The sequence below is a fragment of the Ixodes scapularis genome, unplaced genomic scaffold, assembly GCF_016920785.2.
Source record: "Ixodes scapularis isolate PalLabHiFi unplaced genomic scaffold, ASM1692078v2 PGA_scaffold3__209_contigs__length_174095766, whole genome shotgun sequence".
NCBI classification, from domain to species: Eukaryota; Metazoa; Arthropoda; class Arachnida; order Ixodida; family Ixodidae; genus Ixodes; species Ixodes scapularis.
The window spans coordinates 41,499,822-41,571,182 of record NW_024609868.1 but is presented as its reverse complement, the minus strand read 5'-3'; the positions used below and the strand labels follow the sequence as shown (position 1 = coordinate 41,571,182).

Below are 71,361 nucleotides of genomic sequence, written 5' to 3'. Positions count from 1 at the left end.
TGCGGGCTATAGTTTTTTTTATTACCAAATACAATTAAATCGAATCATGTTGCCCATGCAGCTCACCCCCGGACATTTTTAACTCGTACACCGCGTTCCAGGTAATGTGACTGTCACGTAATTGGGTCGTGAAGAGGGGAGGCAGGTTTCCGGTTTCACAGAAAGTTTCACCGGTTTCGCTGCAGGGAGACTAAACTCTTTTTCCATCCTTTGCTTTCATCCTCCCGTGACCAAGATGGCGTATTGGAGTGATGCTCTTTCTTAGTGAGTTCGCTAGACTCGTTCCCTACTAGACCACCCCGACGAAACGGGAGCGCGGCGTCGATGAGTGCGACGACTCGGTGAGGGGCAAATGAAATCATGAAATTAAGCACTTCGGGCTCAGATGGGCCTCTTTCGTGATCTTCCCAGCATCGCGAAACACACTTCTTGTGAGACGGTTGTTGCCCTTGCCGTCGGAGTGATCTGAGCAGACGCAGAGCTCTACCTGTCCGGGGTCCCTTCTTCCAATCTCTACACCGCTCAGATCGGAGAGGTTAATCACGGGGTAAAATGTGAAATCCGATGATTCTTCCCCGATCCCGGAGCTGAAGGCTGCCCGAAGAACGTTTCAGAGACAACGGAACACCCCACGCCCGGTTGGCATTGCCGACGTTCGCAGCGGTGGAACGCAGTCAAACTAAAGACTGGAAAACGAAAGCAACAAAAGTGCAGGCATCTTCTTTGCTCGTTCCACACGCCAGGCACAGCCGCAGACAACGTTACTAGATTACCCCAGTTGTGGAACTCAAGCGGAAGGGGGTACCCCCCTCACTCACTTCACTCCGCCAAGTGTCGTTCGAAGCGCCATCTAGATTTTCGTTTCATAACTGTGCGTTCCAAAGAGCAGAGATGAAGCGCCATCTAGACGCCGTGCTTCGAAACGTACGTAGCGATCCCCGCGATCCCGACCCGATTTCACCGGGCCCGATTCCCATAGAATACGCTGCAGTTACCAAAGCAGCCGTCCGGTGGCGCGTCGAGCGACGCTTGGCGAGTCGTGGTGAGTGAGGGGGGCAGCGCCTATGAGCAGTTCCGTAACTGAGCTAATCTAATAGGGAGTTTTAGCAGGTCGTTTCCACACAAACGGTTCGCCCTCGAACGCATCCGCGACGCTACTGCGCATGCGCGCGCGAGTCGTTCGGCGAGTCGGGAGGCTCTTCTCGCTCGTTTCTCCCATTCCGGCCGCTGGAGTCGTCACCACAACGCAGCCAGCACCGTTCACGACTCGGGTAAAAAAAGATGGCGGTCGGTTCGGCGACCGCCTTCGCCGACCCAGCCGAGTGTTAGGCTTAGGATAGCGGGAGGCGATTTGCCGTCCTGTTAGCCTGCTTCATCTGAGAGGTTAAACCAAATCATTTCGAGGACTGCTCACCATGGTAAGGGATCGTGAATGCTGTAAACTGCGCATGCTAGTAAATTTTTGCGATGTGCGGGCAGACTAGCTGCCGTGGCGACCGCGAGCAGACGAAATGATTTGGTTCGACGGCACACAACGTGAACGATCGTTCAACTTCAAGATGACAGAGACACACCACATACCTTTACAGTCGTTCAGACACGTTTTACTCTATCTAGCTTCGCAGTTCTTGAAATTCCGACCGGCAAATGTTACATCGGCCGTCTTGTTTACATCAGTCGTACGCCGGAAAGAGCTGCCACCACGGTGTCCGCCACCGTCCCCACGGATTTACACGTTGCAGAATGTTTCACATGCTTACTTGAAGATGGTGCCACCGTTAAGCCCTATCATCATCATCGTTTACACGGTCGCGCCACTTTCACGATTCGCTAAAGTATGTCAAATTTGGCATACGGTTTCACGGAACGGACCAGCTGTACCGTTCGTGATTTCGGAACCGTGCGCTTGAAAAACGACTCGCTAAAACTCCCTAATAACGTTGGCCGCAGAGCAGAGACGGTTTTGTTGACTTCCGGTAGTTGACGCCTCAAAAACTGCGGATAATAAAATTTTGTGGATGACGCGATGCTTTCGACACACTTGTTTATGTCGGCACGACAAGATTACTAAAAGTAAGTTTTATGTTTATCAAGTACTTGCACAACTTGCCATTATTTTACACGATACACATTTTACGTCCCGCCTACAGCACGCGAATGTCACGCCTAGGGGTGTCGCGAACAGGCCGAGGTTCGAGTTCGACCAGGTTCGACCTTTTTGTGGAAATTTCGACGAACCTTGTATTGAGGTTCGACCCGTGTGCGCATGCGTGACAGGCTGGCCAGTTGGCTTCGGATTGGATGGTAATGGCTAAGGGATGAATTAAAGGGCAACTCCGCTCAATTTTGAAAATTTGGAGTTAGTGGATGATGTTACCTTGCAAAGCACTCATAAACGACCCTGCATACTCTTTTCCCCGAAAAGTAAATTAATTTCCGAGTAATCTTGAAAGAAGCAAAATCGCAAAACGAAACCGAAACTTCGGCAAGGATGGGCAACACTATCGACAGCGTCTACGGTCGACGTCGAGAGCATGCACACACCACGTGGGATACAAAGGGTCACGTGGCCTTCCGCATGGACAGGCGCTGCACACACGTCGTCTGCATCGCATCGGCTGCACAGGACGGCTCCCGCTTCATTTCCGTTGTGAACCGAAACACACAACGAGGCAAGTTCTTGCCAAGGTATATTTTGTACGCAATTGTAGTAGATGCAAGCTGGGCTTGTAGCCGCCGTCATATCTTATTTTATGCGGGAAAACCAGTGCAATCACAAGCTTGTCAACGCTACGTTCTCGTGCACGCTGCAGGCGCTTGCACGCTGGGAGAGCTGTATTTCTAACCTGAACGGGTCTGAGGAAGAACTGTTGCAACGTAGTCAGCATCTGTGGCTTCTGTTCGTTGTTCTAAATTCCGATTACGTAGTTCCAATAGCCCCCGTGTATATGAACCCATGCAACCCTCCGATAGAAACGACTGGGTTGTTGCGTATGAGCGACTGCCAGTCTGTCAGGAGACAGTGAACGTACGCATCGTACATCGTGTTAACATTGCCCCGCGAGAAAGATACATCTTGAAAGCCCGCGATCGCGTAGTGAAAACGAGTTCTGGTTGCATGAGCAATTGCTCAACACTTGTCTATGCCATTGCGATGTGCTGGAGTAATATTTGATTGCATATGTTGCCGACGTAAAATCGCGTTAGCCACTCAATTTCCTGGCTGTCGAGATCTGAACATGATGGAGCCACCGCTGAGCCGTCTGCTGTCGGGGAAGCTGTGCCGCGTGCGAAGATCGACGGCACGCGTCCGGCTTCAGCTTCGCGTACTTCGTCGAGAAGCCACAGTCAGCTAACACGCGCATATTTCGCTCGTAACATTCGGGCAAGAAGTGATCGGAACAGATCAATATCCTGGCAGTTGGCGACAAGGGCTTCTCGGGGTCCCATAAGTACAGGGCGTCCGTCCAAAGTTTCCGCCGTTCAATGTCGCCAGGAAACCTGTGGAAGAGAGGACTCCTGGGCTGTTTAGCTGGTAGTTCGGGCAGCCAGCGACACAACAACGTGAGCCTCTGCCTTTGCGCTTTCTACCAGCCATTGCAAAGGCACACCAGGAACAAATCTACGCGCCTCTTGCCTAAATAAAACACGAAACAACGAAAGATGAACACGGCACAACCAGCATAACGGCAAAGACGCAACCGGAGTCTCCGCGTTCGCTCGCAGATCACGTGGACACCGCCTCCGAGGTAGGGTAGGTGGAGTCACAATAGTTGGTAGAGTCAGAGGGCAGAGTGACCGCCGGAGGCGGCGAGCGTGGCGCCGCCTGTGGGATCTGAACGTCGAAACGAAAAAACGAAGAAAACACCTGCGCATGCTATAGACGTCACTGACGGTGGAAGCGGCGGAAGCAGATCGGCGGAAGTGCAGTGTTGGCTGCGCTGCACGTTCCCGCTATAGTTAGCCGATATTGTTATTTTCGCGCTTGTACACCTTTTTTAGACGGAATTCAATTCCAATATTTTACTTGTAGCCTTTCTAGATTATACTGAATAGAATTACAGTGTTTTCTCACTAGCAAAAATTGAGCGGAGTTGCCCTTTAAGGGCACCGCTGATTGGTTATTTCAGTTAGTACAGTACAAAAAAATTAAGTTATTAACCTCTTCAGTGATCAAAAATGGTTGGTTTTAAATCCAACTGTTCATAAATAAAATAACCCTTTGCATACAAATAAATTCTCCAAACCTAGACATGCGTGTATCAAGGTCTGGCCACAGTGTCCGCAAAGTCGAACCGGTCGAGTCTGGTGAAAACCCCCGAAAGTTCGACCTAAAAATCCGGTCTGACAAAAGTTCGCGACACCCTTAGTCACGCCACGCGCCAACGTCACGCCGGTCGCGCCATCTAGGTTCGATGACGACCGCCGTGCGGCTGCAGGCCGGAAAAAGACAGTTTTAAAATTTCCAATTACTTAGGGGAATCGCGACTATTCTTTGAAAAGTAAGGTGTTTTATTAGGGCAAGGAATGTAGGTTAAAATCTCAGGCCGCGAATTGTTTCAACGTTAATATCGCTGCATAGTCCCTTGACGTTCGGGTTGAGTTCGATTTCCCACCCTGTAGGTTTTTTTATGTGAACGCTCGCTGTAATGGCTTGCACTGGTGTAAGCCTCATTGCGTGAGGCGTGCCTGTATCTCACTGGGACAGAGAGCGCACCGCGGCCTTTGTGGGATGCACTTTGACTTTTATGATACACACCTACAATTCACACACTCGGCATGCTCAGTCTAATCTCTTTAATTAGTTAATAAACCAAAGAATATGCAGAAATAATTGATTTTGTGAGTAATTGAAATTTGTATTTACATTTGCATGTTCTGCCACCTTCACCTACGCATTTGCCTGTGTGGAATGTATCGAAAGTGCAGCCCATGACACAGCCAAAAGGATTTCCTGGGCAACCGGGGCTGTTGGCAATGGCCTCCATCACTGAAAGAATATAAGTGTCGATGGTTGGTCTTTTTAAGGCGAAAGCGCGATATGTCTGATTACGCGAAAAGGCTTCGGTGTTGTGCCCGAAATATGACCATCAAAATACGACATCAAGCACGCACCGCTCAAGGTTAAAACGGACGCGCCTCAGAAATAAAACACAAAGAAAAGCACAGCAACGCAGATGCATCGTCACAGAAGCCGTGAAGATGGCGAGGGCGCCGCGCCTGCACTGTGGGGTGCTTCATGTTACCTGGGGAAACATAAAATGAAGCGAAAACAATTCACCCGCGGGATTTAAGGGCCATACGCACATTCGCGTTTGAACGCGTTTGAGTGCGTTGCGGAGTCCTTGCGGCCAGGCGCGGTCGCTTGCACAGCGACGCGCGCCTTCCCGCAACGCTCGGTAGCGCGACGCAAGCGAGTAGAGACTCGCTCAACTTTCCGAAGCGTTGCGGTGCGTTCGGGTGCGTTCGACCAATCAGAAGTCGAAAGAGGAGAGGGGATGACGTGTTCGCTCGCCCCACCCGGCCGACTCGGCGAGACGTATCCGGTTCGCCGTTCGCAGTGCTTGCTTTTTCGTTTTGGGGAGCGGTGGGGACTGTATTTTCCAAGGCTGCAATGGTTCAAGCCTGACAAAACGTCGGGGAAGTCGGCGAGATTGTCCCAAGATCGAACACCGACGCCGTCGCCGTGCGCCGCCATGTTGCCTTGGATTTCGCTTACTATTGGTGAGCCACTAGCGACGATAGCGCGTTCTTATTGGCTCTTGACTGTGGTTGACTGCGTGTCAACGCAACTGTGCGTACAAGCTTGGCGCAAGCGGTCTTCGCAACGCAACGCGTCCGCTTGCCGCTACGGAACGCACCGCGCTCAAACGCGAATGTGCGTATGGGCCTTAATACCCAATTCACGCGGCAGCGCAAAGGTACCTTTAGCTTAGGTCCCTTAGCTGAACGTTTCTGTAGTATGGTGCCTGGAACGCGTCTCCGACTGGTGTGTTTAGTGTCCTATGCTGCCCATACATCAAAAGGGGTCCCGAAGTGGCAACAAATGACGTCACAGACGTCGTAGTGTCATGCTGTTGCCTGTCGCGATCCTGGCGGTTGGCCGCAGAAATGCTGGCGAAAAGCACGAGCGAACGTAAGTGCCGCTGTCGTCACGGCGTCCCAGGTGTCCCACCTTCCGGCTGCTCAAGCTTCCGTGAACTGTCACAGTGGAGAGCGACCTGCAGCAGAACAGGCGTCTGCCACATACACCACAACTCTTGGGACGCCGCCAGGATCGCGGCCGGCGACAGCATGACACTTCTATGACGTCATCAGGCGGAAATCGAGGGACCACTTTTTTGGACGCGGTAAACACACCAGTCGGAGACGCGTTCCAAGCACCATACCTGTAGTAACAGGCGTTCTTGATTACACGATAAATAAACGGAGCACTTGATTTCGATTGCATTCCTGCTAAACCACGAGAGGATCACATGATAAACTATTATTTCTCAAAATCGGTTTGATTTCGAGAAATTGTGTGTGGAATATCACATTTAAAACCTAAATATTATTTGTGTTTGCTTTTGCGGCACTTTATTTATTTCTCCAAGTCTAAGAGCGCACCTAAACGAGTCTTGCTTTAAAACGTCCGACTCTTCTGGCCACACTGGCCCTCAATCATCTGCGTTCACGAGTTTCCGTTGCGAGGTGGGCGACCTTTTCTGTTTAGCAGCTCCATTTTTTCGCAAAGTTCTCACTGAAGTAGATAATTAGAGCCCGGCAGAAACGAACCACGACGGAGTCTCACGGTTACGCCAGTCACGCTATCAAAAGGGATGGACGACGACGAGGATAAAAGGTCCTGGGCGGGAGAGTCGGACGACTCGTCTACAACCTTGAAAAAGAGCTCGCAGTGGTCCATCGCGTTCGGGTTCGTAGCAGACGTCGTTTTCCACGTGCCGCCGCTGCTACCTACTAGCTAGAGTATCCGTTCCTCGCTAATGTATTATTCCATCACATTTGTGTTCCCAATAATTTCTTAATTTGCTACTTCTATATGTTCAAGTTGTTATAATGCATTAAACAAGATATATTTATATATCTGTGATTTTTATTTTGAGTTCGTGGGTCCGAAGCCTCCCTGTAGCTGTAAAGGGAGCTTGGCAAGCTCCCTTTACAGCAAGACCTCCCTTAGCGAAAGATACCTTTATGCGCCGTGTGATTACGATCTCCAACTCCCTTTACTACAAGTACCTGTGCCAAAGGTACCTTTACGCTGCCGTGTGAATTGGGTATAAAATGCTTTCGCATTCCTACAGGTAAGCCGTATTACGTGCGTTCGGCGCGTTATGTTATGCCCTTTATGAGGAGGGAGCAGCTTTAAGCAGAATATTTTTGTATCATGTGTGCAGGTGCTTGACTGCTATATCCGAGATTTTTTTTTACTAATGTTGAGGGGTGTCAATTATTTAGCGGTTGACTTTTCCTAGTGTTTATCAGGCTCAGCGGACCTGAGATAAAGGAAAGATGAAAAGGGTCATAAAAAATGTGTTAGAGGTGAACTCTAAAGAATTTTTATCCCGTGAAACGAAATATCACGGTCGTTTTCCCCGAAAGTATAGCTAAACGCAGAAAACACGTAAAAAATCCAACTAGTTGTTACGTCATACGAGAACACTGCGGCCGCCAAGCGCGTGCCGCTCGTGTGGGCAGCGCCAGGTATATTCCCCGCACTGGCACCTGTCGTGACGTCTTTTTTTCTCCTTTCCGTGAATAGCAAGAATGATTGTGCGTAGCTTTATAGGCACTCAAGTTGCGCAAAACAGGAGATTCTGAAAGCCCCTAATAGGACGTCACGCTCCGGGACAGAGGGGCTTCAGCGGTAATTTGAAAATGGTTTTCTGCAGCTTCCGTGCACCAAATGAAAACAAAATCTCGATATTCGTGATTCTGCAGGCAATATAAAGACAATTTAAGTGTTTCTCCTCATATACAAAACCACTTCAGTTTCCCTTTAAGGAAATCACGTCATAGTAAGTTGGTTAATACTAACCTTAAATCTGGTAATTGACGTTTTAAATGTTGAGTTTATAGGTAATGTTGTAATTACAGTAATGACGACGGTTACAAATAGGGGCTAAACCAATTTAAACACTTCCTCAATGCCAGCGGGCTTTGAGATATCCATCAATCACTTTTCGCGTTTTTATGAAAATATTTTAGAACTGGACACAAACACTCAGGTCCCTGATTGCTGGTGAAAGTGTATAGTTCGAAAACTTTTGTTTAATTGCCGTTTATTTCTTAATGTACTTTTAAATGCGTCTTTCGGGTGTATACCCTTTTGGAACTTTTGCAATAAGCTATATAGAATCACAAATGTAGCAACAAAATCACAGCAACAAATAAAAAAAATTATAAAAATTCACTTCAAAACTTTTAACACTCACACTCGTCACTGGAGCAGTGGCTTACAAATCCTGCAAAATTCGAAGAAGTGCATTTTTATGACCTCTTCAGGCGGCTGTGTTTCTTAAGATGATTGCAAAGTTTATGTGTAACGTACCGCTCATTAGAAGCAACATGACGAGTACAGATGCCCTCATGATGGATCAGGAAGTACAATAGTCTGACTGCAATTGGAAAAAGACGAGTTGATTTTGTATATATCTAAACTAACGTTGATAAAATTAAAATTGCTAACAATGCAAAAAAAAAAAATCAATAATTAATGTTTACCGTAGTATGTGCTTATTTCAGAATACCCTGCAGCGCCCGACGCATTATTGCAGGGGAGAGGGTAAATAGATTTGCGTAAAATATAGTCACAATAATTTTCATATACATAGGATGAATCACCAAAGAACAAAAACACATTGCGCTAGCCGAGTTAATTTCACCCCAGAGAAAAAACAAAAAGGAAAAAAAATGAAAGACCTTTACAATTCTCTGCAATGCCAAATTAGAGCGCTGCTCTTGAGGATGAGGAGGGGAGGGTACGGAGAAGGAGGGTCACGTGTGACATCACGAGGGTGATATTTTCCCACTAAATTCAGCAAAAAAATTTCCCGGCAAATTTAGCAAAAAATTTTCCTCTCGTGACGTCGCAAGTGACGTCATGTGTGACGTCATTACTGAAAGGTCCCATAATGCAACGTGTGTTAGCGCCGACGGCGACGGCGCGGCGTCGCTGCCAAGCCGGAAACGGGCCCCTAAGAGCTGCGCTCTAAAACACAACACGCACACAAAACGCAGGTTGTTTATCGGTTGAAGCTTCAGAAAAAGTTATCCAAACGACAGTGGGGCCGAATTTATGAACCGCCTCCCCTTCATCACCCGCACTCTGCGTGTGGGTAGAGGGCCTAGCTTGCAGAGAGAGTCCCTCTCAAACCATAGAAAGCAATTTAATGGCGGGTGCCTCTTCCGGAGGTTGGTGGCAAGTGCACGTGCGCTATGTTGTTGCTTAGCGAGGAGGAAAGGCCGCTTGCAGACGGCCGACGCGTTCGTCACATCCTCGTTGTTCAGCTCCCTTAGTTGGTCTGCGGTGTAATGGCGTAGACGGCGACGTTTCGCTACTACCGAGGCTGCGGTCGACGACGATATAGATGCTTCAGGCGCCGCCATGTTCCTCGACGCCGAGAGGAGCAGATGCGGGCGCATTTAGCGTTGGCAGGGTGTGCGGCGGTGTGCCGTGCAGACCGCCCTGGCTCGCTGGTGGCTGCTGCGCCGCTCGGTGAGGCAGCGAAGGGAGTGAGGAGCTCGTCGCGGCGCCGGGAGTGCGAAGCTCGGCGCGGCCCGTGCTGAAATCACGTGTCCTCTCATCATCATCATCCCCCTATTCGCCTCGGATGGATGGATGGATGAATACGGCTGAGCCCCTTGGATCGGGCGGTAGCTTACGCCACCTAGCCATTTTGTTTTACCATTTAAGCTTAGAATATTTAAATGTAAAATCTATATTCACACCGCAGTGCAGTGAATACAGTACAGTGCCTCGATATCGAACCGTATCGCCACCGTGCGGCCAAAATTGGAAACGCGCGAAAGCGGGGATACCGCCGTGCGTCGTCTGCTACGGGCGCACGCTGAGAGCATGGATCTCGACGACGCAAGCCCGTTTCAGGCTGAGCTTGACATTCCTCATTAAATGTTGTATGTTTTTGTTGCCGTTTCTTCATACTAAAGGTTGTGTTGTATCGTTTCCCATGCGTAGAAATGTAGCAAAGCGATTTATTATTAGGTCGGAAGCTTCCATAATCTTAGTGCGTTGGTTTGTGTACAATCGCTGGTCCCACGTATTTGTGTTATCTCGTACAAATCGTGGCTTCCATAGAGCATTCAATGTTGAGTGGGTCTGTGGTTTGATTAGAAAATTACCCCACTGATCGCTATCTTTTAATAGACTAATCAATCAATAAATCCGTATGTTGATCTTTCGCCGGTAATATTGCGTGAAAGGCGTTAAAACCACGTTTTTTTGTACTGGTTTTACTATGTCATAAATGGCGTATTGCATTCCCATTCTAAACTTCACGTTGTGATTCCTACAGAAATATGAGCACGGGAAGCTTTTTAAAGAGAAGTATTTTTTAAGTTATTATTTAAACGGTATAATCACCCTCGGTGAAATGACAAGCACGCTGAAGTAGTTTACCGTGCAAGCCTGTGTCACAAAAGAAATAAAGACGTCAAAAATATTAAAGCAGTCATTTTTTACTCCTTATTAACTTTGTCCAGCACAAAACTCCAATTGACCGGCAAAAGAAAATGCAATTAAAGCGTTACTTGAATAATGTGAAGGTTAATCGAGGATTGCCCAGTCCCGATATACGTTAGGTGAGGGCGGAGGGTGATCGGAAAATCTCGTGAAGCTCGCTAGCCTTCATCAGTAAAAGAGTATCACTGCTGCCGATGCTGTCTGTGTCGTGGTGCGCGTCGTTTGGAGGGCTGCAGAGTGTACTGCGTGTGAATGCAAGATTATTTAGCCAGAAATTTATAGTATTGGCCTCTTGACGTCCGCGGCCCTCACCGAGAAAATTGAAGCGGGTGAACCCACACTACCGAGAGAAACATTTAATAACAGGAGCATTGCTACGTTGCTCGGTTACACTCGTTTATTACAGTCACGGCAGATGCATTAGAACAGTTTGTTTCAGTTGTTTCAGTTGTCCTGCCAACCGTGCAATTTGCAGGGGGGCTATGCTCGACAAATATTTCGTTTCTCCTAAAAAGAAACGTGACAGAAGTGACGATATCACGTCTGATTGGTTAGAAGCTCAAATGACGAAGGAGGGAACTTTCGTTATTTGAGCCTCTAACCAATAAGACGCGATATCGTCACTTCTGTCACTTCCGTTTCTTTTTAGGAGAAACGAAACATTTGTGGAACATAGCCCCCCCAGATCTTAACTGGAAGAGACACACCCTCCTCATCGCAACGCAGTAGATTTGTTCAGACTGCAAAAAACCTACCCACAATATGGCACAGCAAAATGGCAGAGGAACTCAATAGCATGGTAATTTCCAATACAGCGCTAACTTATCTTCATTCTAAATAATTATATTACTGGAAAAGCTAGAAGTTAAAAAACAGCATAGACGCTGTGGTTTCACAGCCCACAGTACCAGTATTATGTGATCTGGGTGAGAATTTATTGTTTTCTTTCAATTCCCACGTTGATTAACCGATACACCCATTTTAAAGGAAACAAATATTTAACATAAATATTCCAGTTCAGCCGGAGACAGGCACCAGTCATGGTGATCCATGCTTTCCAACGTCTGCCTAGAGCAGACGACGCACCCACAGAAGCGATTATATAAATTTAGGCCGCACGCTGGCAACACGATTCGATCTTCACTGAAGCACTGAACAGTACCGCATTCTTTTCCGCTAGAATTGTTTTACCACCGATAGTATGCGACAAAATAAACGCAAGAATCTACGCCGTCTTGCACGCGAACGTGGAGAGCCTATGGGGCGGCCGTTCTCCTATCCCCGCTTTGATGATGATGATAGCGCGACCGTAGCGCCACCTCTAGGTCGATCTCGAGGCCAATAGCTGCGGGCACCTGTTGGGGACGTCAGACCTCAAAGCGTAATGTCAGGCCTTACGTCAGGCCAGCTCATACCCGCGTCCCCCCTCACGTCAAGAGCTGCGCGTACCAGTTGACAAGGTTAGACTTCAAAGCGTAACAATGGGCCTAACGTTGGGCGTAACGTGGGGCCAGCGCATGCCGGCCGCCCCCCCCCCCCCCCCCCCCCCTCCCCCCTCTCCACGTTGCGCCGCCAGCAGTTCACCTGGCTCTTTAGCAACGATGATGCTGTTACTATGGAGCCATATGACACGTTTCAGCCGGAGGGTATTTAGGTGGCGTTTCGCTCGGCCAATGGGAATTTAGGTGCCGTTTTTGGCTGCTACAGACAATGCGTCTTCACTTCGCTGGACAGTTAATGCTTTCATATTAAAAATGTACGTGGTTTTTACCCCGTTTTGTTGGAGCCGACGCAGCGGTTGTCATAACAACACATGCGTCGCAAGCAGTTGCAGTCGTACTCGGTGGCACTCACGAGTGTGAACCAACCTTAAGAGTAGAGCTTTTAGTACTTACTAAGCCTAGGTTAGTGACTGCTTGCAACATAAGTTACTAAACCTTTACTGACTGAAGTCAGTACCGGGAGCGTTGGACACGCTTACTAACCAAGAAGGTTAGTACCCGCTCTTAGCCGCCCGTTTCCGGATTGAGCGGCGCCACCGCGGTGGCGCCGCTCAATCCGGAAACGGGCGGCTAAGAGCGGGTACTAACCTTTAGCGAGAAAATTTCCCCTTAAATTTAGGGTGGCGGTTACGCCGACGCGTCGGCGTAACCGCCACCCTAAATTTAAGGGGAAATTTTCTCGCTAAATTTAACGCGAATATTTCCCTGCAAAATTTCGCGGGTAATATTTCCCCGCTATATTTTGAAGGGAAACTGAATGGGTGTTCAGGTCAGGTGGCGTCAATTTCACTGCTAAGTTTAGCGGGAAAACTTAACCCGCTAAACTTATCGGGAGGAACCGAGGAGGATAAAAAAAGGGAGGAGGAGGGGGAGGAGAATGAGAAGGAAAGGAGGAGAGCAGGAGGGGAGGAAGAGAGGAGGAGATGGGGACGAGGAGGAGAGGGTACAGAGGAAAAGGAGTGTCCTACCTTTTCCTCCTCCTCATCCCTCCGCCTATCAAAAGCTGCGCTCTAATTTCGCATTACAGAGATTTGTAGACGTCTTTCAATTTTTCTCGTCGCCTTGAGCTAGCGCACAGAATCAGACTGCGAAATGTTTAGTTTTGCTCGCACCGTTGCAGGGGTATTGCATCTCCTTCACTTAATATTACACACACATTGTAGGCGTCATGTGTTCTTTCAAAATACCTCATGGAGGAAGCACATACGCAAACAGAGAAGAATAAAACACTGACATGAAAGTGGAGCCTCCCCCTATGGCTGACAGAATGGGCTGCACTTCCACCTTTTATGCCCTCTCTTTTTCGGGCGCGCCTTTTCTGGGTGATGACCTAAGTAGTTTCGGATTTTAAAAGCATGTTGCCTTTTCTCTTCACTAATGTCATTCCTCAATACTTACTTTGAACGGCCGAAGGTATGAATATCTTGGTTAAAAGAAAGCGTGACGCTTTGACTACTTCCGACATTCCATATAACAGCCTCCCAGGTAACAATTTATGTTATGGTGATAGTTGACTTAACAAAGCCGCGCAACATAAAAACAGTTTTTGTCGCAATCGCGCAACAGTATTGTAGCAGCAGTCGTAACACTACAAAAGTGCCCCCTCCTAAAGCCCTGCGGCAACTGTGTCGCCCCACCGTTGACTGTTTCGTGCTCACAAGAGTTTCCAAAGCATTGCTTTTATCTAGCAAAATATGTGCTGTCCTGAAGTTACTAAAAATTCCCGAAAAGACCAGACCCAACTCTAGGCGAAGCATTATGATGCAACACTAGCTCGGCCGGCATATTCCAACCACGTCACGCTTGCATTTGCGAGAGTGCGGAACTGTCATTTTGGTACTATTCGACTAATATTGCGGTAGCTTCGGGCCCTTTGATTCCAAAATGTCGTGGCAACGTAACGATTTTTTTTTTTTTTTGCCTTCAAACATAGTTTACAAACAGTCATCGCAACGTCCGTCTTTACAGTCAGCAAACTGTTCCCGTGGCAGATTCAGAAACTGGTTTTATACTGCTACAATGCAGTCGCCAAACAGTTCCTTCCAAAAGTGTTTGAACCGTACGACACAACAGTTTTGCGCTAAGTTACGATAGATGTTTCGAGGAATTTCTGCGCAAACGCTGGGCTCCATTGTTTGTTAACTGTTGCATAAACCAACTCGGCAGACGTTGCGCGCCACAACGGGACTGCAGCTGTACATCAGTTTTTGCCAACTGTTGCCGCATGAATCTAAGACACACAGATTCTTCTCAACATTTGCACTGCATGACGAGGCAGCGCCCCTCGAAACAGAGCTTCCCCATGATTGCTGCAACAATGTCTTGTTTTTGTTGCTAGAGTCTGCCATTTCACAGCTGCGTAGCATAGTTTTGCGAATGTTCCTTAAACGCCCGTTCACACTCTTGCGACCTCTTAAACCTGGGTTCCTTAAAACTTCTTAAACCAGAGAACACACTGGCGCCATCTATTGGGAAGCAGTGTAAACTCGGCGGTCCGGCATATTTTTTTTTTATTTCTCGCGCATTATCCTTTCTTTCTTGGCTCGAAAAACTTTTGTCATTGTTATAAACGAGCCTTTCTATGGGTATTACGCACATTTGACCTTGGAAATCCCGCAAAACCTTCGCTCTTGTGAAATGCAGTTCCAGGGTCACCGCATAGATGGCGCCACAATGCCAGTGTGTTCCCCGATTCTAAAAACATTTAAGAAGTTTTAAGAAGATCTCGTCTCTCTCAGTCGTACAGTCGAGGGCTGTTCTGAATGAGCCCTTTTTGCTGCCGATGATAAAATGGGTGTTTTTCACTGAAATTCTGCCTCAATCGTATCCTCCCAGAATGCGGGTAAGAAAGAAAGAACGCAGGGAACTTTCCAACCGCGCTGTCATTCTTCCTGACAGGTGTCTAGACCGAGGAATTAATGGGCTTCCACTCAACACAAAACAACGCGCAAAAACAACAGCCATATAACCCAGAGGTATATATTAAAATTGCCCCCCTTCCCCCCATTTTTTTTTTTTTTTTTTAGCGACGCGTTAATATGCAGACTGTTGTGGGTCTCTCCTTATCGACTCATGTTTATGGTATCGCAGCTAGGCGGTGGCGCTGACTGGGGAGCTGAACATGCGCGAAAGTTCTCGGAAAAAACTGGTTCCTGCGCATGCGCAAGCACCCACTCATCTTATCGGTAAATACGCCTCTTTCTAAACAACGAGTTTGGTGCGTGGAGTCGAGTTTTCAGTAATGCCGGGTTGTCGGTAATTTATCCACACGTTTCGTGTCATCAAGCACAAAGTTGGAGCCGTAAGTTCGCGGAGCACGCCTTTTGGACTTCAGCGAGAAAAGCGCGGCGTCGTCGTCGTGAGACTCCAGTCGGCGAGCTTCGTAAACTTCGGTTAGGGCTCCTGGCTAAACAAAGATTCTAGAATTATATGGCGCTTGCTATTCTGAATGAAAAAAAAAATCCAAGAACGAAAAATAAAATTATGATAAGGGGTTTATGTTGGCCGCCAATCCCGAAGGAATAACGCAAAGCTTGTTCACAGATGTTGATATTCTTGTCAACTTAATCAACACGCAACACAGTGTGGTAAGGTAATGTGCCAGCTTGGCGGCCATTTTTTCATTTTCTTTTTTCCCGACGTTGGCGAACCGTTTTTTTTTTTAATCCGAAGATGAAGTTGAGATATACCTCATTAAAGCCGGGGTGCCACTGCTTATACATCATGCAAAGAAAACAAAAACAAAAAACAAAAAGCAGTCTACATACAGAATCGAACGCAAGTCACCGCGAGACCCGTGCATCGAATACCGCATGTCAGTGAGTTCAAAGAGGAAACCTGGCAGGTGGCATTCGAACCACGGATATTTCGGCGACTCGTGTCTGCAGACTGCTTTTGGTATCATGTATGAGTAGTGACCTCGGCTTAAAAGGTGCGAGTATTAAAAAACATCTTCTCGCAAACAAACAGACAGCCACTGCGGACAACATAGATTAAAAAAAAAAATATTAACAAAAGGATTACCTAAAATTGAGTAGTTATTCTAGAATTGGTGAAACTAAACGTATCTTTCCTTTGAAAGCTTGGTGGGCGTCATCAAAAATTCCTAAATAAGGTAAATTTCAGGACGGCTTGGAGCACTCGGAAAGCGCGGAGGTGCGCTAAAGTTCCCATTCGTGCAGCACGCGCTAGGACGGATACGCGAAATCGTTATCCACGTCGTCGCATCGCCGGCCTTGCGATTCTTATTTGGCTGCTAATAAGTATGTTTTTCGCAATCCCTGACATCCGCCGCTGACAGCCTAATCCCGAAAAAGTTTTTTTTCCTGTTATTTCTGAGTCACTTTAGTTGGGGGAATTTCTGTAAGATTTGACTGCGGCTATTTGCTGGATACCCTCTGATAGGCTGCCATTAGAAGTACTCTGTCGAAGCTGAGTTGTCCGATTCGCCAACTTGGGCGCGGTAACGTATCGTGTACTCGTAACTACTAATTTTATTAACAAAAAAAAAAAATACACGCCGGTGCGGTGTTTTTTATTAGCTGTGTCTTGCAGTGCACCTGCTTATTTTAGATGAGTGTCGTTGTTCCTGTGACCTTTATTTTGAGACCGGAAACAACAGAATGACACTACTTTTAGAATAGGAACACGTAACTATTGGCGAGGAAATCGAACTATAGGAGGCGCTCTGACCCGTTTGTTTACCTAATACAAGACCTGAAGACATGCCCAGTGGCCTTGGAGCGTGTTCACGTCGTCGTGTTTGCGTCATCTTCTTCAGTAGAGCGCAAGGCACAGTGAAAGTTCAAATACTAACAATAAACGATGTGCCGTTTATTGTTAGTGCAGGATCTCTCCCGAAAGCAGCCGTCGGAGAATGCCAACTTGAGCGGCTTCTTCGTTGCAAAGGGTTTAGCGGAGGGGGAAACGCGGTCTATGATAACTCCCTTTTATCTAGGAAGTTCACCTCGGGCAAACGGAGAACACCAGCCGAACGCTGACGCGGCGTTCGGTTGCGTCAACCGAGCGCTGAGTTATCGTTATTTGCTGTCCCCATCCGTGTAGTTCTAAAATTATCCGCTTGGGGCGCCACGTTCTGCCCTCCTTCCCAATAGGAAAGCCATATGCCTACTTTGGTATATCGGGACAGCGTCCTTACGATAGAGTTTCAGTGGATCGTTCCGATGGCTCTGGTAACGATATGAGATACTCCGCCGACGCTTTTGCGCATGCATCGTATCGTTATCGGGCATCGTTATCGGAGGTACCTGATCGATTCACCAAAACTCTCTATTGAAACAAACTGCTGCTACAAAGCTTATCTTCCGAAAATACTACGCTATATATGTAAGAGCCTTTTCCAAATACCAACAGTATTTTACACCGAGATGAAGCAGGGTAGTTCCGGGCACATCGCAAAGAGATGATCGAATGCGAATGCGCAAAGAGATGATCGAACGAATGAATCGGAAGAGATGCTTCTTTTCTTTCTTTTAAGCCTACAATCTTCAGTTAGACGAGCTCTTTTAACGCGCTAACGTTAAGAAGCTCGTGTCCCAGAAAAGTCAGCGTCAAATGCGTAACGCGACACTCCTGTTCGGGCGATTGGGTCATGGCGTCAGAGCCACACGATTTGCGCGGGAATTTCAAAGAACCTTTCATTCCAGCGTGACGTCACGTGAAACCTGATGGCACGCTGGAATGAAAGTTATTAAAACAAGACATGCACTGCAAATTAAAGGTCGCGACATGTCTCCCTTTATAAGTAATTTACTTTCCCTTAGGAGGGATTCGAACCCACGACCATTCGGTCGCAAGCCAGACACGCTACTGACTAGGCCGCTCAGGGTACTCTTGTAGCGTTCCACTCTTAAAGACGAAGCTTAAGCGTCCCCCAAGGTTTCTTTCTGGTTCGCAGTAGGAATACCTTTTGAGGTACACTTTCGTTTTTCATTTTCCCCAGCATTAGTATTTTGCTTTTTCTTTCAGCTCATAAAAGTATAGGTTAAAGGAAGCCCCAACAATAACCTAGAATCACCCTGCTTTTGCTCCGAGTCGGAAGTAACCGACGAATTCTAGAATAGATAGGCGTCTATATTCCATCTGATAAATATCTGGACTGCAGACAATCTCAAAGGCGCGTGGGTGGCCGTGACTCAGCTGACTGCCTTGTTTGCACGAAAGCTCACGCATTGAGGGTACTATCCAAAGGCACGCCCTCACTCCCGCGCCTTTGCCAGCAAGGATTCTGTGTTTTGTGCTCGGCGTAGGAAACTAGAGCAATACACCTCAGCGAACACGCTCGGCCGGGTTCACCCATTTCCAAACCCCCAACGATAATTTAGAATCACACTGAACTTACCTCGAGTCAAAGGTATAACAGACAAGTTGTAAAATAGACTGGAGTGCAAAGTCTGGTGGAAATAAGAAACAGAAAGAAGCGATGCTGTGCTCTGTGCTATAGGGGCACAATACTTCAACGATACACCTCAGTGAACGTGCACGCTCTGACGGGTTTACCGATTTGCGAAAGAGTCAAAACCGAATGCTATATATATACATAGACTCTGAACCCTCGTAGAGAATGAAACGCCGATATTTGCGGCACGGTCACAGTTCGGCGTTTTCCAGCTGGCGAGCTAGGCCTCTCAATCATTCCTACTTTAGAGCTCACACGCACATCAGTGCATCTCGAACTCCAATCCGCCGCCCGGTGCCTCAGGTGCCTTGGAACTAACGCATTAAGTGAAATACGTTACTATCTGAACTAAGTTATGAATAGCCGAGGAAGTATACACCTCAAAATAAGAAGTTTATGCTTGACGATGGATGACTGACGGTTTAGTCACGAGGAAAACGCGTGTACTTATAGGGTAATAAAAATAGGAGGTGTGTCACGAACACCAACAAATCACTCTCACTTCTTGTTTTGAACATAGGAGTAGCTGTAAGATGACAGTGACACCGTATGTGCCTTCGAAGCCTACCCTCAGAACAGGCACTGGCTCTATGAGTATCTCAGCAACCGGCGTTTAATAAAGCCCAATTGAGATATCTGCTGACTCAGCATTTTATGTGCTCAAAAAGTACGCCCTTGGTTATCCTTGCTTAAAGCGGAACTTTTTATATCTTCTGATAGTTCGGGTTGACGCCCAAAAACACGCCCCCGTAGCAGCGATGTAACGCATCTTACATACAACTCTACAACAGGACTCCATTTTTCTATTTTTATTTAGGCGTTTAATCTTACTGCCGCTTATAGCAATCCAGGCTATGCGGCGAACAACTTCGTCTTCTCCTTCCGCATCCCGTGCCTTTGTTTACCCCCCAATACGCCCACGCACGTTTGTATCGCCTTTCCTCCCCTCGACCTCAACCAATGATGACGCCAGCTTGGCTGCCTGATCATCGCGCTTTCTTTGCTCGTTTTCTATGCTCCCCTTTGATTGGCTTGCCCCTTTTTGTGTTTTGAGGCGCAACAGGCACGTTTTAGTACACTTGCTCGGCGTATAGGTCATATGCTCCTGCTACTTCGCATGCTCACAGCGCATTCCACAGCCCGCTTGACGAATACGGCAGCATGTAACAAAACCGTGCCCCCCCCCCCCCCCCCCCCCCATAAATAGCCATGTGCTAATTAATGCCCTTAAGTCGCGGTCACAACACCATGCAGAAGACAGTCTGCAGAAACTGTCTGAGAAGTACAAACATCGGCTCGCCTGTACTCTAACCGATTTTTCTTTCACTGTACCCGAAGCAAATCGCCATAATTCTTGCAGCTGTTACGATCCGTGTTAAATTCATGCCGGAGATCTGGCGGAAGAGAACTCGAGCTGTCATGAATGTCTTTTGCAAAAACTTTCCCGTCGCTGTGTGACGGGTTTCACAGAACTGCCGTCCTTCAACGCTAGCACAGGTGCGCAATCGACGTCTTCGAATTCTCAATTCTCTGAAGTCGTCAGACCGGTAAACTCGTGGTGTAGTTTTCACCCCCCGAACGCAAGAAACGTTTGGGGTATAGGGTTACCTGAGCTACCCGGTCACGGAGAGTGGCGTACAGACAATGAGAGCAACCGGATGTTTTCAATACAGTGCGTGAGAACGCCTTACGTTTGTGCCTGACAGCGTGATGGGGCATGAGACAGAAGCGTTGCAACAACCGCACTCCATGGGGATTGGTTGCCTTCCGCTTTTACTTATTATATATATTAACGATCTTCCTCGCCAGACAACATCATCTATTAGGCTTTTCGCGGATGATTGCGTAATTTACCGTCGCATCACTAACCCTGAAGATTCAATGCTATTACAGCAGGATCTAAATGTGCTGTATCATTGTTGTAACACGTGGCAAATGAAGTTCAATATAACCAAGAGCAAACGTTTAACATTCACTGGTCAGCGATCTCCTATTGTACGTAACTACACCTTACTAACACTGCCTCTCGGAAAAGTATCAACTTACAAATATTTAGGAGAAACATTTTCTGAAGACCTAACTTGGAATACTGAAAGGGAGGGGGGGCAGAACACATGCCTTGCCCCCCCTCCCCCCCCCCCCCCCCCCCCCTCTGAGAACTTGGGGGCCAGCGCCCCCCTCGCCCCCCCGGTTGGTACGCCCATGACCGGAGTCGTCGCTTCAGCTCGTCAAATGCATGTTGTTTTTTTCCGCCGCATTCGAAGTTCACGGTCTTTTGTGCGGTGCATGAGTGGCGCAGAAAGCTTGGTGAAACCCGGAACGAATCGCCGGTAGAACGCGCGAAGTGCCAGCAATTTTTGGACGGCGTTATTGTTGGTGGGCGTTCGTAATGCCGCTACGGCGAGAGTGTTCTCAGGGTCACGATGAACACCTTCTTTGCTCACAACGTGTCCTAGAAACTTCAGTTCTCCGCAGGTGAACCGGCACTTCGTCGAATTGAGAGTGAGTCCGGCGGTCCTGACTGCCTCAAGAATAGCCCGAAGGCGTCTCAAGTGCTCCTCGAAGTTGGCCGAGCATACCACGACGTCGTCGAGGTAAACGACACAGCTCTGCTACTTTAGACCTTCTAGTACAGTATCCACGACACGCTGGAATGTTGCTGGCGCCGCGCACAGTCCGAAGGGTATCACCTTGGACTCGTACAGTCCACCGGGCGTGACAAAGGCAGTCTTCTCTCGGTCCCGCTCGTCGACCTGCCGTGGCAGCCACTCTTCAGATCCATCGACGAGAAGTATTGGGACTGACGCAACTGGTCCGGTGTGTCGTCGATGCGGGGGAGCGGATACATGTCTTTCTTCGTGACTGGGTTAAACCGCCGGTGGTCTACGCAGAATCGAAGCGTTCCGTCCTTCTTCTTCACCAGTACGACTGGAGAGGCCAACGGGCAGCTCGAGCACTGAGTTATGTCGTCAATGAGTATCTCATTGATGGCCTCTCTTTCCTTTGGGGAGGCGGCCGATGCCCAGTAAGCGCATCCTCGTTGGTAACGATGCAACATTTTGCAACTGTTGTCTGGCGCACTTCCGACGTCGTCACAAAGCAGTCGCTGAATTCGGCAAGGAGGTCTCTGAGCTGTCGTCGTTCCGTGGCATTGATTTTTGGGTTAACGTCGAGCTGCGGTGGCAGTGTACTGTATGGCTGACATGGCCAGGGCTCGTAGTTGATCGAGACGATTGCGGCATCGTCCCGGAGTTGACGTCGCCTTCCAGAAGAAGATCCCCGCAGGTGGCTTCATCGGTCATGACGGGCACAAGAACTCTTGACCGCGGCGGCAGGTTCACGTGGTCTGCAATGAGTCGGACGGCGGCTTGCGTCGTTTTGGATCCCTCCAGGGGTAGGACCTGCTTTCGCAGCTGTTATGTATTTAGAGACGTGTGGTTGGTGGCGCTCCCTTCGTAGCACTTTGTCTTCCCACACAAACCGGCCTTAACACCCACGTGTGTGACTCGGCTAACACTACGCCACACAACAGCTATGTGCCCGGCGTCGTTTCCGTTCTCGTAATAAAGTTTGTCAACCAAAGACATATCATGGTGTCAGAAGCACCTGAAACGACAGACGACACCCAGACATCTAGCATGTAAGCCGACAACGATGAAAAATGGATATTTGCAACCTCCACCGCCTTTCGAGCCCGACGCCAACCCAGCCCTCGCGTGGGAAGAATGGTGCGCAGCATTCACCATTTACGAAACGGTTATCGAATTCACAGAAAAGCCCGACGCAGCCAGAAAAACACTCCTTCATATTCTCGGACCAGCAACACTTCGTATCCAGCAGACGTTTCTTGAAGTAAACGGATCGGACTACGTCGTGGCGATCCTTCAGCAGTTCGACGATTTGTAAAAGCGTGACCCAAGCAACGGGAGTGTTCAACACCGTAGGATTCAGAGCCTACCTCTCAAAGTCGGCCGGTACGAGGAGCTTTGGGCCCTTGAGAATTCTTTTGCACAGCGACAGCTCGCCTCGGACAGACCAATACTTGGACAAATTGACGGGCAGCTTGTGGCTCGTCGGCCATCCAACCTCGCAACACCGTTTGAGTGCACAGCACTCTCCGTCAGACTGTTGCGCAGCTTGGACTTCCTCGGGAAGGAGTGGAAGGTCAACAGACGTGTCTTCCAGTGCTGCAATTGCAAATGTGTCAAGGGAGTCCTTGCCCTTGTCTTCAGACCCCATTCTTTGCGGAGCTCTGGAGAGCGTGTCTGCTGTTGCCAGTAGTTTTCCCGGCACATACAGCATGCAGAATTGGTACACATCAGCTTTAAACGAAGGCGTTGGATGCGAGGAGGCGACATGATTAACTCCATCTTGCCGAAGAGAGATACCAGGGGCATATGGTCGGTCTCCACCACGTACGAACTCGTCAACACGTCGTACAGCCCACACCGTTGCCAGAGCCTCCTTCTCTGTTTGGTTATAGCGCATCTCTGTCGGGGCCATGGCCCTAGATGCGAAGGCCACCACCCTCCTTTCTCCCGAAGGTTGGTCTTGAAGGAGTACGGCACCGATGCCGAAGGAGCTGGCATTTGCCGAAACTGTTGTGGGGTACACTGGGTTGTACCTGGCGAGACAGCAGTCTGAACTTAAGAGGTTCTTCACCCGTAGGAATGCAACCGCCTGCTCAGGACCCCAGGCCGTCACGTTGCTCTTCGACAAAAGTGCTCGGAGAGAAGCGGTGACTTCGGAGATGTGCGGCACGAAACGCGCCACATGGTTTACCATGCCAAGTAGCCTTCGGACCCCTGCAACATCCTCAGGCCTTTCCATCGCCTGGACAGCCTGAATCTTGCTAGGATCCGGCTTGACACCTTCTGCTGATACGACGACTCCAAGGAAGCTGACTTCGGACACTCCGAACACGCACTTGTCTTTGTTGAGATTGACGCCAGCCTTCGATAGTCGGGAAAGCACCTGGTTGTGCCGCGCGTCATCTTCTTCGCGCGTTCGTCCAAAGACAAGAATGTCGTCAACCATATTGATGCACCCGACCTGTCCTTCCAGTATGCGCGCCATCCGCTTCTGAAAGTACTCTGGCGCCAGTGTAAGTCCAAAGGGCAGACGACAGAAGCAGAAGCGGCCAAAGGGAGTAATGAAAGTGGTGTACTTCTGACTTTTCTTGGCAAGTTTCACCTGGTGAAATCCGGAATTCGCGTCCAACTTAGAGCACACAGTCGCTTCTCCCAGAAGTCCGAGAACTTGGTCCACCGTAGGGAGCACGTGCCGTTCTCTAAGGACGACCTTGTTGAGCTTCGTAAGGACAACGCAGAGACGGTGACCACCAAAAGACTTCGGAAGGACTATTCCTGCACAACACGGGGTGGGGCCTTCAACCCCATGAATAACGCCCTGTCGCTTGAGCTTCTCCAGTTCCGTTTACGACCACTCGTGAGGGAATGGGTATACGGCGAGGTTCACTCAACGAGAAAGAGTGGCTTTGGATTCTAGCCGGATTGTGTACTCGTCGGGTAGCGTACCCAGACCTGTCAAGAGCTCAGTGAAGCCTGGGTTGACTGCAGGCTTGGCTACAGTATGAAGGAACTTGATGACCTGAAGGTCCTGTATGGCTGGGAAGCCCAGCGAGGGAGTACTGAGAGACTACATGACATACACCTACCGCTTGGAAGATCTGCCGTTCCACCACAGCGTCGATGAGAAAAAACCCAGCACTTTAAGCGGGTGGTTGCCCAGTCCATGAATGGCAGTTTCCACCTTTGACAAACGCTGGAGAATCCGAGGGAAATCATCTGGAACAGCCGTCACCTCGGCTCTCGAGTCCACTTTGAAGGACGCTGTATAGTTGTTCACGGTGACATCAATGTACTTAGCCCTTTCTCCGGCGTTGACTGCAGAAAGCTGCAGAGTGCCTACTTTGGCTTGCTTTTTCATGCGGGAGAGACAGACCTCTGCGAAGTGCCCTTGCTTACGGCAAAAGTAACACACTTCGACTTGCGTGCGGGACAGTCCTCACGAGGATGAGATGAACGTCCTCAGAATAAACAAGAACCAGGCCCGCCCGTGGAGACACGAGACGACTGGTCATGAGCAGCATTGGTGGCGTTAGGCTTAGTGCCGCGCCGCTTGAGACGACCTCTGAACTTGGTCGCGTCAAGATTGACACCTTGACGTCCTAGAGTTTCAGATTTACCTGTGCCTGCCTGGGTTGCCTTTTCTTTGTCGGAGCCTTCGGCTTGGCGCGCTTGTACCCACGCGTCCTTGAGCGTGAGCTTCGGGTTACGTCCAAGACGTTCAGACAGCTGAGAGTCCCGAAGACCGACGACAACACGATCCCTGACAAGACGGTCCTCAAACCTCTGGGGTGCCATAGTTAGAGCGCTTGACTAGACGCGTCAGCTCCGCGTAGAACGCATCTACGGTTTCCTCCGCTTGTTGGACCCAGCGATGGAAACGCGACGATTTGTATACTTCGTTCACGGGGTGGACGAAGTGCTCGGTGAGACAGCGTACCACGACGTTGTATTTTTTTTCATTTGTTTACATAGAGACCTGCATCGCCTTTCGGCATTATAGCAGGGGTGAGTACATGAAATACATTAAATTGTAACAAAAACATCGAAACACAAACAGACTTGTGTATACGTTAAACACATCCTTCAATAGCGAACCTATTCCATCCTTCTATAGTTTTTGGAAAAAAAGAAAACGCAAAATATCAGTACGGCCAAAGTAGGGTCGGATTTTGTTCTGGTGGTCCGCCCTTCCCGATATATAAAAAGGTTGCTATAAAAACATTTCTCGACTGATTAAAAGGTGACCGTTATATATACATCATCTAAAAATTTCAACCTAAAAATTTTTCTGCGTTCAACTAGTGATTCCCACTTTAAATTATTCTTCATGGTGGTGACACTTGCCCCGCGTTGGTAATCATTTAAAACAAATCTCGCACACAGATTTTGAATTTTTTAGAGTCTTTCTATTAGGTTATTGTGGTGGGGATCCCACACAACTGCTGCATATTCAATACAGGGGCGAATAAACGTAAAGTAGGAAGTTTCTTTAATTTGGCATGAACCCTGTCGAAAATTTCGTGGTATAAAATTAAGCATCCGTATAGCCTTCAGAGTTATCATTTCCACATGAGCTTTCCACGTTAAATCGCTGGACAGAATTGCACCCAAGTATTTTACGCTTGAGTTAGCCTGAATTATTTCATTTTTATTTTGTAGGTTGAACCAATGGAACTTTTTTTCGAGCAAATCTCACGTGAACACACTTTTTAACGTTCAGATTCATTTGCCCATTGTTGCACCACATTGAAATATTGTCGAGATCAGCCTGTAAGAAATTTACGTCACTCGAATCATTAATTACTCTATAGATAATGCAGTCGTCTGCAAATATCTTATGTTTAATTGTATTTCATTAATAATATCATTTATGTATACCAGGAAGAGCAAAGGTCCCAGAACAAAATCCTTGGGGACACCAGATGTAACACCAACGTAATCGGACTTCTCACCATTTAGCATAACGCATTGCTTTCGTTCTCTCAGGTAGTCCTGAATCAAACCTAAAATATTATCATCAATGGCAAGTAAGTTAAGTTTGTAATTTAACAATTCAGAATTAACGACATCAAAGGCTTTTTTGAAAATTAAAAAAAAAACAGTCTACTTCATGTCCAGTATCCATGGCGCCCGCCCAAAAAGTGAAAAACGTCAACAAACACAGTCACACGGGATGCTCCAGATCGAACCCCATGCTGATCTCGGATAAGGAAGATATCTATGCTCAAGTGTGTAATACGATTACTAGAAATCACGTGCTCCATAAGTTTGCAGCATATGCACGTTAGAGAAATAGGTCGGTAATTTTCCACGCAGTTCTTGGATCGTGATTTGTGTATTGGTACAACATTTGCGATTTTTCCAGTCTGCTGGAAGCTTTTGATCCTTTGTAAAGCACACATCTATCTCCACGGAACACATCATCTATCCCCACGGAACAATTCTTTAATATAAGCGGAGAAATATTTTCAGGCCCGGATGATTTCTTTACATCAAGATCTCTTAGTAATAAAGCTATACAGTTGTAAGTAATCTCTACCGGTGACATCGCGTGTTCCATTACAGATCGCACAGTAGGGTAACATATCGTCCTAGTAGCCTTCGAAAAAACTGATTCAAAGTAATTATTTAGACACATAGCTTTGCTGCTATCGTCCACTATCAGCTGGTCATTTAATAGAAGTGGAGGAACAGACGTATTGTCCTTCTTATTTACCTTAACTGCCTTCCAAAACCCTTTAGGGTGCATTTTTAGTTCTGCGCCTAACTTTTCGTAGTACTTTTCCATTGCTCCCCTAACTGCCGGTTTAAAAAGGGTGTCACTTTACTCTAAGCTGGACCTGTTGGCTACTCCCCCGTTATCTCTGAATCGTACATAAGCTCTTCGTTTTCGCTTAATAATTTTTTTTTATCTCTTTCGTCACCTAAGGTTTGTCTTTAGTTTTAGAAGATTGTATTCCCGAGGGAACGCAATTGACAACAAGCTCGTAAACCTTGAGCTTAAAGATGTTCCAGAGCTCATCAATGCCAATATCATCTGCTTGTTTAAAGAAATATGGCAAGAAAAGAGCAAATTCATTTCTTACGGCATCATAGTTTCCTTTGTCATAATAATACTCTCCTTTCTTGACTAACAGCAGCGCTAGCTTTGTAACAGAGCTTGCGCTGCCTGTAACAACCCTATGATCTGAAATACCAGCTGTATTACGCAAACATTGTCAATTGTACCCGACAAATGGCAAAGTAGAAGATCTAAAATATTTAAAAGACGTGTTTCCTCTGTGACATTTTGTGTTAAATCGAACATTTCTGGAATGGCATTAAATTTAGTATGAAGTCAGCTTCCCGAGCCGTGGGCCTTGCCATTGTCCCACACCAAATCAGGAAGATTAAAATCTCCACCCAAAAGAACACATTCCTTAGAAGCCTCAAGGATTATATCTGTTAGTTCTTCTAAAACTTCGCTGCCCTCGTTTGGGGGACGATAAAAAACATCCACTGAAATATGTTTACCATTAACAGACATTTGGCACCACACTGTTTATATGTTAACATCCGGAATGAGTATCGGCGTGGTAGGAATATTCTTATCCACAAAAATGAGAACACCTCCACCACGTAGGTTTCTATCTTTCCTGTATACTGTATAATTATCTGGAAACACTTCGCTTGAAACGACCACTGGCATCCAACCAAGACTCTGTAGCTAAGACAATCACAGGTTTAACTGTCTGAAGTAAGCCCATAAATTCATCCACCTTATTTTTAATACTACGGCAATTTATGACCATTACTGTTCCAACGTCCAAATGTCCATTAGCAGTGCTTCTTTTTTGTCTTGATCTGCCATTTGAACCGGAACAGCCAAAGTGCACCGCGTGATTTGCAGATTTATCCTGTATGGTGCCATATTGCAAGGATGATAATACACTCCATGCTAAGGGAACTTCAGTAGGTCTTTTTGGTTGTTATTTGACGACCTCACAGACACATTCACTCTCAAGGTCAAACATAAAGCATTTGTCATCAATATATAGTCGGTCCATTCGCAGCTTGAATCGACAGTCCTGTGTTTTTGTGAATTCAACTAGCTTTCTTCTTGCCAACTGAACGGGCCTCAGAAAATCTTCATTAACGGCGAAGCCGCTATTTTTAAGTTTATAACCGGAAGCCAGTACTGACTCTTTATGCTTGAAAAAGCAAAATTTCACTATGATCGGCCTTTTCTTATTTTCATTGTACGTGCCGATTCGAGACGCCCTATCAATGGTTAGGGGATTTAGATTTATTTCGATTTTGTCGGTGCAAAGTTTCACGATAAGGAATTCTGATTCCGCCCACGTTTCTTTATCTTTGTCTTTCAGTCCGAAGAATACTATGTTTGATCTGCGTGAGCGGCTTTCTACATCATTACAGCGCGTTTTTAGAACAGAGAGCTCGGCATGCGCAGCTTCTAACTTAGAATCGTTGTTTTGCGTCACCAGCGGATCTGCCCTAGAGACAGCGAGTTCTTTTTCTAGCGTGCACACATGTTCTGTCTATTCTGATAATTCTTTTTTGTCATTTGTACGCTCCTCGAAAAGTTCGCTTACTTTCTGTCTCAGTGCGTCATACCTTGTCTTAAACGGTTGAACAGTAGTTTGAAGGGTGGTTATTAACACATTCGATTCCGCATTAGTTGGGCCAGGGTTTTCTTCGATATCACCGCAAAGCACTAACAGGTCTAGAAAACGCTTCAAAGCTGCTTCCAGGCACGGCAGCACTACCAAAAACAAATCATCGTTTTTTACAGAGTCACATTCAACCGTACCAACCTGTATAACAAAGTGGAGCGGCAGGTTGGATGACCTCATCATGGCAGTGCAGCCGTGCCCACAAGCCCAGTGGAGCGGTGTCGCCTTTTTTGTAGGTCGAAGCTCAGTTGATGTCGATGTTCTTGGCGCTTCGTTGCCACGCAGCGTGAGGGATGCAAAAAATTCGTCCAGACCGTGTCCTCTTCGCCGTAGCCCGCGTCAGCAAACGCTGAACCGCGATAGTGGCCGAAGCTCGGTGTTTCTTTGCTCGCTGTGATGACGTACGGCGAGCACGATGGTTCCGGCAATTCAGCAGGCAGCGTCATCAACAGAAACAGCTGTATAATGAAGTGGAGCGGCAACTTAGATGACCTCATCATGGCAGTACAACCGTGCCCACAAGCACAGTGGAGCGGTGTCGCCTCTTTTGTAGGTCGAAGCTTAGTTGATATTGATGTTCTTCGCGCTTCGTTGCCACGCAGCGTGAGGGATGGAAAATTCGTCCAGACCGTGTCCTCTTCGCCGAAACCCGCGTCAGCAAACGCTGATCCGCGATAGTGGCCGAATCTCGGTGTTTCCTTGCTCGCTGTGATTACGGCGAGCACGATGGTTCCGGCAATTTAGCAGGCAACGTCAGCAACAGCAACAGCTTTTAACTAAGTAGAGCTGCAGGGTAGATGACTTCATCGTGGCAGTGCAGCCGTGCCCACCACCTCAGCGGACAGCGGAAGGGGCTGCAGCAAGCGTCGCGCCTCCATTCCATGCAGTAGAGTAGCAGACGTACCTGAACATCTTCAGGTGCCGAGGAAGACCAGATGCAAAGACGTACTCTTCATACCGTGATAGCAAGGAGGGCCAGGGTTCCGCGTTCGAAAAGTCGAAGCTGTCAGGCTGGCGTAAAGCGATGCCCCTCCAGGGTGTGGAATCGGTTGTGCTATCAGAGCTTGCCAGACCCCACTTCTGACACCATGTAGGGTTCAGAGCCTACTTCTCAAGCCCTGTGAGGCGCAGCTCAGTAAAAGACATCCGACACCGACGGCTGCTCGTGAAGAACTCTCCTTTACTTCTTCTAAAAACACGCACGCCCCCCCCCCCCCCCCTCTACACTAAGAGGGCGCCACTAGCTGGACCAACTCACAAATAGCGACCACTACAAACACGATGGTGCAGCAACCAGGACAAACCATCGTTGACTTTGTGAATGCGTTGAAGTTACAAGCACGTAAATGCGAGCTTGGACAACAAGAAAAGAGCCCACTCGGCGATTGCATCATTGTGTGCATCAGAGATGATGCGCTGCGGAAGCGACTTCTCCGAGTGCCGAAACTGACACTAGACAAGATTATATCGGCATGCAATGCTGCCAAAATCTCCAAGCAACATGCTCGTGACGTCCAGGATAAACAGGGAGAGCGAACGGTGGAACGTCTGACTCTCTACGGCTCTCGCCGTGGAAGACAGTAAAGCAACACACCTCGCATCAGCACTCATCGCACGAAGCCACAGACCAGCGACCCTGCTCAACATACCCAACGCGCCCAGCGTACATGCTCAAGATGTGGCGCCAGTCATCTACCACGTAACTGCCGAGCGTATAGAAGCAACTGCTACCAGGCACGTAGCCAGAATTTTGGTTCGGAGGGAAGGGGGGGGGGGGGGGGGTTCCGGCAAAATGAAAGATTTCAGGGGGGGCCCGGGCCCCATGGGCCTCCACCCTGGCTACGTGCCTGACTGCTACTTCTGCCAGGAATTCGGGCACTCTGCGTCAGTGTGCCGCCAGAGACGCCGTGGGCGCGGCTCGAAGAACAACGGAGTGTCTACCTTGGATACTGAACCCGTCTGCCCTGGTAGCCTGACCGTGAAGAAGCCCCACGTAACATCTGAATGGTCTGAAACCATTACCATCAATGGGCTGGATGCTGTTTTCAGGCTCGACACAGGAGGTAATCTTAACGTTATTCCACAGAGCACACTCGTAAAGTGCGAATAACAGCCAACACTTACCGTGTCAAATGTGAGAGTTTCTAGATTCGACGGCAGTCGACTCTCAATCTTGGGTGAGTGCACACTTAGATTACTCGTCAGAGGCGAGAGCCATACTTTGACATACCTGGTGACAAAAAAGACGTAGTCCCAGTCCTTGGGGAATTTGCATGCCAGGACCTCCAGCTGATCACTTGCCTCAACAGAGTGCACTCGGTGAACAGTGAGCAAACCAATGGCACAACCAGAAAAAACTGTTCCCCTCCCAGCACCACCCAGGCTATTCTAGACTCCTTCTCCGATGTCTTCGAAGGAATCGGCAGCTGCCTGGCATTGTCTCCATCACGCTCAAAGATGATGCGGTGCTCACCATCACATCTCCTAGGAAGGTTTCTCATGCTGTTCAAGACGAAGTGAAGCATGGACTTGACCAAATGGAAATGAAGGGGTTAATCACAAAGTTTACAGAACCGACAAATTGGGTTTTCCTCCTGGTTGTTGTCACAAAAAAGTTGGCTCATTAAGTCTGTGTTTGGACCCCCGACAACTGAAGAATGCAACCAAATCCGAATACTACCGCATACCAACGCAGAATGAGCTCCTTGCCAACGTGAGCAACTGCACAGTCTTCACAGTTCTGGTTGCAAAGTCGGTGTTTTGGCAGCAAACACTTGATGAACGCAGCCGTTTACATGAATGCGACTTAGTCGCATTCAATCCAGTTGCCGCATTCAATATATGGTCATGTAAACGGCATAATGCGCAAAGCGCATCGCATTTTGGAACGGGGAGCATAATCGCAAGGCGCTCGCTGCGGGAGCGAGTGAACAGCTGAGAACATGGCGGCGGCCAACCTCGTCGGCGGCGCGGAGAGCGGTCCCGCAATTTTTTTTCCCGAGAACAAACGCAAGCTTTTGTTGCGGTCATAAGTAAGCGGAATATAGAGGAGCTGCTCGGTGAGGGCGGCCCCGTCCAAACCTTTGCGAAGTAAGACTTGCGCGTTTGAAGGGGTCACAATGGCTTCAGTGCAAGCACGAATGACACCGAGAGCTCCGAGCACTGTAGAGCACTGCATGGTAGCGCAGAACGAGCAGCTCCTACTTCGGTGCCGTTCCTGGCTGCGCAAGAGCCTCTCGGACTCGGGGTCCGGTTGGTCCGGTCGCGATCGGCGAGGTCTTGCGCGGCGAAACGCGGAGGCTTCCTCAAAGCGTGCGCACACACGTCGCCTCTCGTTCAGAGTGAACTGGCGGCCCGGCCTGGAGTCCTAAACGCCTTGGTTTTGATGCTTCTTCCGTCTCGCAACTTCTTCCACAGCACCGAAGACAGCGGACACGATCTTTACTTCCACTGAATGCGTCGAAAGGACTCCACGTGCGATGCGCCTGAAAACGTGGTGCGGCTGGTGCCGGAACGGAACTGCGGAACTTCAAACTTTGAGTTAACGTGCACGGCAAGAAACCGATCGTAACACCAAGCCACGGATACCGCATCGCCGGTCGACAGCGGCAAACGGCCCGTTGCTCGTACTCGGCAAACTCGGCGTCTTTTCGTGGCCCCTCGCGTCCTCGCAACCAGCCACAAACTCACCAGCCCGCAACCGTAGCGACCGTAGCCGGCGTTGGAGAAAACCGAAACCGAAACTTAAGGCTTCCGCCCAGTGGCTTCGGTGCTTCCGCTGCAGCGGCTTTTCTAACTTCGCGGCCTCCACTTCCGGTCGTCGCGGAGATGGCGAACAATGGCGAAGATAGAGCGATGTGGTTCGTTGGCTCGTTTACGGTTACGGGACAGATGTTTTGCGGTTCGTTTCTACTGCATCTCTGGTTCTAAACTCGACGGCGTTTCTCATAGTTCAACCAGGTGTGGTCGGCCTGGGTCAGCGCGGTCGGCTCGCCTCGTCCGATCTCCGGACCGCCGGCGACTTCCGAGTTCTTTAGGCCTGGGATCCTAAGGCGTCTGTCTCCGTGAAACGGTAAGCGAATCTCGTCCCGTTTTCGTTCTACTTTTAAATTACGTTTGGTGCGCTACAGTGTAAGCATGCGTGCCAAGTGTTCGTGACAATTTTGAACTAGAATAATTGTGCTTCATTGCGGTTTGTCATTTACCGAAAATGTGAATCGAGCAATGAACGAGGAGTAAATCGAGCAATGAACGAGGAGCCATGCTTGAAAGCGATGTATGTACGATGTTAACTTCTACCTGTGCGGCTTTAAAGAAAGTCAGGACTGGTTACGGTTGGATGCGAGGCTAGTCCCAATGCAATGTTAAGCACTTAGAGCGCCTTTCTGAACGGCATGTAAGCAATATAGCGATCAACGAGACGAGCGACGGCGAGAAGCTACGAGTGCCGGTGTAGGACGCCGATCTCACTACCCCTCCGCTCCGACTACGGTAGTGGTTTTGGCGTACGCCAAAATCAATACCGTAGTCATTTCGGCGTACGCCATAGTCAATACCGTAGTCTTTTTCGCATACCCCAAACACACTACCCTTACGCCAAATTCAATACCTTGAATAACGTCGGCTGAGCAGGGGTTGAGCTCCGCATTTCGCTAAAACTGGCGGAAGTAACTTTCTGCAGCATAACACCCTGATTGTTTGTTGTTGTTTGTATGAGCGGCGGAACGCGCGCGGCAGGCGTTAATTAATTGTGATTAGCGTTGATACGGCTGACGGCGCGCAGAGCTGAAGGGCACAAGCAAGGAAGCTTAGAGTGATTCTGTGTCGATGTGATTTGACATCGCTTCTTTCTGGTTCTTCGATCATGGTGCAAATGCAGGTGCCCGACTCCCGAGCGATTCGAAGGCAAGAGTGGTAGCCTGTCCGCTGGTCTTTCAATCGCATGTTTTGGGCACAGCGGAAGAAAATAAGACGTTCACTATTTTAAATAGCGTGCGATCGGCCTGTCTAGGTTCTGGCGACACCGTTTCAGGCTGTAGATGAGAAAATTTAGCCACTACAGTACGACTGCTAGCCTGGGGTCTGTGCCTCACAACAGATCGAAACGGGTAGGGGTGGGGGTCCCTGGCAGCGGGACCTTTCGCCGTACGAGCTGCGGTGCGCTAACACACTCGACTTCCGATACCCCCTTGGGTCACAGCGCTTGCTGAAAGAAGCTTGGATCGTTTTACGCAGATCTTGCAGTGCGTACAAGACGCGCAACAGCTACGTACTACGTCCTAGATGCCCAAACTGAGGCTCTACTTGTGCGCGGCTGTCGTGATCTGCAGCTGGGAACAGTATGCTCGCCATGAAAACGTTGCAATGAGAAGTACGGAAAAGTAATACTATAAAAGTATAGTATCTAAAACTGGCTTACATTGTCAATGAACATATGGAAATAAAACTGATTAGGAATGCCGATCAGATGGGTGGGAATGTTATAGAATGTGCTCAAGTTATGTGTGACGTCACGTCGGCACAGGAATTCAAACTGGTTGCCCCCACCCCCGCTCCTAAATTCTTCCAATGCTGCTGGAAGCTTTATATATATATTTATTGTAACTTTAAAGGTCCCAACAGGAGCATTACATAAGGTGTGTGTGTGGGGGGGGGGGGGAATTACATGAAAAATACAAAAGATCAACATATGAACAGACAGGTGGCTGATACCTACAGGGCTGGTGAGTAATATAAACAGTGAGAACAAGTGTGTGTGAAATAAAACTGGTACATAAATACACTTGCTAAAAGAGTAATCGAAGCATTGCGGAACAAGACGGGGTTACCTATTGCCGGGCAAAACCAGGGTAATCACCGACTCACACCAAGCATACCGGAGCTTCCAGTCGAGCCTGGTGTCCTGAAAAGCGCTGCAGGTGCTCAAAAACAAAAGACCCCCAAAGGAGCCCATAGAATTTGAATGGGTGCCTGCCCCCTCCGTGGTAGAGGGCAACAAACTTCCTCACCAGCAGGCCCGTGCACTGACTTACCGGGCCACAGCCGTGGAAGAGGTGCAGGACCAACCCATGGTCACCTAATAGGAAATGCTAGTCGCATCCTACTGCAAAGAAAGGCGAAGACTGCCAGCCCCGCATCCTAAGTTAACGCTGGAGGAACAGGTAGCGTATAGGAAAATTCAGTCGGGGTCCTTCCCTCACCCCCTTTTACTCAGTCGCATATGTTCCTCGCTCAATACAGTGGGAACTGCCCACTATGCCAAGAGATAGGAGCCCTCCGCCACAACATATGTGAGTGTAAATTCAATCAAGACCACCCACCACCCACACCCTTTCCCCTGTAGAGCGATGGGAGAACTTGCTGTCCAGCCCCGCCCTGAAGGATCAGCTCCAATTAGTCAACAGGGGCCAGGCAGATAAGGCAGCATATAGTATCTCGTGAAAAGGGAAGCCCTTCCTTCCGGCACAGACCACCGTGCTGAAACGCTCAGAATAAAAGTTTATTCTCTCTCTCTTTTTGATTGGTTGAAGTAGTTTGTGATCCGAGATACGTGACATGGGTGATTTAGTCGAGACGATGCTCTTCAAGGAGGAAGTACGAGTGAGTTATGAAGCATTGGATTATAATAGAAAATTTTATGAAATGGGGTTAAGCATGATATATCTTGTGGCACGACTTATACAGCGGGCATTTCAGTGCAGAGACACTAGTTCTTCGGTAATGGTCATCAAAAATCGACCTGGCCGTGCGATTTTGAACTGACTCAAGATGGTTAATGGGATAAATTTGATGAGCATTCCGAATTGCTGCTGCAAACTCCAACTTTGGTCCAACGTAAGTCTCGTATGCCATTTTCCGGAGATGAGATGGTGGCGCCTTGAGATTTCTTTTGATGTACCCGAGAGTGCGCAAAGCCTCTGCTAAGTCTGTTTCAATGTGTTTATTCCAGGTTAAGTGATTAGGTAGTGTTGCACCAAAATATTTATAGATGGAGGCAGGCAGAGATGATTAGTCCAGAGCCAATGGAATACGAAAAATATGATGTTACATGTTTCCAAGTAAAGCGAAGTAATTTACATTTTGACATGTTTAATGACATTAGCCATTTGGAGCACCAGGCATGAATCAGGTCAAGGTCACTCGGAAGATTCAAATGGTCATCAGACAAAGTAATTTTGCAATATAGGACACAATCGTAAGCGAAGAGACAGACTACAATTGATAAGTCGTTAATAAAAATAAGAAACAGTAGTGGACCTAGTAATGCCCCCTGTGGAACCCCAGATATAACGTTAGTAATATCTGACATATGGTTGTTAGCCACAGTGAACTGAGTGCGAGAAAAGAGAAAGTCACGAATCCAAGAAAGGTCCAAAGGGTCAATACCCAGGATAGAAAGTTTTGAAATTAGATGACGATGGGGAACTCTTTCGAATGCCTTCGAGAAGTCAAGGAATACAGCATCGGTTTGGCCCTGCGAGTCAAGGTTAGTGATTAACTTGTGTTTGAGTTCAAAGAGTTGCGTCTCGCATGAAAAACCTCTACGAAATCCATGTTGATGATTGTAAAAAATATGATATGAGATGGTAGTTTGAGTCCAGCACACGATCACCGCTTCTAAAGACCGGAATGACCTACCCCAGCTTCCAGTCCAATGGTGTACTCCGTTCCACCTTCAGTCCGACTGTACGTCGGGAAAAAATCGCGTGACCTTTCGGTTGGCCAGAGCGACGCAGGGAGCTCAAGGTCACATGACACTCTCTCAACGCTGAATTGGCTGGGATAGCTCCTAGCGTTTGCTGCGCTCGGACTGAAGGTGAAACGGAGTATAGGCAATCCTGCTGTGATGACTAAGAAAATATGAATCTGAGGAATTCACAGATATTACTTTGGTGTTGCTAAGAACTTTGGGGCTAATATTGTCTGGACCAGAAGATGAGAGTTTTAACCCTTCTATAAGTCAAAGCATTCTGGAAGCAGAAATGTTAGTGTCAATGGGGGCCATGGACTCAAAACCAGAGCAAGGCAAACTTAATATATGATCAATGCTTTCGTTTGATAGTACGGAAGAGAAATACTTATTTAAAGCGGTAGTGAAATGTGGCTCACACGGCGTTTACATTTTCATTCTTTAGTCGGATAGAGTCAGTATTATCTCTGGGTGAAAATACCTTCCAGAACTTTTGGGGGTTACTTAGCAGAATTCTTGCAGGTTCAAAGAAAATAACTTCTTTTTCGTCAACTTTACGCTCTGTACAAGATTTGAGACATGAAAAATAATCGTCCCAGACTTTGTTATTATTTACTCTTTTAGCTCTTTTATACATGCGCTTCTTGTTGTTATTTATAATGATCGTGAAGTTTTATTGTACCAGGGGTTATGCCCGTCGCTGTTTACAATAACATTCGGAACAAACTGCTGAGTTAGATTATTAAGTTTGTTCTTAAATAGTAACCAGTTTTCTTCCACCGATCTTGAACAAAGGTTTTCGACATACAACTGATAGAACAATGACACGTTCCGATTTATGGTGACGTAGTAATCACCTTTGTTATAGCTCACGAATTGTTTGAACAGTTGGGCTCAGCGTCGGCACAGGGATAGATAACTCGATGATCAAGATGCCGTGGTCACTTAAGCCAGCAACACAGTTGACAGTTTTTATTATTTCTGGTGTGCTTGTAAGGGTACGGTCAAGAATATTGTCGCCACGGGTGGGTTGTTCAACAACTGGGGTGAGGTTAAAATTCAAACATGAAAAACTCTCGCGCAGCATTCGAGCTGCTCGTGGTAAGATGAACCCAGTCAATGTTTGGAAAATTTAAGTCGTCAAAGATAGCAAAGTCTCCTTTTGGGTAAAGACTCTAAATGTCGAGCAGTATGGGGCGCAAAGTGTCGCAGTGCTCAGAACCATTGTTCGGTGCCCGATAATACGATGAGCAGGAGATCAAACTATAAGGGGTACTTTATTTGAACTTGTTCCCACGGCCCGGTGTTTACTACCACAGCATAACAAAGAAATTGAACCTAGTCATCAGTCGTGGGCACGTTAACAGCAAAAAGTAACAGTGTTACAGTTACAGTTACCTAGGGGGGAAAAGTAACACTGTTACAGTGACAGTCACCGGCTTCAAAAAGTAAAATGTTACAGTTACTGCAAAAAGAGTAACGCCGTTACTTTCTCGTCACAGTACAAAAATTGGACTTAAGAAATCACAAACCAAAACAATATTATTTTATTTGTTACACTATACAGTAAGAAGAAAGGTAAACTGAGAAATTAGAAAAATTTAAACCCAAAGGGTGTTTCTTTTTTTTAGTGTGATTTGCCATTTCAGCATTTTGATGTGCATAATTTATTTGCAATAATTGATAAGCCAATGCTTTTGATGAGCGGCATCGAAGATGACGCTCCAAAGGCCACTTTTTATACGACCAAAGCGCTGGTAAGAGCGAAGCGAAGCACTCGTATCCAGACCGTGCATGACAAGCAGTCTTGGGCAGTAACTTGCTACTAGTAATGCGTACTGGTAACTAGAGTTACTTTTTGGTAACGAGTTATTCTTTACTGCTGGTAACTTGTAACTGTAAGACTGTTTCTTTTGTATTGGGTAACTGTAACTGTAACTCCACGCATTAAACAAACAAAAAATTGTCTGGTTTAGCACACGACTGAGAATCGAGTCAGCACGAAACCGGGAGATAAAGGAAGCAGCACCCACAGTGGTAGGGGCGGTGAACAATGTCCGTTTCACCAACTTTGTCTCACTCTTCTCATGTGGGGACCATCTGCAGGTGTCGGTGCTCGTGCAATATGTCTCTGAGTGTTCCTGTAATGTTCGGCGAGTTCCCGGGACAGCGGGGCATTGACAAGTGCACGCAAGCTTGCCCGGTGTTCAACTGTTTTAATCTCGTGCGACATGCTCTTTATATACCAGGTGTGCAGGGGCGCCACCTGGCTGTCTATCACATTCCTCCCCCCCCTAACAAAAATGAGCCAAGGTCCCACCGATTTTCACGGTGAAAAGCGCACAGGAGGTTTTCGTGCTCGATTACTTCTCCTCGGTAGTGGAGTACCAGGACTCCTTGGTAGCGGAATGCCAGGAACAGGCTGAGTGTCGTCATGCTGGTATTCAGCTGTTACGGTTTGAGGTACCGCTTGGGCAGAATCCTCTAGTGGTACAGGCACATTCCCATTAGGAGGAGCGGCCTGATCCACCGGCTCTGGTCGCGGACCCGATGATGCCCTAGCTTGGGATAGGTCAGGACGCAGATGTCTTTCATGACGTCTCCAACACCGACCATCTGGGAGTGCGATATCTGTGATGTGGTCACTTGGAGTGTCGATCACAGTTGCTGGTACCCATGGTGGACCTTGTCGAAAATTTCTCGCATACACGGCATCACCCGGTTGGACAGTTGGTATCAGTCGAGCACCCCTGTCGTGCGCCATCTTCTGGATGAGTTGTTTTTTCGATACGCTTGACCTCAGGTCCGGGTGAAGTAGAGCCAAAGCAGTCTTCAACTTGCGGCCCATCAGTAACTCCGCCGGAGTGCACCCTGTGGTTTCATGAGGTGTAGTTCTGTAGTTGAGCAGGATTCGGGCCAGCTGACATTGGAAACTTCCATCAGCTGCCTTCTTCAGCTTCAACTTTATGGTTTGAACCGCTCGCTCAGCGGCTCCATTTGACGCTGGGTGATACGGTGGTGTTAGAATCTGCCTTATTCCATTTTGTTGAAGGAAGTTCTTAAAGCTACCGCTTACAAATGCCGGCCCGTTATCGGATACGACGAGGTCTGGTAGTCCGTGACAGGCAAACATCACACGCAGGCAAGGGATCGTGGCTTCTGCCGACGGCGTGGACACAGGAACGACCTCAATCCATTTTGAGTAGGCGTCGACCACGATGAGTAGATATCGGTTCTTCATTGGTCCAGCAAAGTCGATATGAAGACGAGACCATGGCTTTTCTGGGAATGGCCATGGCATCATTGGTGCTGGTCGTGCGAGTCGCTGGTTTTCTTGACACACACGACATCCCCGCACTGTAGCCGCAATGTCTTCATCTAATGATGTCCACCATACATGACTCCTAGCCACGGCCTTCATTTTGGCGATCCCTGGATGACCTTCATGCAAGAGTCGTAGAACCTCTGGTTGTAAGGATCCTGGGATGACGACTCTTGACCCCAACAGGATACAGTTCTCTTGTACGCACAGCTGAGTTGATCGAGGAGCGTACGGTTTTAAGTCTGGGTCATGCAGCTCAGCTCCGGACCACAAATGATCTCGAAGCTTCGACAAAATCAAGTCTTTTGAAGTGGCGTCAGCCACGACAGACGCAAGTAGTACGCGAGGATAGGCCCCCTCGAGCATAAATACCTCGGCTGGCCGCTCGATGGAACATGGAGGAACTGGCAGCGGCAGCCTACTCAAGGCATCCGCATTTGCTATGTGTGAACCAGGTCTGTACTTTAGCTTGTAGCTGTAAGCCGACAGCATCAGTGCCCAACGTAGCACCCGTGGCGAACAGGTCTCAGGTACAGGCTTGTCCGCAGCAAGCAGCCCCAGCAAGGGCTTGTGGTCTGTGACCGCTTCGAAGTCACGGCCCCACAGGTATTGCCGGAACTTAGTCACACCAAATATCAGAGCCAGGGCTTCCTTGTCAAGCTGACTGTAGTTGCGCTCAGCCGGCAGAAGACCTCTAGATGCAAACGCAATTGGTTTCTCAGCACCTGAATCTTCTCGGTGAGCAAGGACAGCCCCAATTCCGTACGGCGACGCATCGCAGATAAGCACCACTGCTTTCTTCGGGTCATAATGCGCCAATACCGCGGCAGACAGCAGTAACTCCTTGCTCTGACGAAAAGCCTGTTCCTGGTCCGCACCCCAAGTCCAAGGCGTCTTTGCCCCCAGAAGATGGTTTAACGGATGTAGAACGCTGGACAAGTTAGGCAGGAACCGACGATAGAAATTGACCAGTCCCAGGTAGCTCTGCAGCGTTTTTACATCGGTAGGCCTTGGAGCTTTCAGTACTGCGTCAGTCTTTTCTGGGTTTGGTTGGAATCCCGCAGAGCTAACGACATGACCCAAGTATTTAACCTGGGGAACCAAGAAATCGCACTTGCACAGCTTCAGCTTCAGCCCAGCTTGCTGCAGCCGACTCAGCACTTGGTTCAGGTTTTCCAGGTGGTCTTGATCGTTTCGCCCTGTCACGAGAATGTCGTCGAAATATACAACGACGTGCTTAAGTCCTTGCAATAGGTTCTCCATCTCTCGTTGAAAGATCGATGGTGCAGAGGTCACACCGAACGGCAGGCGAGTGTACTGGTACAGACCTCGTGGAGTGTTGATGGTAACCAGTTGTGACGACTTCTCATCAAGTTTAACTTGTAGGTATGCATCTTTTAAGTCCAACTTGCTGAATTTCTCGCCTCCGCTCAGCTTAGCAAACAGGTCCTCCACTCGCGGGATGGGGTACCCAGGCGAAAATTTTCAACTGGGACCAGTTGGTCCCAGTTGCAACTGGTTTATGGGACAATTCCCAGTTACAACTGGTCCCAGTTGAAGCCGTCCAACTGGGACCAGTTGGTCCCAGTTGCAACTGGTTTATGGAACAATTCCCAGTTGCAACTGGTCCCAGTTGGAGTTGGTCCCAGCTGGAATTGGTCCCAGTTGGAGTTGGTACCAACTCCAGCAACAATGAAACACGGCACAAAATGGAAGGTTGCCCAGGAGAAAATATCCAGTTGGTATCTAGCTGGTCCTAGTTGGTTCCAGCTGGTCCTAGTTGGTTTCAGCTGGTCCCAGTTGGTTTCAGCTGGTCCCAGTTGGTTTCAGCTGGTCCCAGCTGGAACTTAGCTGGGACCAGCTAACCCTTAGCTGGGACCAGCTAGCCCTTAGCTGGGACCAGCTAGCCCTTAGTTGGGGCCAGCTGGGACCAACTAGCCCTTAATTGGAACCAGCTGGGACCAACAAGCAATTAGCTGGGACCAGCAAGCACCTAGCTGGGACCAGCAAGCACTAAGCTGTCCAGCTGGTTCTTAGCTGGCACATAGTTGGGTTCAGCTGGAGCTGCTGATATAGGTGTTTTTGCTGAGATTGGCCAACATATGCTTAAAGCACTCTCAATATTACCATTAGCTTGCCCGACCTGGCGGCCGCTCTGAGAGAAAATGTGGATGAGAACTGAAAAATCCAGCGGTGCGCGACGCATTCTCAGGAGACGGTACACGCGCTGCCTACCTTTCTAAATTTGACTGATTTAGTGGTTTTCAACGATCCCCATGAAGTTTCTAGTTGAAACATAAATGTTTATTTTTACTAATTAAAAAGTTAGTTAACATACATTTGTAAAATTAGGTGCTTAATTGAACAGTCTTGATACTATATGTGATTGAAAAGTCGGACAAGCTAATGGCAATATTGAGTGCTCTAAACGCAATATTGAATGCTCTAAAGTTCCTTTTTTTTTAATATTTTGGCCGCTGTTGTAAAAACATGTGGCATATGAGCTGGAGATCAGGTGGGACAAGCCGGGGTACAGCTTAAACAAGCAAGTGTTTAGAATTTGTGCCACGTGAGCATGAGCTGGCAAATTTGATTGGGCCAGAGCTGGCAGCAGTTGAAGCAGTTAGCTAGCAAAGCTAAGAATTTGAGACAGACACCAACTGGCCTTTTTCTGGTACTTGATGACGAGAAGCAACTTCTATTTATTTGGCAAGTAGGATCGAGCTACAGAGACTGCTCTTTTGTGCAACACAGGAAGAGGGACCCAGCTTACTCACTTCTAAAAAGAGCCTTAAAGGCTAAAGACACAAAGTAGCTATTCGCCCCAGTGTGCATGTATACACAGGGCACAACACCAGGCGCTATTTCAACAAGTAGATTACTGGCAGCATGTCCAGGAGGCACCTGGCGCGCTTTCACAATGTGAGTGCATTTTTGAACAGGTGTTGTTACAAATCTAGGTGACACGGCAAAAATCTTGGCCTGTCCATTTGTGTCCTGAAAAGACAGCAAGTGCTTAATTTTTATGTACACTTTGGATGGTAAGATTGCAGCTGTGCAGTCAGTTTTGTTCGGTCTTCCATACTGCTCACTATGGAACACAAACTGGGACACCGCAACCCTATCATGCTCCATCACTTGACCGCTTATAATATGTCCAATCTGGCTCTGGGCCAACTCCAAAAGTGGTAGTGGCACTTGCCGTGGCTTGCCAAGTGGTGCGACAGTCCCTCGATTTGAGACGCTGCCTCCACTTAAAAATGACTGTGTCTCAGGACAAGCTAAGGCTTTTAGGCCAGGAAACAAACTTCTCATCATAAGGCGCTCAACAATTTGCAATGGCACACCCTTGGCCGATGTAACAAGCTCCTTCACCTGGCCAATATTTGATTCAAAGGCAAAACAAGAATGTGCCCACAGTGGGCCTTGGTGCAGCACACTTTTGGACAGGTGTAGCATCTGGTGGATGTTGAATGTCATCTGCTTCTCACCATAAAGCACCTGGACATCAACAACAAACTTCACGAGACAATTGATGCTCTCTGTGACATCACCCTTGGTGACATTGTCTTGCAGCAAAAGATAAATACCTTTTACTAGTAAGGCAAAGTGACACAAAAACTTTGAATGCAGTATGCCATCCAAGCATGGTAAAGAAAAGCACAGCAGCCACTGCTGCCATTCGGTCGCTTTCCAGTACTTCCGTACGGAAAGCGACCGTTGCAGTCTGTGGAAGCATGATGGTGGTTTCATACTAAGCAGCCTCTGATCAAGTGCATCAAAAAGTGCTGGACAGCCAATGTAGAAATCCTCTCCCACGCTGGTCAGCCACAGCTCTGTGAGCTGCCGCGTTGTGCCGAGCAAAACACAATGCATATAATCTGGTGTAAATCCCCAGATTACGTCAAATCTGGGGAGATTCATGAGGGGTGTTGGACCCTTTACGCCTTTGATGGGCTTGTCGCTGGCAGCAGCTCTCTTCATCAGTGCCAGGGTCCGGTCCGTGTCCCTGTCCTCCACCACTTCATCAACAGTGTACTTGACAGTTCCTGTTTGGAAAACAAAAGGTATTAAATGTTAAGCAAGTAAGCCACATGAATCAAATTTTCTTTTACAGATAATTTACAACCAGGCAAAATGAATGCCGCAAAGGAGGACTGGTATTTGGTAATAGGCAAATCAAACCTAAAATGCAAAACCAGTGTTATAGCAGTAATTGTAGTGTTCCGGGCTCTTGAATGTAGTAGGGTTTTTGGCATGCTTGTTTATTAATTAGGTGCACATTAATGCAAACAGACCACAGAAACCACTGCATACAGCACCATGCTGCCGCCTCTTGTGCAATAACTGACAACATTTATGTCTGGCAGAATAGCTTCAAGCTCATTTAGTGAGCACTTAGACAGCACAAATAGTATACATAGCTCAAAAATGGCAATAAAGAACCACTTTGATTTCTTTTCTTGCCAAATGCTTTGTTAGAAGAAGTTCCCCACCATTGATGACAGTTCCAGGGTGCAGGCACCATCCACACCCGTAGTGCCCATTATACTGCAACATATTTTGCATAATTGCCCTGGCAGGGGCATCAGCGCAGCAGCTGAAGCAATGGATCTGCAGGAAAAGAATGCAGTTGCTTATAAAATGCACCACAGAGCCGCTATAATCTATATTATATTGTAGTGCTTGCCGGCGATCTACCATGTCGCCCATGTCTGAGTGGCTTGCGGCACGGATCGCGCGATGCCAAAATACATTGCTTTCATTGTAGAGTGCTCGCTGTAGCTCGGAAACTTCAAGCTCTTTGAAAACTGGATTTTTCTTCGCTTCATTTACAGTACCACAGGTATTTAAATAAAATAAATAAAAACTATATTTCTATTAACAAAATGAGTAAAGATAATCGATAACATAAAGTCATGTTGCATTCATCGTACCACTGTGAGCTAAGAAATTAGCTCTCTTAAGGCCTGTTCACACATCTGCGCTACATTTGCTTACAACAAAACGTGACTGCAGGTTGCCATTGCGACCCTTGCAATGAGCCAATGAGGAGGCAACATGTTGCACAACATAGCGCATACAATGCAAATTTGTTAACTGGCCGCGTCCCTGTACTTTCCGGCCGTCTGCCATGCTGAAAGTGATACCCTTCTTTTCTTTCCTTCCCCTTGTGACCACTGCTGAGCATAACCAATATCAATTGGACCCAGCAACTGAGCCACGTGCCCCTGCGGTCACCGCCATACCACTCACGATTTAACATTTTATATTTAATCTATCTGCAGTGCCCCTGTTTTTACGTATGGGTACAGTTTTTCTCTGAGTATGTCTAATCTGCCATCTGCACGTTGCGACCGAACCTGGTTAAAGATCCCCCGCTCAAGAGACCAAAAAGTATGTGAATTCTTGCCGTGAGTAAAAGCCGGCCAACAAAGCTTGGTACAAAGTAACGTCGAAAGTTGAGTTGGTATTCGTTGATCCTAATATATAAACAGTGCGAAACACATGAACAGAGAAGAAATACGCTTGGTACAAAGGCCCTTATACACATAGCTTGCACTGACATACTTTGGTCCTTTCTGGTGGTAGAGCGCACCCTTTACTGTACTAATTGTAGAAACGGGGAAACGAGCATTGCGAGCAAGCAAAAACGAGCTAGCGCAGCTTCCAATGCATTAATGGCAGGCTTCTACCACCAGCAAGGACGACGGCTTTGATATCACATGCAAGCCCTGTATACTATATGCACATACCTTTGAACAAACAGTTCTTGTGCCTGCCTCCCAGGTAATTCCCTCACAAGATAAGTCTTCCATTTGATCAACGAAGGCCGTCAGTAGTCGTGGCATGTCGGGATGGGTCTGTCCATACCACAGCATGGTGACGAGGACATTCTTGTGCCGGAGGTGTGGCGGAAGTTCGTTGATCATCACTTGCACCGGCCATATCGAGTATTTGGAGGAATTGAAAAGCGGACTTCCGTCGGAATTGATGGTCAGCGTTAAATCGTGCAAATCCATCTTTTCCCGGACGGCTTTGTATGCGTCACCGTCGGAAATATCCGACATCCCATCACTGCCATTGTCGTGGTGAGCATCTATTTCTTGCAGGCGCTTAGTTAGAGCACTAGAAATTTCTTCTCTCGAAAGCAACTCTGTTATCTGTTTCCGGATCGGCATGCTCAAAAAAAAGTGGCCGTCAATCAACATCTGCCGACCATCACAGAGTTTGCCGCAGTTGGGGCAGGGGGCCTGAACTGCGTTGCGGTCAGCAAGGCGACCCGATGTGGAGGCGACTAGTCTTTTGCAGTCGTTGCAGTAAAAATGAAACTTGGCAGTCTCAACAGTGATACCGGCGTTCTTTTTAAACAAGTACTTGGTTGCCGGCACGTCGCATCTTTTCAGAACGTAGGACATCATCTTCTGTAGAGTTTTGACCGCCTTCCACGGGAGTCCGAACTCTATGATGAAGCCCACGGATAGCGCTAACAGGTCATTGGCGGTTAGCTCGGCCTCCTCTTGCGGTTCTTGCCGAGTTCCTGGAGAGCCGCCGGGTTGTGGTGTTGGCGGCGGTGGTGTGGCGCGGGTAGCACTAGGACTTGACGCAAGCGAGTCATCGCTTTCGGCGGGTGCAGAGTCGTCGTCGCTTTCAGCAGGCACAGAGTGGTCGTCGCTTTCGGCAGGCACAGAGTGGTCGTCGCTTTCAGCAGACGAGCCGCCATCTCTTTCGGCAGGCAATAAGTCGTCGCTCTCGGCAGGCGTGCACTCATCGGTCTCGTCAGGCGCTTGCAGGTCCGTTTCGCGCTCGTCAAACAACCTTTTTTTCGTTGTGTATGGTAGGTCTGCTATGTCGGCTCCATATTCAAGATACCGCTTCCGCGGAGGCATTTTCACAGCATACACGTGCAAACTCAAACGCAGATCAAGCAGATCACCCACGACAGCTCCAGGCACAAGAAAAGCTGTAGAAAGCCGATGGTCAAGAAATCTGGTCAAGACAAGCCAAGCCAAAGCGAACTCGCGAAATTATTCCTCTAAAGTAAATAGAAACACGCTTTTACAACAACATGGGTCTAAAGTATCAATGTGCCATAGTTTGAGTCAACTAATAGTTTGTTCCTATTTTAAAAAGTTAAAATATTATTTAATAATTGCTAGCATATAGTATTCTTTAGACGCGTTGCGGACGCGGCAACCATGGTCACCGCGCTGTGGTATTCGCACGTCCGCTAGTATTTTGACGGTTGCTTGCTTTTCTCTGCTCGGACCACGTGCATTCGCTCTTCAAAATGTTTGCGCTAGTTCGATTTGTGGACGACCACAACAACAAGCGACTGCATATCGTTTCTACAAGCAGCATCGATGGCTTCTCTCCGACTAGCACGGACGATTTCGACAAAAAGTCGACCTACATGGTGTTTCACGAAGACTCTGAAGGCAACGGAGAAAACACGGGGTTTTATAGTGCCCACGTCCTTCTGCTAGCCGGTACGTATACGTACCATTATTTATCACAGGTACACCTGTCAAAACGCAGTTTGACGCCGTCGAGTTCACCAAAAAATGCCAATGGTATCTAAATCTTGGACGATCCGACGGCACTCCTACAGAGCGTTCAAGTGCCGTCCGACGGTACTCCACTCGCACGTTCAAGTGCCGTCCGAAAGTCTCCTATAAAACGAGGTCGCAAAGCGAAATTTTTGAAGCTGTAGTGTAGCTTAGTGGTACAATGTCTCCCTCACAAACAAGCGGCCCCGGGTTCAATCCCCGGTGCGGAGTTACTTTTTTTTTTTTTTTCTCGAACATTTTCTTTCGTCGACGGATTTGGCGATATTTACATTTGTTTTTGGCTGTGTCTAGAATACCGTCCGACGGCCACTGGCGCCTACAAGCGGCGTCCGAAAGAAAGTCGGACGGCGCGTGTATCATGAATAATTGCGAAAGCTGCGACTAGCTGATCAAAAACGGTTGAGGGAATGTGTGTATGTGATCTGCGCACAGTACAGATAGGTTGCACTGACGTAATTTGGTCCTCCTCTTTAGGGGCAAAACTTTCCTTGAGCGTAGCCTTTATTTGTACTTATTCTACAAACAGGAAGCAAACATTACGAGCGAGCTGAAAGGAGTGAGTGCAGCTTCCCCTGCACTCACGGCAGGTTTCTGCTGTCAGCAAGGAGGACGCGGATATAATATATATCATGCAAGCCATGTATAGGTGCCTAGTGTCCTAATGCTATGAACAAAAAATTAATTTTTTAACTAATAGCATCACTATCGGCTTCAAACCTCACTGCATCCGTTAGTGAATTCAGATTGCATAGTCAGCCTGTGCTTTTTGGAAAAAGAGACATGCTTCGGTTAATCATGACCTATAAAGAAATCATTTTTGAATCGCTGCTTGACCCACAGAAACCGAGGAAGAGCTCACGAAAAAAAAAGTAGTCGAAGAGGATCGCTTTTCCTAAAGCAAGATTAGAGGAAAGCTCCGACGATGATGTTCCAAGTAAAAAAACGCAACAGAAGAAGGTAAGCATGCAACTTTGATGTATTTGTATACAGCACTTAACTGTGAACTCTGGTATTCTCCTTTGAACTCAGTGCTAATTAATGCAGAATTTAAGTATTCCAAGAAGCAGCATGGGCTGACTCTCACTAATCAATTTTTACAAACTCGTGTTAACCTTTTGAAAATAAGTGCCATAAAGGTGATTAAGAATTTATGCACATACCTGCCTCCAACATTGTTGTTCCTTTCTTATGTGCCAGGTGTCACAGAGGCAAAAACAGCTGCGAACAACCTCGAAGAATGCTGTGTATAGCGAAATATTGGAAAAGCATTTACATCACGCCCACAAAAGCACCAAGGCAGGGCCTTCTGACCGAATTCATCGGGCACAGTCAGTAAGTAATAGCTCAGCACTTCTTCTGTCTTTAACGATGCGGGAAGGCTGACGTTAAACGTTTTACTTTTCAGGTCCCAAAAAGGTTGCGGCAGGAGTCAGTCAGTTCATCAGATGAAGACGATTCTTTATGCTCAGCGACAGAGCTGCGCCAAGCACAAGCAGAGACTCGTGCCTGGAGAACAAAAGCAAGACAGCTTGAAGAGGACAAGAAATTTTTGAAAGAGCAGGTTTCCTCACTGCAGCGCTGCTTAGAAAGTAAAATATTTCAAGGTAAGAACATCCTAGAGGTGCAGCTATGCTCCAAGTGTTGAAATGAAAAATTACTCTGCCAACTCCCAGAATTGTCTCTACGTTCAGGAATATTTACTACTGTCTTACCTTTCTTCAGCTAACGTGCAGCTGTTGAATGTGTGTTTTTGATTATACTGCATATATGCTTTTATGCAGATTTCTGCTAAAAGTCTAGCACTAGGACAGTGCATTTCACAAATTCTGCCAGTAACTACTAGCACATGTCTGTGTCAAAACATTGTGCTTCATGGGTTTGTTTATGACGACATGCTAAGGTGGATCATTTTAATTATAAGCGCTACATTTAAGTATTATTTTTCAGCTGAAAAAAGCAGCGAGTGCGAATATTTCAGGCGAAATGAAGGTAAGTGATTCTGCAAACACCACAGTTTGTGAGTCCTGCATAAATAAAACAGTATAAATGGCAGGCTTGGTTCATGGCATACACCTTTCAAATGTGAGCTCATCTTGTAAATGGTGCAAATAAATGTATAAAATATGGTGAGGCAAATAAATGAAGCTGCAGCTGATTTAGTTTCATTCAATGTTATCAAATGTTGCAGTTGAGGATCTTGCAGATGCTCAGCATGATCTGGTGGAGCAGCACAGTGAAGGTAAGTCTTAACTGTCATATCGGAGTTCTTGTGAAAGCTGCATCGATGTAAATATATGATGCATATGTATTGAACATTTGTTGAATTTTCAATTTTAATAGCTGTGGCTGCGAGCACTGACACGGCAGCAGATGCCATTATGCGGGGAGCAGCCCATCAAGGTGAATCACTGCCTTGTAAGCACTTTTATGCTTCTTGAATGTCTGAAGCTGCTTTTGTTTATAGCAGGTACTCTTATAGTAGTTGGAAGTGCATGTGTACCCTTTAATTTTCACAGGCACGACATATCCTGCCACAAGGTGTGACGCTGGTGTCCTCCAGAAGAGTGCACTACCTGCAGCTTGTCTCAGCACTGCAGCAGCTACCAAGAACAGTTCTGCACAGCGTAAGTGCATCAACTGCTGAAATGAATCCTTTGCAGCAACCAACTTATACTGACACTGTTCTGTCACAAGGTCCCCCCCCTGGAGCTTGCCAAGTGAGCGCAGGACCTGCGGGTCCTGCCAGACCTGCGGGTCCTGCCGGACCTGAAGCAGTTGCTGCAAAGAGCCCTGCCCCCGGTAAGTGCATAAATTACCAAGAGCACCTTAGGAAAGCATTCCGTGTTTGAAGTGACCTTAATTGACACTACAGATCAACATAACTTGTATGCCACTACATAAAAACTACATATGTGTCTATGAAATTGCTATTTTATGAAGGCACCGGCAGAGATGTTGGAAGTATCTGGTTGATGTGGGATAAAAAACCACCCTTGCGTATAGAAATGGATGGTCTGAAAAGCCGCGTTATCTCTCATCTTCGCTCCGGTTCACTTCCTCAAGATGGCGAAGCGAAGAGAGGGAATAAGAATCGCAGCGATAAAAAGCCTCGTCAGCCTCGTTCAACCGTGCCCTTCTTATAAAAAAAATATAGCTCATCTGTTTGAGATATCGCTGTGTGAGTGATGTTATGGTGTTTGTTGTGTCCCACCTATCGCTCCTGGCTCGTTTTCTGAAGACGCAAATTTCAGTCCAGCATCCCTTAAGTATATCAAATGCTGTCCGGCATACAATTGATTTTGTACAACCGGCTTCAGTTTTCGCGAGCAATTGTATGGACTTTATAGCAAATAGATAGAACTTGTCTATTTGCTACATATATGTTAGTGTCCCGCTATTAAAAGTATTCGGAAATCAGCTCTGCATTCCGGTGTCTCTCTTGTCTGTCCTAGTATCGCATCGTAGTTCACTTTAACACGTTTTGCCTGCTCACCAAAAGATGTGCCTTATTTTTAGTATGGATGATTTTTCTTTTTCAGTTCCTCCGGCATTCACACACCTTCCTGATGGAACTGTAAGAGCTTGCCCTTATTTTTAACTGTAATTGCTACATGTGCAAACATAGTGAGCAGTAAGGTCTTAAACCTGCTCCTTTGTTGTGATGACATACACATCTTTGATGTGCACATTGCTGGCTGTGGGGATAAGCCCTGTTTATCTCCTAAATGCCAAGCGTAATAAGAGTATAGACACTGTTCTTGTACCTCTGCTAAAATGGGTGCAAAACATACAAGAAGTGAATGTATATTTTTATATCTATTTTTGTTCTCTGCATAATGCAATGCTGCTAATTTTATTGTTTCCTTAAATATTGGATGCCATACTTGTTTATTCGATTGGCAAGTATATATTTAGTGAAATCACAGAATCAAATTTAAAATGAAGATAAAAGAACTTTATCTGTTTCCTGACAGTGACACTTGGGTAGTCCCTACATGCAAATGAAGGGAATGAAAGAACATGTATGCGTTCCCAAATTAGTATAGCCCTTTAATTGATGGCCAGAAATATGGAGAAAGCGTGCTCCTTTTCCTCTTTTATTGTAGCAATGTTTAACTACTGTACGTAATAATATAAATGTTGTGCTCACAATATATTTTATACTTTCTAGTTTCACCTGACCAAGGGGATAGTCATTTCCAGTGGCCAGGCTGCAAAAATATTTCGGGGGAAAAAGCCAACAATTGTTGGTAAAGAAACAGCTCAAGCGATTTGGACGAACGCCGTACTTGCTACGAGGAGCGTAACTGGAACAACATGTCCCCAGAAGCGAGCAGCCGGAGAGCCAGCAAAGCCTCCTCTAACACCTGAGAAGATCGACGTTGTTCAGGGTGAGCTGGTTTAGGCCAATCCTCTGTGGGGAAATTGAAATCTCAATTTGGGTATATATTGTGTGTCTGTTTCATCTCGTTGTTCAATATTGTAGCCAAACGCCAAAGGCACTGATTATTTAAGGCGGTGGCATTGACTGTCGCATTTCCTGCTTTTGGCAGAACAAATTTTGTGCACATAAAAGCACACCTCGTCCTCGGTTGGATTGACTCATTTACGAGTCGTGGCATTTTACTTTTTGCCTATGAGGCTGCCCAGAGTAGGGTTAGTCCTCAAAACATATATATACTGCTAACAATTACACATTTCTTTCTAGCTGCAATTTCCTTCTGGGGAGACCAGAACAAACAGTCTGCAGCAGCAGCTGCAGTAGTCTGCGACATAGGGAACTTGCTAAGAGAGAAGTGCCAAGACGCAAGGCGTTCCGAAGAGAGGTTGAAGAAGAAGCTGTAGCGCCACAAGGCTATAAACCTTGAAATAAAATTACATTTCCATGCATTGTGTCCATACCATGCAGCTGTCACTGACGGTGGCGGATGAGCTGCCAACAATGGCTAAAACCAGCTGAACTGGCTTCTGGCCACATTTCCAGCTGCGACCAACTGCAGTTGGTTCTGGCTGGGACCAGCAGCAGTTGGTCCCAGCTGGGAATACCTGCAGTTGGTCCCAGCTGGTCCCAGCTGGGACCAGCAGAGCTGGTTTTTGTCAAAATTATCAGCTGGGCCCAGCTGCATTTCCAACTGGGTTGGGAATTTCACCATAAACCAGCTCAGCTGGGAAGCAGCTGGGAATATAGCTGGTCCCAACTGCCATATTTACTCCTGGGTGACAAGAATTTATTGTCAAAAACTTGGAGAATGGAACTAAATAGGTTCGGTGACGTACACGCTCCGGGTTTAGCCACTTGCTTGCGACGGTTGAATCGCTTTTTCAGAGGTGGTATTCATGAGATGAAGGAAGATCGGCCGCTGGCGTCTGTTAGTGAAGACGTCCTCAGCTTCTCTTCCCATCGCGTGAAGAAAGGTGCTCACCCGTGATACCGCGTTGCGCAGGGGAAGTCCTGATAAGATGCGGTAGCGCTCCCACCTTGCAATCTCTGTCACAACAGTCGAACATTTTCGAGGTAGACCTCCCGCCATTTTCGCCATTGTGCTCTCCGCGGCGTGTTCTCTTCCGTCCGGTCTTTCCTGGGTGCCCTCCGATCGCTGCGCTGCATCTTTCCATCCTCGAAGTTCACCGCCGCCACCATGGTGTGTGTACAGTTAGGTCCCAAGAAGCGCAGCTGTAGTTTTGACATTTTCATAACGACGCCAACTTGGGCGATGGCGACATGGCGACCCTTCTCTACCGCGTCCGTCCGGTGATGATGATGATGATGCTGCGGCTATTTCCCTTTGAATCGGGAGGACTCAAACGAGGTTTGTGCCCAAGCCTGGGAGCGTAGGTGTCTTAATGCTCCCTGAGGTGGATCTTCTGCCACCAGTCCTCCAGTCTCCTTTTTGTGTCTGCAACAAGCCTTTTTGTGTCGTTGGAGGCTACCTTCAGCCCCGTAGCTGGGCAGACTTCTGTGGATTGTCCAATTTCTATGTCAGTGAAGCCCAACGCTTCAGCGAGCGCTAAGGGTCTCGGACGCCTTGGGCCATTGTCCTGTGACCGGGACGGCTTGAGTCTCGCGCAGTCTAGCACAATATGCTCCACCGTTTCGTCATTTACCCCACACACCCTACACATTGTTGACGTGACAGTGGTGTCGAAACGACGCCTATAACACAGCGTCCGCAGTGCCCCAGCACGTGCCTCGAACAAGAAGCGGCTACCCAGGCTGTTGTCATACAGCCGGACTTCCGAGGCGATGGTTATTTTGTTGGCGAGGTACACCTCCAGCGTCGATTTCGTTCGGGCTTCTTGGAGCCATTGTTTGGTCTCGCAGTCTCGGACTCTCTGCCTAACTTCCGACGTCCACTCAGTCTCTGTCGACGCATCAACAGGCTCGGAGAAGAAGCCGTACTTGTGTTGAAGCTGATAGAGGCGCTTCTGCCAGCGGGTCCGCAGCCCAGTCAAGTTGGTGTATATAAACAGTCTCTTCGCCCAATGGCATCTATCCATAAGTCGAAGGCGTCCGTCATACGCAATCTTGCTTGAAGCCTCCCGAGCCTCAAAGGAGGACCAGCCCAGGTCACCCTGCACTGCCTCGTTGGCGACCGCTCCATGGCAGCCCAGTGCCTGGCGTCCCACGTCTTTCTGCCTACGCCCCATATTGGCGCGGACATCTCCTGGGACACATACCACTGCATTTGCAAATGTTAGTCCGGGTACCATTACTGTTTTCCACAATTCCCGCGAAACGATGAACCTGTTGCAACTCCAGAGGCTTCGCTTACGGAGAATGCTGGCTCCTCGCAGGGCTGCTTGGCGGAGATGGGTGTGATGGCCTTGAAGGTAGTCTGTGTCGTTCGACATTGTGATGCCCAAGTACTTGTAAGAATTAAGAATTGGTACATCGGACCCTCCGAGACGAAGGCTATCGAGAGTTGTCTCGAGGGAGCCCGAAAACATTACCGCCGCTGACTTGCTGGTATTAAAATTTAAACGAAGTCCCATAGCCTCCTTGGAGCATATGTCAAGAAGTTTTTGCATTTCCAACACTGATTCTGCAGTCAGTACCACATCGTCCGCGTACGTCAATCCCGGTAGAACCCAGTCAACTCGATCACCATGCTCCAAATGTGCTAGTGAAAAGCCCAGTCCTGATTGTATAAGTTGCTTCTCTAGGGTGGATACATATAACATATACAATAGGGGAGAAAGTGGGCACCCTTGGCGTAAGCCCCTCGTCACCAGCACCTCATCAGAGTGAGCATCATCAAGGTGGGTCATAACCGTGTTGCCATGGTATAAGCGGGAGATGAGTGTTTTCCACTCCGGCGGCATGTCAAGCTGTTGTAGGCTAACAATAAGCTGGGCATGGGAAACACTATCATAGGCCTTTGCGATGTCAAGAAAACAACATATTAGGCTCCTCTCCTCTTTCCGTGCAACCTCAATACATTGTGTTAAGGTAAAAAGATGGTCCTCTAATCGGCGTCCCCGTCGGAAGCCTCCTTGGATTTCTGTCAGTATACCCTCCTCCTCTGCCCATGCGGTCATGCGCTTTTTCATGATGTGGGCGAATACCCTATACACCGCACTTGTCACGGTCAGGGGTCTGTACTGTCGAAGGTACTGACGGTTACATCCTTTTTTAGGAATCATGACAACCCTGCCGCATCTCCAGTCTCGAGGAATCTCTTCTTTCCCAGCTGCAATATCATTAAAAAGTGCTGCGAGTTGGTCCCTGGAATCCTTGCCCAGTGCTTTGAGTACCCTTGCCGGAATGTTATCTAATCCCTGGGCGGTGTTGTTCTTAATATGCGCTAGTGCGCGTATAACTGATACCCTACCAATTGTTACATTATTGCAATCCGGTGCACAGTCTGCGCCTTGCTTGGGGCAGAGATTTTGTAGTGGTGTCTCTCCTGGAGGCGAGAAAATTTCAACGAGATGGTCTGTAAGGCATTGCCCAAGTCTCTCTGTGGGCAGCCCTGTGTCTTCGTCCAGGATTGCTGGGCACTGGTCTCTTCCATTGAGAGTTCCCATATATCGCCAGAACTTTCTGGGTGCGTCTCGACCACTTGAACTGATGTCTCTCATTGTAGCTACATCAGCCTGGGCCATTTTGTCCTGCACAAGCTGTTTTACGGCCTGCTTCTGCAACCTGTACTTTTGCCACCTTATTGCGACAGCGTCTGCCGGGCCGCCATGGAGAACCATGCGATGCTCCCTATTTAGCTCCTGTCTTAATCTGATGGCGGCTTGAACTTCCGCGTCCCACCAACGCTTTCTTAGTCGTCGCCCACCTCGTTCCTTTGTAGAATGTTGTCGGATGAGGCGCTTTAATTCTGCCACATATTCTGCGTATCCATCCGCGCTCTTTCTCTTGGTGCTGTTTTCGAACTCCTCCACCACCTTCTCCATTGCCGATGGAGATAGCCGGGAACGACCTGTCGGAGAGTGCTTTTCTCTTATTATTTTTGGTGTAGCTTTGGAGAATTCGAACCGTATCCGGTTGTGATCACTCCCAATACTGTGTTCACCAGCTTCATCAATGTGTGTGTGAACCAGATAGCGGGCCAAATTCTGTGAGACTAAGGCGTAATCAATGCACGTTTTGCTCTCCCGGGCATTCCATGTATATTGACCCTCACATGAGGCCCTGAGATTTAGTATCTCCAAGGCGTTATCTTCGGCCATCCGCAGCATCGCTCGCCCATTTTCGTCTTCCCATCCGTCCAGTTCATGCAGGTGTCCATTAAAATCCCCCATGATGAGAATGTCTTTAGTAGCAGCCAAGTCCTTGACTTCGGTTTCCACACAGCTCATTAAACTTTGATTCTCCTCTCTGCGCGCAGCTCCCACCGACACGTATACTATACAGACGGCAACAGGAATCCCGATGATCTCTCCCGTTACCCAAATATGGTCCCAACAGTCTCGTGGCTCCTTGCACCATACTGATGTACTGCGCCACACCACGCCAACTCCCCCACCTCGTCGCTGTCCCTCCACACGATTGCGTCCAGCCCAACACCAATTTGCATCGGTTGGAGCTTCTTCAATATCATATAGGTGCGTCTCTGCCACTCCAAAAAGCGTCATTCCTTCCGCCTCCAACTCCCTATATAGCTCTTCCCATTTGTGTTCACGTCTCGCTCCTTGGAGGTTCAGAAATCCTACCACATCTGTCAGTCGTCTGCTGCGTCTACGTCGTCTCCGTCTTTTTTTGCCACACCTACTTTTGTTTCTCACCCTCTTATCTCCGACCCCCCTCCCCGAAAGCGGCCCTATATCCTGTGCCGCTGGTAGTGGTAACCGAGTTGTTGGCTCACCATCTCGGCCACGATTGCACGCAGGTCTTGAGGTTGAGGCAGCGCCGGTGTATACATTTGGGAGAGACGCGTTGACGTTGGGGGTGTCCAGGATTGGGGGTAGTACCGTGGGAGTCCCCCGTTTGACAGTGTTTGCCTCTGAGGCTGTAGAGGGTCCATTTGTGGAGCCGGCCCAAGTGCTACATGACTGTTTTGCGATGGTGGAAGTTGCCTGTTCAAGTCTAAGCAATGTACTATGTCTTGGGGTCGCGGTGTCCCTCTCCCCGATTCGCGAACTGGGCCCAATGGCGGAACACTTCTCTGGTAGTCCGAGCGTTGCTCTTCGACCGGATAGTGATCGCAAGTCTTTCCAGTCAGCACTTCGTTCTTGCCGGCGTGCCATCTGTTCGCGGGGTCGTCCGTGTGTTGTGCATACAGGCACCCCATTGCTTGATGCATCATGCGGTGCTCCTCGGCTGGGCGATAAGCTTGAGGTTTGCCATACATTGTTGTTGTATTCCGTCCCTGCACTGGTTCGTTTTTGTGCTCTACCAGTGGACTCCTCTGCTGACCGATCTTCGAGGTTGGTGAATCTCTTCGCCATTGTATGCCTAAAAAAAGGCTGGCCACGGCTCCTAGCCTGTTGACCACGTTTCGCGCCCCATCTTCCTTATAGTGTAGCCTGCCTCTCTCCATTGCATCCTCAGCTTTGAGATCTCGACTCAGGTCTATAAATCGCGCCTTGAGGTCCTTACAGAGCTTCTTTAGTTGGGCATTCAGCAGCATGGTTGCTGCTTGAATTCCTTTGCCTCTGCCCTCAATCTCTGGTATTGAGCATATGGCCAATGCGTCTTTGTGATTTGTCCATTTCAGCCTCAGTTGCTCTACAATCGCCGCAGGCTGTTCGCCGTGCAAGATGTCATTTACACCCACATCCAATATATACATTCGGGGTACTTTCCTTCCTTTCTTTTCATATTCGTATATTAGGTGGTGCACATCTGCGATTGTTCCACCTCTGTTATATAGGATTTCCATTCGGCGATGGTCCCCTACTCGATCTACGAGAGTGCGTGCAAACCGTGCAACATTATTATCACCTGCAACAATCACTTCTCGTGTCACTCCTTGAGGAGGTCGGATGTGTTCATCGATGTGCCTTTGGTTTATGCGAGTCCCATTTATGGTGGTAGTGTTGCTATTGTCTCCCACCTGGTTGGGCAAGTCCTTGACTGATGTGGTTGCCACTTGCTGCTCTGTTTGTACCTGCATCATGCCATTTTCATGTTGAAGGTGAGGTCCTGCTCCGCTGTCGTAGGTCTCAGGAAGTGGGGTACCACTTTCGAACGTCACAGGCCCATGTCGCTGATAGTCAATCTGGTTAGGCGTTTTTTCATTTTCTTGCTCACGTCGCGCACTGTACTCTGGAGAAACCTCCATTGTTGTGTCCAGAGTTACCTTGTCAGTTCGACTGGATGACATTCGCTTTACAAGCTCTTCGACACAATGCTCTAATTTATCCACCCGGTCGAGGAGTGCATGTAGCATGTCGGTCTGATCCACGGCACCTGCTTTGTTGGTGTCTTCCCACCTTTTAATCATGTCCGTCATGGTCGTTTCCAGTTCCTCACTCTTGTTTCTGTGTGTCGTGTCCACCTCGTCAATCATCTTGCATATTCTGCAGACGAAGTCAGCATTTTCTGCCTCTTGAGTGTTCTTGATATCGCTCTCGGAAACGTAGGCCCATCTCCCGCATTTGTCGCAGCCGATGAGGGGGTCCTCTGGCTTCGCAACCTTGCGGCTCCTCCCCTTGGACATCTTGGCAACGGTGTGCGATTGTTTCGCGTGAAAAAACCCACGGCGTCAAGCACGTCGCGACGTTTAAAGGGAGACCCCGAAAAGAAACGATCCTCCAGATTCGAAATTAGCGCGCCGTCAGCATAGGCAGCGCCATCTGTCGACAGCGCGTACCACTAATCCGCACCCGCGTGCCACGGCGGCCGGCTAGCTCTGATTAGTCAAAAGATAAATTTATTTATTAAAAGAAAAAAAAATACTGTAGGCATTTAAATAAATGTTTTAATATATTTTAATAATGCACTAAAAGTTCATTTAGGTGAACACATTTTGTCACTAATTATATTTTCCAATTAAAAAATTATTTAGTTAATTAAAATTTTTATATTATTTTTATAAATATATAAATGTACCCCAGTAATTAAAAATTCCCTATTTGTATAAATATAAAAATGTTAGTGTTTTTAGTTTTCTTCATTAGCATAGGTCAATACACCCCCAACTTGTCCAAATTGTTGCCCAGTGTGAACTGGGAACGGGAAAGGCATTTGAAGTCCGACTGGGAATCGCTCCAACCAGTTACTTTCCTAACTGGTTCCAGTGCACTCCATTCCCAACTGGGAGTCAAACCAGTTGACTCCCTACTGGGAATGGTTCAAACCAGTTGACCCCTCAGCTGGCCCCAGTTGGACTCCTATTGGTCCCAGTTGATTCCCAGTTGGGACCAGTTAGTCCCAGTTGCTTCCCAGTTGGGACCAGTTAGTCCCAGTTGAAACCAGTTGAGGTGCCAACTGGTCCCAGTTAGAAATTTTCGCCTGGGTACTTTTCAGGTACAGTCACAGGATTCACAGTGACTTTGAAGTCTCCACAGATGCGAATCGGCCCATTTTGTTTCAGGACCGGTACAATAGGGGCAGCCCATTCCGAAGTCTTCACTGGACGTAGGACTCTCTCCCGTTCCATGCGTTGCAATTCCTCGTTGACTTTGTCAAGCATCGCAAATGGAACTGAACGAGGCTTGAAAAACCTTGGTTTGGCGTTGTCCTGAAGATTTATCTTTGCGGCCACCCCCTTGAAAGTTCCCAGACCTTCATCAAAGATACTGGAGTATTCAGCAACGAGGTTCGCAACAGAAGTCACGAAGTTGACATCCTTCGCGTTGGAAAGCTTGATGCCAAGGCCTTTCATCCAGCCACGTCCTAGCAGAGATGGGCAGGTGCCAGGGACAACATACAGGATGTCCTGACATTCGCGGTTTCCAAGTCTCACCGTTGCAGTAAGGCTTCCCTGAACTGGGGAAAGTTCACCTGAATAGCTTTTCAGCATGATGCGCGACGGGTCCAGCTGCCTTGATGGAAATTCGCGTCGAAATGTCTCCTCAGACACAACAGACACGCTAGCTCCCGTGTCAAGTTCCATCAGCAATGGAGTCCCGTTCACCGTAACTTCCACTCGGAAAGGTTGGCCGTCGACTGCAGAAGATGTCATTGCCAACATCTCGTAAACTTCTGGCAGTGAGACATCTTGCGACTGGCCCGCTCCGTCCAAGGTGTGGACCGATCTCGGTATTCTAGTGGACGTCGTCGGGCCGCCGGCGGTTGCATCCGCTGTCTTCCCCTTGCACACTCGTGCCAGATGCCCCTTTCCCCGACACTTGTGACAAGTGGTACTTGCATGACGGCACTGTGTGGCGTAATGCTCGCCTCCGCAACGAAAACAGGAGATGGTGCCAGTCTTCCGCTTCGGGTTCACAGCTGCATCGCGTGACACTGTGTTAGCTGACGCGAGGTTTGGCTGGATAGACGTCGATAGCATCTGCGAATCTTTCTTCGCTGCTTCCATTGCAACGACCGTCTTTGTTGCGAGGTCAAGGGTCAAATCTGAAATCTCTAGGAGTCGCCTTTGTATCATCTCGTCGTTAATACCTCCGACGATGCGGTCTCGCAGCATTCTATTTCGGAACGCGCCGAATCCGCAATCATCCGCCAGCTTGTTCAGACAAGCAAAGAAATCCACCGCCGTCTCACCGTCATGACGCATCCGTGAATTGAACTTAAAGCTTGCGACGACTTCCGAAGGCTTCGGTGAGAAATGCTCGCCTAATACCTCAAAAATGGTTCCTAGGCTGGCCTCCGACGGTTTGACAGGAGCCAGAAGATTTCGAAGCAACGAATATGTGGCGGGTCCAAAACACGTATGTAAAACAGCTCGCCTTTTCTCATCCCTGACATCGTTGGCGATGAAGTACTGTTCAACCCGCTCCCGGTACTCGCTCCAGTTCGTTTCAGTGTCAAACGGCTCTAGTTTGCCGACCACCGGCATTCCAGAACAGGCGCACGGTCCGACGGCAGCAGTTCAACACTTCCACTTCCTCGTCGCCACTGTAATGTTCGGCGAGTTCCCGGGACAGCGGGGCATTGACGAGTGCACGCAAGCTTGCCCGGTGTTCAACTGTTTTAATCTCGTGCGACATGCTCTTTATATACCAGGTGTGCAGGGGGCGCCACCTGGCTGTCTATCACAGTTCCCCCTCTCTCTTCGCCTTTGTAGGATGTGCGCTGTCATTCTTACACCCAGCGGGTCACCGTCTCCTCTTCCCTATTAGTTTTCAAGGAAGCCGTCCCCACATTGTGCAGAAAGCCGGCGCTTGTTTCACTTATTTGTTCTCTTCAGAGCCGCTCGAGTAAACACGAAGGCAGGTTCAAATGAAATATCCTTTTTCGTTGATAATTTCAAGAAACACCTCAATGGTTGGACACTTTGCTGTGGAACCACAGATGGCTTTTTGGACGGAGACCCCACAGTGGTCGTCGTACATTCTCGTTGAGCACCAGAAGGCCTCACGTTGTCTCCTTTCCTGTATATTCTTTCGAAACTGTTTGACCCGCTACGTTCAGGCCTGCTTCCGAGTATATCCCGTGAGGTAATTATGCGATCATCCGTGTCCTCAGTCGTTTCGGGGTCAAAAATAAACAAAAACATTAACTGATGTGGGCCGATGACAATTTTGAAAAACAGTTTATTTTAAGTTATAGTCATATGCAAATAGTGGATTTTGAGTTTGAAGCGAAAAATTTTGGCCAAATATTTTCAATTTGAACATTAAAACGTTTTCCCATGATTTTCACTGCATTATATGCTTAGACGAAAACCCAGCTAAAATCGTGAAGGTTGTTCTACTTGTTCATTTATGAGGTAAGTTTAACTATCAAATATTTATGAACTGTGACCTCAGAAAGTCTGATGTCATGGGATGGCAGGTAAACGACGGATCTGATATAAAATGAATCCTATAGAGACAGCCAATCATACCTAATTGAGTGAATTTACAAATCTTGCCATATAAAATATTCTTTCTTTAATCTCGAGTTAAAAAGTGAAAGACGTTTACAACTCCCTGTAATGCCGAATTAGAGCGCAGCTCTTGAGGAGGAGGAGGGAAGTAGTGAAGGGAAGGTATACCCCTCCTCCCCCCTCAACTCCTTATCCTCCTCCTCTCCTCATTCTTGAATCTCCTCCGGGGGGGGGGAGGGGGGGGGTTATGTGACCTTGGGGGGGGGGTCTCGGAGGGGGTCACGTGACCTCGGGGAGGTGGGGGGGGTCACGTGACCTCGGGGGGGGGGGGGGGGGGTCACATGCAGCCCTAGTGGTTAGTCCATGCTAAGTGTGAAGAAATCTAACATGCTGGGAGCTTGTATCCATTTAGCCACAAAAACAATTACTTTTATCTAATTGGAGACATTTGGCTAACAGCTAGGAGGGAGAGAGAGACAAATTTTATTTACAATGATGCTTCGTCCGCATTATCGGCATCTCATTAGCGGTCAAAAAGATGCTGGTAGTGAGGGCGGCAGCATGGTCTCTGCGACGTTGAGAATGTGTGACACTAATTGGGGCCATAGTGTCAGTTGTGCTTCCCGGGGTGGGGTGGTCCAGCTCTTCCAACTGACAGATGTGGAAGGCATGAGGAGGAAGGGGGTGAGGTATTATGAAGATGATTGTGCACGGGTACAGATCGCTTAGGGTAGGCATGCACTAGTTATTAGGCACATATTCCAAAAGCGCCGCAAAGCAATATTTAGCCGACATTTAAGCGTTTGCACGGTGCAGCTAGGCACATAGCCAGGATTTTGTTTTGGGTGGCGCCCGCCCATGACTAAATTCTGTATGAGGGGGAGGGGTGAGAGGTGGTTCCAGCAAAATGGAAGATTTTGGGGGGAACCTGGGCACCATGGGTCTCTCTCCCGGCTACGTGCCACGGTGTATACATGAGTAAATCCTAGTGCTGCAGGGGGGAGGGGGTATTATTGTGTTGCGAGACTTGAAAAGTTTAAATTTGGTATACAAATCACTCCTTTTTATTATTCCGTATACACTGTGAAAACATTTCCTTGCCATTTGCATACTGTTTGGTATACACATCTAATACATTTGGTTAGAATATTTTTTAGTATAGTAGATCCCCAGCTAAAATTCCCATTAGATCCAATTGAATTTTAACTGGTTTTAACCAGAATCGATTGGTTTTAGTGGGTTCCAATCAGCACATTGGCCAATGGGTCTCATCAATTGGAATTTAATAATTCGGAGGCATCCGGTTTAGAGAAGCTCGTTTTAGCGAACGCCGTTTTACCGACCCCGGTTTATCGAATCCCTTGAGAACCCAGTTTAGAGAAGATGGCGATGAGCTTCCCCTTAGCGAATTCGGCTGCCATTTGGCACGGATAAATTGGTTGTCTGAAAACCCAACTGGTACCAATTTTAAATTCCAAGTGGAATCTAATGGGAATTGGGATGTCATATGCAAATTAACCTTCAGCATCTTCTTTGCCAAGCATATTTTGTCCCTTCATCAGGGAAAGCAACCTCTCACTGGTGCGATAGTTTCGTTTAACCGTGCCTTTCATCTATTCTGGGTTCGGGGCAGCCGAAGTGAAAACAACCTGGGTCCGGACATTTCGTCGAACGCCGTTTCATCCAACGCCATTTCATCGAAGCCGTTTCATCGAACACCGTTTCATCGAACGCCGTTTCATCGAACACCGTTTCATCGAAGCCGTTTCATCGAACGCTCTTTCATCGAGCGCCGTTACAGCCTGTAATATTTTTGTAATTTATTTTAATTTTTATACACAACGTCATCTAATTCTCCCTTTTTTAAATCACAGGGTGCAGTGACGAGATAAGTTCCATCGTGAACATATCCTGCTTCGAGAAGAAAGCCTCCATAAAACAATGACCCCACTCCATGTCACATAAAACGATTAAAAATGAGACAAAATAAAACAACAACAGAAAGCACGATGTGCTTTCTGGGAAGCGGGTAGTGTTTTATTGTCTGACAGCGTGTACGTGTAACCTTGGGTTATGTGAGGATCCAGAAGGGTTCTTGTCTTCTTCGGTGACAGAGTACAGCCAGGGCTTTACTATTGTCTGGTGCGGGTTGGCCTTCATAAGAAAGCGCCCTGAATATCAATCATAGGCAAAAGGGCCGGTGATAAAGTTAACAGTGAAGGGGAGGTGATTCCAGTCCAGGTGATAGCCCGGAACAATGTTGGCTGAAACTTTGTGCAGCTTTTGTCTCTGCATAGTTTGAAAACTAAAAAAAAAAAAAAAAAAAAAAAAAGCAGAAACGTTTAATTTGAGCATAAAGCTAATCAGAGTATCGTTATGTTTTATTTTGTGTGCTCTCCTGGCAGAGTATCGTTATGTTATAAGCGTGCTGCCCTGGCAGTTAAATGCTTTCCGTGAATAAACCTTCAACTAAACGTAAATGTGCAAACGAGCTGGTGTGAATTGCACATTACTGAAACCCCCAGACTGCCGGTAAAAATATGACACAGAAACCTAAAAGTGTTTGAAGTGTCGGTCCTTTACCTCCAGTGTCATGTTTTCTGTCGTGTACACGAGTAAAACTTTTCAGTACAGTAAAACAGCGCTGTGTAAGTGGCTCTTTTTTTGTGTGCATGAAAGCTTCGAGTGCTTGTTTTGAGGGTGCGCTGTTTCCTTGTAAGTCATGAACAACCAACTCGCCCGAACCATCGTTTTAACTTTTCAGTAAGTCGCATACCCATTTGTTTTTATTTCTTTTTATACCAATGGTTTTTATTTTTAGTAGTTTGACTCCACCTTAAACACAGTTTCACAAGCGACTACTTTTGTCTTAACAAATTTAAGGTAAAACATCTATAAAGCACTGTTATGCCCCAAAACTCGATACAGAGAAATTCGATGAAACGGCCCTTAGCGATTCGATGAAACGGCGTTCGATGAAATGGCGTTCGATGAAATGTCCATTCATTCGATGAAACGGCGTTCTATGAAACGGCGTTCGATGAAATGTCCGCTACCCAAAACAACCGCATCTCCACGTGGTGAATGATGTTGATTGGGGCGAAGCTCTGGCGGTGCTTGTCTGCGTAGACGCTGAGCCGCAGCATGCCGAGCCTTTCGTTATTTTCATCACGCTGCGGTCAAATGCTCAAATGATATAACCACGTTCCATACCACACATTCTCTTTCTGACATGGATGAAAACAAACGAAAGGCTCGGCATGCTGCGGCTCAGCGTCTACGCAGACAAGCACCACCAGAGCTTCGCCCCATCAACATCATTCACCACGTGGAGATGCGGTTGTTTTTTGCCCTACACGAGCACGGGAGCATGTGCTCACGTGCTCGTAAGCACGAGCACCCGACGCCGGGCATCGGATGGACATATGGACATGGCTAGCCCCTAAAGGTGTATCCACACGACGGACCAAATTGCTGTTTTGGTCCGCGGGCCGCGCATCACGTGATCTTACGTCACCGCTTTTCGAGGTCCGCCGGCGGTCCGCGGCCCGCGCTTGTGAGAAATGCCAAGCGCTTTTCTCGCCCGGACCTTGGCGGCGGACCGCGGCGTTTTTAGTATAATTGAAGTGCTAAGTCTGGCAACCAGCTGACTTTTGTTGTTTAGATTGTAATCCAAATCCAAAGTCGTGTTCTTTTGGCGCCAACTGTTGAAGACGAAGAAGACGAACCTTTTGTTGTGCGACGATGGCGGCATGGTGCGACGATGCAACTTTTTACTTCATCGCGCTCGTGGAGCAATTCCCCGCTCTGTGGGACAATAGTTGCATGCCCTTTTCGGTTCACTTAAGTCCTCCTCGTCCTCAATAGTCAACGCCAGGGCCACCGCGGCCAAACATCTCTTTCGTTCAACCTCCATCTTGGCTCCTTACAAATAGCCTCAAAGCAGCTCGCTGCATGCGTTTGGCGGAGCTGTGAGGTCGAGGGTTAGACCGGCCCGTTCACTCTGTCGTCTGCTCTTTTGGTCCGCCGTGTGGATGCTCATTGCAGCCGGGCGGCCCGCGGGCTTCGCATCACGTGATCAATCGGTCCGCGGCCCGGTCCGTCGTGTGGATACACCTTAAGGAGCTTCGCCCGTAAAAAAAAGAAAAAGCGCGCTGTCCCACAAGCCCGCTGGAGGGACAGCAACCTTGGTCGGAAAAGCGTTATCTGTCCCCGCCTAAATGGAGACATCTGGGGTGCTATGTTGCGCTTTTTGGACTCCCAGGAGACTAGGAAGAGGGAAGTGACGTCAACGACACAGCAAGCGCAGATTGGGTGTTGATTTCGTTTTCTTCTGTCAACATCCAATCTGCGTTTGCTGTGTCGTCGACGTCACTTCCCTCTTCCAAGTCTCCTGGGAGTCCAAAAAGCGCAACATAGCACCCCTGGTCTCTTTATTGAAGGCTAAACATAAAACAGCGCAAAACAACGAGGACTAGCTCCACAGGACTAGTGCATCGTTCGTCCTGTGGTGTTTGTTCCTTTCCTTAGTCCTCTTTGTTTTGCGCTGTTGTACCTACATGACGTTTAACCAATCATAAACCTGAAATTTTTTGATCTACTGTAGTTGCCCTTGCAATTGCTTGAGCTCCTGTACCATCTGCTCAGCCTGTGAGTTGCCGATGATGAGGTGCGCTGGTGACTCAGATGATATTCATGCAATAAATCATGGTCTCAGGCTTGTGCTAAACCTTCGAGGTCTGGCCATTTAGGTTAGTTTAGAGACCACAAATGACGCGCTCGGGACCAGAAAACACGAGAACACGCTGTGTGTATAATCTCTTGTCGACGTGTCGATCGAAACCGAAACCGTGCGACCCTCCTCCCTGGCCAACTAGTTCCCAGAGTGCAACGCGCGCCGTGTTGCATGCAGGGCTTTATGGAAGTAGTCTATTGAGCCGTATCATGAATGACCCTCTGAAAGGCGTGGGCCAAGTTCCGTTTCAAGATCGTAGACCTTTTGGACTGGATTGGGTTTTTATGGCGCAAGGGCTGCTGAGGACAAACAGCATCAAAGAAGGGTAGACTTTTTGTGGGAACGTAATAAAACCTGTCATGTGTTCAAAAGCATGTTTATTATTTTCCATTCATATTTTCTAACATTGCATCAAAACATGGGGTATCTGCACGGTAGATTGCCTTTATTCCCCCTATGACGAATCGACATGTGACGAATAGATTGTTAAAAGTAATCGCTGCAGATATCAGTGACATTTTAGACAGTGCGTCAAATGTCAAAAATTTTACTCGGGACCATTTTGTCCAGGTTTGCGCTTGGGACCATATTGTTTGGGATCATATTGTCCGGGATGATATTGTCCGGGACCATTTTGTCTGGGACCATATTGTCCGGGACCATTTCGCCCGGGACCATTTTGTCTGGGACCATATTGTCTGGGACCATATATTGTGCTACACCCATATATGCTATTTTCCCCAATTCCTGGCCATTAGATATATAGCTTCTGGCACAGGCTTTCATGGCGATGATTCTGAGGTATACGGAGTGCACCAGAGTCAGCGACCCAGACCGTGGATCCATTGGTATCACAACACATGATCCCTGCATTAAACAACGTCATGTCACCAACACACTGATCTCACCAGCTATTGTGCACATGCCTGGTGACATCATAACTGCTCACAGGGGACAGACGGCTGTGCACAAGACAGGTGGTGTCGTTTCGTGTATGCACGCACAGGCCCACAGCAGGGTTATCGCGCGTGCAGGGGACTGCAGTTCTCAGAATGAATAGCGGCAGCAGCAGCGTAACAAAACCCTTGAATAGGTCAAAAATATCCTCTCTGGGGCCTCCGACATTTCTACTCTGAACTGCTTCAGACACGTGCGAAAGGGTGAAATTCTATGTGGTCTTTTCTGCCAGCTTCTGGAACATAATTAGAGTCTCCTGCAGGTCAAGAATAGCAGGAGAAGTCTCTGTCCCTCTCTCTCGACATTGGCGGAGCGAACACTGGAGAGAAGCAAACCACCTATCATGACAAGTAGAGGTGGTTTCCTCTTCTCCACTCTCATGCTATTCTTGACCTGCAACAGACTATAGCGCCCTTGTCAACGCTTGCAACATGAGCAGAACTGTGGGAGGGTTGGGCTCATCCTTGCCCGCAGGAAAGGCAGTCTGCTCAAAATGTCTGCGTTCAGATTCTTCAACGCACAGCTACAGGCAACACTGAATTTGCCTGCTGGCACCTGTCAGCATCATGGATCGTCTTGATCAGCTCGAGGCAAGGATGCCGAAAACCTCGTCCTCGGAGTTTTCGTGCAGCATGGACTCTGACAAACACTGTTCCAAGAGTCCGCAAAGAAAAAAAGGTCCAAAGCACCTAGGAAGAGGGTTCCTGTTCAAGCTGAGTCAGCCGCAGACACTGCAGTCGCTGACCAACGTGACTGTCAGCTCGGTTTCTCAGCTGCGCACGGACATCATCGCCTGGTTTCACCAGATAAATTTCAGGTTCCAGACGTTTAAAGTTGCACCAGGTGAAGCCATCCCATTGATTGTATCCAAGCTACCATCTAAGGACTCCATGTAGATTATGTACCACCTCAAGACGGCCAAGCTAACAATGTAGGAGCAAATGAAGAAAGCTTTCCGTTGTCGTTACAACCTGGACAACGAAGCTGAGGCAAAACAAAAGATGTTCAGCACAAGTCAGCACTCGGGAGAGTCCTGCACCGACTCCGCCTTCCATTTACTGGAGCTCATCCACGAGTGCAGCTACCCAGAGACGAAGGCGGAGAAATGCAAGGTTATCCTGGCCACACTGTAGTAATCTTGATTAGCGATAGATGGCGCCAGTCGCCATCTTCTTGTGTTATTTTGTTTGTTTAAAAGATGGCGCCATGTTTCCTTTTATTTCCTTTATTTCTTATTACTGGCGCCACCTGGGTTTTCCTTTCAATAAAACTGGGGCTCACGAGTTTTCGTGAGCAGTGGTTACCAGCCCACGCCCGGGATCGAACGTGTCTTTCTTTCGTCTGGCTCTTCTGGAACATCCTGTCTCTGATGGCCACGCCGACCCGGAGTCCAGCGACGATGGGGACAGCCGGGTCCTCCGAACCGTAAGCCGCTCGCCGGCGCGTCGGCCATCACGTCTTTCTTTGTAGTTTGGTTATAGCGCGGGCAATTAATACTCGGCACTCGTTCCACCCACCGTTCCACCTTCTGCGCTGTCTCGGGACTGGGCCCCCGAGCACGCAGGAGGCTGTAGTCAGTATTCGTACCCAGCGTCCAAGTCAAGTCTTCTCTCTTTGTAAAATACTAAACACACTCTTCCACAAAGCACGAAAGCATGCTTCGACAGGCGCTTCGCTTCGTTGAATGAGTTGCTGGACTCTTTCCTTTCCTTTGACCAGGTTGTCTTCGGCCAACCAAAGACACCGGTTTTGGCTCTCGCTGCAGAGCGAGTGCAAGCTGCGCAGGGACAAAGAAAGCACACTCCTTCCTGCTCTTGAAGCAGGGCCGGCCACCGCCTCATCGGAACGCTGACGACAGCAATCGTCACCAGCACCCTTCTGCAACAGGGAAGCAAAAGAAGCAGCATGTGTCGCTTCAGCATGTGTCAAAAACTTCGCGGGACTTTCAATGTTCTTCGTTCCAATAACCTGAAGTTCGTCCGCTCCGTCTCATTTGTAAGAGACGCGGCCACTTTGTCACGTGATGCCGGCAAGAGCTGACCCAAGAATTTCTGGAATGGCAACGGCACTTTGAGTCTGTTGCATTGTTGACGGAGAAAAGTGAAAACCTGATGCCCCTACCGCCTGGAAGGTGTCATTAGTAGTTTGTTACATCACCTCTGGTCAGACTTGTACACGTTACTGAAAAAAAGTAACTGATTACAATTACAATTACTACAGTCAAAAAAGTAACCGATTACCGTTACTGATTACTGCCTCCCAGAAGTAATTGAACAATTACTGCAAAGTAATTGATTACTTTTCAAGTTACTTTCACGTTACTTCTTATTGCGATGACAGAAATACACAAATACACAGTAAAATATTGCGTACACAATTTTGTTTGGTTATTGTTCCCTTTTTTGTTTTCAGACCCGGAGCTTGTCGTGTAGCTGACGCGTCGACCTAAGGAACAAAGCCCACTAAAAAGTCAATAGCGAGTTCCCGCTTCCCGTCGACTTTATCAGCAATCTGCAATGAGATCCGGAACTCCCCAGCCAAGGCTGGTGGCGCGCTTGTAGAAGAGCGTGGCGCAAAAGAAAAAAGGATTTGCCGACTAATCCTAGTTTTATTTTTTTTAGATGTTAAAAAAAATGTCAATCATTTTTGCTCCATGGCTGAGTGACTATGCTGATTTTTGTGAGAAAAAAGAATTGTGGGATGAAAAATGTAATTGGTAAGTGTGTAATTGATTTTGTAATTGATTACAGAAAAAAAGTAATTGAATTACTCCGAGCGTTACAGCTTGACAAATGTAATTGAAGCGTTACAAAATTACACTTAACTGTAATTGATTACAAGTAATCAATTACTTGTAACGCGTTACGTACAAGTCTGCCTCTGGTGCTGCAGTGGGCATCAAGACAATTAAGCTCAGCAATGCGAACACTGACCACATTTTCCGTTGATTAAGCCTTTTTTTGCCGGGGGACTTCTGTCTCAGAACCTTGGAAAGTTGTCAACCCTCAGCACCAACGTTGGTGACACATTTGACAGCGGTACGCAGCTCGGAAGGTGACCTCCAGACAAATCAAGCTTGCTCAAGAAAAGCAAGAAAGCGACTTTGACAGTGGCACATGTATGTTCTTTTTAAGGACTAGCTCGAGTTGTAGGAGAGCCCACTCATCAGAGTCAAGGCAACACTATGATTTACTGGCCCTCGCCAAATCGTGAGCCGGCTCTCTCCCGTGAACTACGAGCTTGAACTCGTGGACGGTACTGGCCGCAATGTAGTGCATGTGGGGAAACTGAAGCCGGTCGTCAAATTTGTGCAGCCTCTACCTGGGGACTGAATTTTGTAAACTTTATACGTTTTTTTTCTCATTTATCACGTCGTATGTATATCATTATTTAATCATGTGCATATTGCTCAATGCAGTATTTGTTTAATGTTTGTTGCATGGCAGCGTGATATCAGGTCGACACTTAAAACCCTTGGCACGTGACGAGCTGCAAGAGACATCACTCTGAAGTGGCTCGTGCGAGCGCTCATGATCGAAATAAAAGAAGTAGTTTTGGCATGGTAGTTGATGACGTTGACATGTCTTTCCTGAGCACGGTGCCCATTTATCTTGATGACCGATCCAGATCGTCACAACAACATTACCCAGGTAGAATTCCATGATGGGTTTTCCTGCTAGGACTGTCTCCTTGCAGAGCTGAAAAATTGCCGCGGCAGCCGAAATTTTCAAGAGCATCCTTTTCACTCTGTGTCGTCCTTTGATGGTGTTTATGGTGAGCATATCTGCTGTCTCCACTGTCACACACAGCTAG

General features: G+C 47.8%; 2 protein-coding genes and 1 pseudogene across 2 annotated transcripts; 1 reads left to right on the top strand and 2 right to left on the bottom strand.

The window, feature by feature from the left end:
* Positions 1–28,292: 28,292 nt before the first annotated feature.
* On the bottom strand, positions 28,293–39,012 carry LOC120850470 (annotated as a pseudogene).
* A 3,362-nt stretch (positions 39,013–42,374) lies between these two features.
* Positions 42,375–46,788, bottom strand: LOC115308567. Its single transcript, XM_029966522.3, has 3 exons — positions 45,655–46,788; positions 44,395–44,512; positions 42,375–43,947 (listed from the first exon to the last, which is right to left on the bottom strand). The coding sequence occupies exons 1-3, from the start codon at positions 46,786–46,788 to the stop codon at positions 42,668–42,670; spliced, it is 2,532 nt and encodes an 843-aa protein (XP_029822382.2). The 3' UTR covers positions 42,375–42,667.
* Positions 46,789–48,352: 1,564 nt separating this feature from the next.
* Positions 48,353–52,349, top strand: LOC115310953. Its single transcript, XM_040222965.3, has 11 exons — positions 48,353–48,426; positions 48,667–48,801; positions 48,875–49,073; positions 49,417–49,458; positions 49,658–49,708; positions 49,810–49,884; positions 49,986–50,093; positions 50,164–50,268; positions 51,009–51,043; positions 51,641–51,860; positions 52,178–52,349. Exons 6-11 carry the CDS (start codon positions 49,848–49,850, stop codon positions 52,312–52,314), a joined length of 642 nt encoding a protein of 213 aa, XP_040078899.1. The 5' UTR covers positions 48,353–48,426; positions 48,667–48,801; positions 48,875–49,073; positions 49,417–49,458; positions 49,658–49,708; positions 49,810–49,847; the 3' UTR covers positions 52,315–52,349.
* The last annotated feature ends 19,012 nt before the right edge of the window (positions 52,350–71,361 follow it).

Coding starts and splice junctions, on each gene's coding strand:
- LOC115308567 (XM_029966522.3), bottom strand. CDS start 46,788: ATGCCTCCGCGGAAGCGGTATCTTGAATATGGAGCCGACATAGCAGAC. Junction 44,513..45,654: donor CAAGAACTGTTTGTTCAAAG/GTATGTGCATAT, acceptor CTTTTCCTGCAG/ATCCATTGCTTCAGCTGCTG. Junction 43,948..44,394: donor CCCTGGAACTGTCATCAATG/GTGGGGAACTTC, acceptor TTTTCCAAACAG/GAACTGTCAAGTACACTGTT.
- LOC115310953 (XM_040222965.3), top strand. CDS start 49,848: ATGCGGGGAGCAGCCCATCAAGGTGAATCACTGCCTT. Junction 50,094..50,163: donor CAAGAACAGTTCTGCACAGC/GTAAGTGCATCA, acceptor TTCTGTCACAAG/GTCCCCCCCCTGGAGCTTGC. Junction 51,044..51,640: donor CACACCTTCCTGATGGAACT/GTAAGAGCTTGC, acceptor TATACTTTCTAG/TTTCACCTGACCAAGGGGAT.